The sequence below is a fragment of the Doryrhamphus excisus genome, chromosome 9 (assembly GCF_030265055.1).
Source record: "Doryrhamphus excisus isolate RoL2022-K1 chromosome 9, RoL_Dexc_1.0, whole genome shotgun sequence".
Classification (NCBI taxonomy): domain Eukaryota; kingdom Metazoa; phylum Chordata; class Actinopteri; order Syngnathiformes; family Syngnathidae; genus Doryrhamphus; species Doryrhamphus excisus.
This window is the reverse complement of record NC_080474.1, coordinates 20,195,129-20,267,217: the sequence shown is the minus strand read 5'-3', so window position 1 is coordinate 20,267,217 and position 72,089 is coordinate 20,195,129. Positions and strand designations below refer to the sequence as shown.

General features: G+C 40.3%; 2 protein-coding genes across 2 annotated transcripts; both read right to left on the bottom strand.

Moving 5' to 3' along the window:
- Positions 1-20,355: 20,355 nt before the first annotated feature.
- Positions 20,356-28,488, bottom strand: LOC131135993 (leukocyte cell-derived chemotaxin 1-like). Its single transcript, XM_058082436.1, has 7 exons — positions 28,444-28,488; positions 28,258-28,383; positions 26,301-26,441; positions 26,084-26,197; positions 25,806-25,959; positions 22,562-22,740; positions 20,356-20,617 (listed from the first exon to the last, which is right to left on the bottom strand). The coding sequence occupies exons 1-7, from the start codon at positions 28,486-28,488 to the stop codon at positions 20,387-20,389; spliced, it is 990 nt and encodes a 329-aa protein (XP_057938419.1). The 3' UTR covers positions 20,356-20,386.
- A 2,104-nt stretch (positions 28,489-30,592) lies between these two features.
- Positions 30,593-34,959, bottom strand: si:ch211-199f5.1 (protocadherin-8). Its single transcript, XM_058082991.1, has 3 exons — positions 32,372-34,959; positions 32,095-32,293; positions 30,593-31,082 (listed from the first exon to the last, which is right to left on the bottom strand). Exons 1-3 carry the CDS (start codon positions 34,805-34,807, stop codon positions 30,769-30,771), a joined length of 2,949 nt encoding a protein of 982 aa, XP_057938974.1. The 5' UTR covers positions 34,808-34,959; the 3' UTR covers positions 30,593-30,768.
- Between the last annotated feature and the right edge of the window lie 37,130 nt (positions 34,960-72,089).

Below are 72,089 nucleotides of genomic sequence, written 5' to 3'. Positions count from 1 at the left end.
CATGGTATTAATACATTTTATTGGCTAAGATATTGAAAAATTGACTGCATGCATGCTAATGTACATTATCACATTGTCAATTTAAAGCAGTTTTAAGGCGTATCAACATAAGGAATCATAAAGGAGAAAAAGCGTACGTGATTGTTGCTTGGCAACATCAATTTAACAGTTTCTGTGTGTGCCGCAGTGCACCGTGGGCAACGTCCCTGCTGGGCTTTGTGCTTTATTGGCGGACTCTTTGCTTGGATCAAATTTATATGACATTTATATGACCCTGTGATATAGTGCTGCTACTTTTGATTTAGCGTGTTTTCACACAAACAAGTTCAGCAAGCATTAAAAGTGCATTGAAAATGTGAAATGCAACTCTGAACAGTTGGAATCGTAAATCCGGCGTGTTATGTCGGACTTGTTGCCGTCTGCCGGTGTGTGCTATATGATTGATAGATGATTATTAATGCGGCGGAGAACTGAGCTGCATTATACCGAGAGCTTTTTCTAATATTTTGCTTTTTCTTAATGCAGCTAAATATGCTAACCGAGACATCCAAATCACATCTGCAGTATAGCTGTACATGCCTGTACATTAGCTACAAACACCGTACAACGCATTTATTAAAAACTGGAAAAAAAATCAATAAAAAAACTATCCTCAATGCTTTTGCTTCTGCTATAACCTACACTTTTTCAGTACTTTGGTTCCGGTTTTCCACACCAAAATATCTCATAAAACATTCCACTGTTCTCAAATATCTTAATTTTTATTTTTCTATACACAAAATAAAATAAAATAAATAAACAAATTAAGAATAAAGACAATAAATTAATCAATCAGTAATAAATAAGTAAAATAATAATAAAACAGCAAATAAGAAAAACGTAAAAAAACACATATAGTTGGTAGAGAAATTATTTTTTTCAGATTCAAATGTACACTATTAACAGTTATTTAACCTTTAACATGAACATTAATGAAACTTAATAATTTGACCCAATTAGCAAGTTAGCATCGTACTCACTTCCATCTGGGAGCGGCGTCGTAACTTTAACAACATGTTTTAATGAGATGCTTTATCTTGACGTGTATTTTCCCTTTTATTCCAAATCATTTGTACCCAGCGTCATAAGCCTTTAGCTTCATTGCTAATCCAAAGCAAAACAAGGCGGGGTAACAGGGTAAGGGTAACAGTACGGACGGGGCAAAATCATGTTAATTGTGTCCAGCTTTAAGCTGTCATTTCAACATTAAACTTTGGTATCAAGGTGGGGGGGCCTCAAAGTAGCGGCTCGCGGGCCGCATTTGGCCCGCGGGTTGCAAGTTTGAGACCCCTGCCGTACAATGAATTGGATCTCATTGCACAGTGGAGATATGCTGGAGGAAGTGTCCTGTGAGTGTACATTTGCGACTTGCAGCCAATACACATTGAGTCATGTCTATAAAATGGACTGCAGACCGGAGTGAGCAAGCACCCAGGGGTGCAATAAGTGAAAATGGTCTGGAAAACCATTGAGAGAGCGAAAGAGGGTGAGTTGGGGGAGGAAGGGAGGGAGGGGGTGGGGGAGAAACATCACCAGGCAGCCTCACAGCAATTTTCAAGGGACCTTTCTTTTAATGTAATGTAAAAGGAACCTCTAACAGTGATAATCTTCAGGCTGAGAATGATCTCCTGCTGTCCGAGACCGCTAATGGTCTACCATTTACTGTGTATACCTTATTAAATGTATCATATGCACCGAGCTCAGGTATTTATGAGCATCTCTCACATTGACGACCAATGTGTGGCTGTGCTATATATATATATGGTGCATCAAAAAAAAACACAATTATTGAATTTTGATATGGCTGGGTACTGAAAGTGTTCCAATATATGTAGAAACAACATATACAAAATATTTTTCCAATACATGATTATTTAGCGGTGCCACCATACATTTTGTGGAATAAAGTGGTGAATATTTCAATGGTCGCCATGGAGATCTGAGGTGATCTTTATGTTTTTGTTGGTATTTATACTCTTATTACATATTACTAGCAAAATTGCGGTTTAGTCTTTGTAATTTGAATGATTTGTAGTCATATTTGTTGGTATTTAGTGGTCATTGACTCTACTGTAGCTAACATTAGCTAGCTGCAGTTTGCTAATGACAGTTAGCTAACAGTAATAAAGAGTAGACAGTATTGCTGATGCCTCATATTTATCGAGAGTAGTACTATAGTCCTACATAATCTGATATACACTTGTCCGTTTATTATTTTAGTCACTGTTTACACTGTTTACACTACAAATTTCCCCACTGAGGGACGAATAAAGGCATATCTTAGTGCTCATTGCCTCTACTGTAGCTAACATTAGCTAGCTACAGTTTGCTAATGACAGTTAGCTAACAGTAATAAAGAGTCGACAGTATTGCTGATGCCTCATATTTATCGAGAGTGGTATTGTAGTCCTACATAATCTGATATACACTTGTCCGTTTATTATTTTAGTCACAGTTTAGTGCTCATTGCCTCTACTGTAGCTAACATTGGCTAGCTGCAGTTTGCTAATGACAGTTAGCTAACAGTAATAAAGAGTCGACAGTATTGCTGATGCCTCATATTTATCGAGAGTAGTACTATAGTCCTACATAATCTGATATACACTTGTCCGTTTATTATTTTAGTCACAGTTTAGTGCTCATTGCCTCTACTGTAGCTAACATTCGCTAGCTACAGTTTGCTAATGACAGTTAGCTAATAGCTGAGCAAGCACAACATCAACAACAGTAATAAAGAGTAGACAGTATTAGCTAGCTACAGTTTGCTAATGACAGTTAGCTAATAGCCGAGCAAGCATAACATCAACAAGAGTAATATAGAGTAGACAGTATTGCTGATGCCTCATATTTATTGAGAGTAGTACTGTAGTCCTACATAATCTGATATACACTTGTCAATTTATTATTTTAGTCACAGTTTAGTGCTCATTGCCTCTATTTTAGCTAACATTCGCTAGCTACAGTTTGCTAATGACAATTAGCTAATAGCCGAGCAAGCATAACATCAACAAGAGTAATATAGAGTAGACAGTATTGCTGATGCCTCATATTTATCGAGAGTAGTACTATAGTCCTACATAATCTGATATACACTTGTCCGTTTATTATTTTAGTCACTGTTTAGTGCTCATTGCCTCTACTGTAGCTAACATTCGCTAGCTACAGTTTGCTAATGACAGTTAGCTAATAGCTGAACAAGCATAACATCAACAACAGTAATAAAGAGTAGACAGTATTAGCTAGCTACAGTTTGCTAATGACAGTTAGCTAATAGCCGAGCAAGCATAACATCAACAAGAGTAATATAGAGTAGACAATATAGAGTAGTATTGCTGATGCCTCATATTTATCGAGAGTAGTACTGTAGTCCTGCATAATCTGATATACACTTGTCCATTTATTATTTTAGTCACAGTTTAGTGCTCATTGCCTCTACTGTAGCTAACATTAGCTAGCTACAGTTTGCTAATGACAGTTAGCTAATAGCCGAGCAAGCCCAACATCAACTAGAGTAATATAGAGTAGACAATATAGAGTAGTATTGCTCATGCCTCATATTTATCGAGAGTAGTACTATAGTCCTACAAAATCTGATATACACTTGTCCATTTATTAGTTTAGTCACAGTTTAGCGCTCATTGCATCTACTGTAGCTAACATTCGCTAGCTACAGTTTGCTAATGACAGTTAGCTAATAGCCGAGCAAGCATAACATCAACAAGAGTAATATAGAGTAGACAGTATTGCTGATGCCTCATATTTATCGAGAGTAGTACTGTAGTCCTACATAATCTGATATACACTTGTCAATTTATTATTTTAGGCACAGTTTAGTGCTCATTGCCTCTATTTTAGCTAACATTCGCTAGCTACAGTTTGCTAATGACAGTTAGCTAATAGCCGAGGAAGCATAACATCAACAAGAGTAATATAGAGTAGACAGTATTGCTGATGCCTCATATTTATTGAAAGTAGTACTGTAGTCCTACATAATCTGATAAAAATGGTAATATTAGTAATAATAGTTAGTAGTTATTCTTATATAAGTAGGACTTTTTTTGCTCATAGTACAACTTTACTTATTTCTTACTTCTAATAAACTATTGTCAAAATATTAATTGAATCTACAACTTTTTTTCTCATGTTATAACTTAATTTCTGTAAATATATTCCACATTAAATTTCTTATGACTTTTTAGTCTGTAAATATAACTTTATTCTTGTAAAACTGTGAATTTTTAAAAATACTACTCTCATAATATTACATCTTATTTTCTTCTTTCTTGTTTTTAAGACTTTAAAATTCTTTATTTTTGTAATATTACAATTTCATATTTCATATATACAGCTTTTTCTCCTAATATTATAACTTTTCCTCACAAAATTATGACTTCGTTCTCCTGGCAAAGTCATTTTTTAATACTATATATATATGGCACACAAGACGGGTATGAAGTCAACCAGGCAATTTTCCACCTTTGGGAGTCATGTCAGAGCTGTAACAGATCTGGGACGACACCTGTGTGACAGGGTATTCCGTAGGGGTGTGAAGTTTGACACCATCATCAACATCATCACAAGCGTAACAAGCGTCACGAACTAACAGAACAGTTTTACTGTGCATGCTTTGTTGCGATTGCCTTTACTATTGCCACCACTTATACTGCATACAACGTTGCTATTGGAGTCTTAATTTCCCCCGAGGGCCACATGCCTAGGAGATCACTAAAGATGTATAGAATATCATTTCTCCATTTCTCCTGCCCTGTTGTGTTAAAAGCAATTGTCTTGGTCTCACAAAGTCTTGTATTTCACAACAGAAGCTGGCACAGTCTTCATTCATCCTGCATGCAATTACGTATCTCATGGCGGCGTGACATGTTGCTGTGTGAAAGCGCACACGCTTGCATTATTATCTCACTTTCCTGAGTTTTGTATAAAAGGCGCAGGTGGTTGATAAATGCCAGGCTTGCTGTGATGGCTTTGATGTGGCTATCGTGCAGGATTTGTGGATCAAAGAGTTTATTTTATGGGGACTAAGGAGGTGCATGTTTGAGGGAGGGGCGCGGCGCAGGGTGGCGCGGCGCAGGGTGGCGCGGCGCAGGGTGGCGCGGCGCAGGGTGGCGCGGCGCAGGGTGGCGCGGCGCAGGGTGGCGCGGCGCAGGGTGGCGCGGCGCAGGGTGGCGCGGCGCAGGGTGGCGCGGCGCAGGGTGGCGCGGCGCAGGGTGGCGCGGCGCAGGGTGGCGCGGCGCAGGGTGGCGCGGCGCAAGGTGGCGCGGCGCAAGGTGGCGCGGCGCAAGGTGGCGCGGCGCAAGGTGGCGCGGCGCAAGGTGGCGCGGCGCAAGGTGGCGCACCCCATGCAGTGTTAATTTGCCCAGTGCACCATTGTGCGCAGCCAATTTGGTAATTCAGTTAGACTGGACTGTGCCGACACGGGCGTGGCATTTTCAGCTTGGCGCCGTGACAATTTTGTGACAAAACAGCGCACCAAAAGTGCGGAGAAAGCTTACTAGCTCCAATATGATCTATTCGTGGCGCAGGCGAAGCGCAGCCTGCGTAATGGTAAATTTACTGACATATCACCAATACCTCAACGCCCCCCTAAATCAATGGCTTGTCCCCCGAAAACTCCGCCAGGAAAAAAACCAGCTCCACTTGGATTAGCCTGATGCTGTGTTGGCGTATGTGGTGAATGATGCGCATGCTAACCTTTGATACGCAGTCCAGTTCGGCGCATTTAAAGGTAATGAGAGGCTTTCATTTGATTGGTTACTGGTGGGAGGCGTGGGTGCGCGGTGCTGCGCCACACTGCGCTGCTCACGAAATTTGCCGGCCACACCCACACCAGGCGCACCTGCCTTGCACCGCACGTGTGTTGTGCGGTATTTCTGTTTCCTGTGGCAGAAATGTTGCATTCAACCTTAAGAGATTTTATACTTGTGATTTATCTGTGTGAAATGCTAAAACGCACTTGCCCCTTTTGAACCCAACACGTGTTGATGTTTTGCTCCGTTGTGGTCCTCCAGGCATGCCTTTGTAGTCGGCGTCTTCTTGCGTCTAGCGACGAGCCCGAGTACAGTCTACGGGATCAAACCTGCACACTGCAAGACGGAAAGTCGCTGCCTTGGCCAAGAGGACGGCGTACAAACACTGTGAGCTCCTTTTTATGTATTAAAACGTTTAGCGTAGCAGCGCCGCATACCCACCGTAAGAATGTAAAATAGCCCCCGACCATGATGTGCTCTGTCTTTTGTGAGTTGAACATCTGCTTTGGCATGAGCAACCTGGAGTCACTGTTCAGATTGTGTGCCCTGGGGTGACAGGAGGGGTCGGGGGGGGGGGCTTGACTCACTCTCAGCCATTACATCAGATTGTAGCAAGTGTCAATCGTGTATCATGCATCACAGCTTTTGGGCATCACGTTAACCTGGCAGCCATCACACGTAATCTTGTCACCGCTTTACCACCTACATCAATATTATTTACATCCGCAGGAAAAAGTCCACTTCAGTGTCTAACATATATATATATATGTACAAAAGGATTTCAAACAGTAGCATGTGTTGTTGTCACACTCCCAAAGCTGGGTGGGACAAGTAGATCTCTGCCGCCACCGCCACCGCCACGCAATGACTGATTGATGGCGGCCTATTTTTAATGCATTGTTAAATGTGTAATGCTCGGAGACACTTTATAAAAGACCTGCGAGTGGAGGGGAAGGAAAAGCAGAGATGACAGAATGAGGTCAGGAAAAGAGATGGATGTGTGTGTGTCTGTGCATGGGGGTGGTTGGTTGACGGAGGGGGGGGGGGGGGGAGAAGACGCCGGCACCTGATAGGTCTCGCTGTCACAGGACAAGGCGAGCACAAATAAAGCACGTTAATGCTGTGTCAGTCTGCGCCAATTAAAAGTTTTATCTTGCGACTTCTTTGAATAGATTCACGTATTCAGGCGGCGTACGCGCGCAGGCGGAGACAAAAGAAGGTTGGCTGCCACGGAGAATTAAATTGCTGATTCTAATCGCTCTGTTTTCTGTTATTGTTTGGCATTGTATTGCATCAATGCTGCAAAAAAGGCTCCTATTTGTTCCCTCTGAACCTTTCCTAAATGCTAGCTCCTTTCATGGCGTTCACATTACTTCCAATAGAGGTGACGATTGCTCACAATCACAGGAAGTTGGTAGCTGAGGCATCATGGCCTGGAGGGGGCGGACGCCAAATCTCTGAATTGACCCAAAAAGGTTGTAGAACCTAAAAAAGGGGCAACAAATGGTCTGAGCTAACTCCATAAGTTTGTTTCGAGTGATGGCACAGAAGTGTGATGATAGCCATAGAACTGTTAAGTGGTACAGACGTCTCCGTCAGGCCTGCTGAGTACAAGTTAATGTTGTTAAAGTTACAGTTAATGGTGTTTACATTTTACTTAAAATATTACTGTATTTGGCTGATGTCATGCACTGTGGTCGAGTGGTTAGCACACAGGCCTCACAGCTAGGAGACCCGAGTTCAAGCCCACCCTCGGCCATCTCTGTGTGGAGTTTGCATGTTCTCCCCGTGCATGCATGGGTTTTCTCCGGGTACTCCGGGTATGAATGAATGAAGGAAGGAAGTAAGGAATGAATGAAGGAAGGAAGCAAGGAATGAAGGAAGGAAGCAAGGAAGGAAGGAAGGAAGGAAGGAAGTAAGCAATGAATGAAGTAAACAAGGAATGAAGTAAACAAGGAATGAAGTAAGGAAGGAATGAAGTAAACAAGGAATGAAGTAAACAAGGAATGAAGTAAGGAATGAAGTAAGGAATGAAGTAAGGAATGAAGTAAGGAATGAAGTAAGGACTGAAGTAAGGACTGAAGTAAGGACTGAAGTAAGGAATGAAGTAAGGAATGAAGTAAGGAATGAAGTAAGGAATGAAGTAAGGAAGGAAGGAAGGAAGGAATGAAGGAAGGAAGGAAGGAAGGAATGAATGAAATGAATGAATGAAATGAATGGAAGGAAGGAAGGAAGGAAGCAATGAATGAAGAAAGGAAGGACTGAAGTAAGGACTGAAGTAAGGAATGAAGTAAGGAATGAAGTAAAGAATGAAATGAATGGAAGGAAGTAAGGAATGAAGTAAGGAATGAAGTAAGCAATGAAGTAAGCAATGAAGTAAGCAATGAAGTAAGCAATGAAGTAAGCAATGAATGAAGTAAGGGATGAAGTAAGGAATGAAGTAAGGGATGAAGTAAGGAATGAAATGAATGGAAGGAAGGAAGGAATGAAGTAAGGAATGAAGTAAGGAATGAAGTAAGGGATGAAGTAAGGAATGAAATGAATGTAAGGAAGTAAGGAATGAAGTAAGGAATGAAGTAAGGGATGAAGTAAGGAATGAAATGAATGGAAGGAAGGAAGGAATGAAGTAAGGAATGAAGTAAGGAATGAAGTAAGGAATGAAGTAAGGAATGAAGTAAGGGATGACGTAAGGAATGAATGTATTAAATGAATTGAAGGAAGGAAGGAAGGATTTCTTTTTGTACAAAACAATTTTTGCTGTACTTCTTAGTCTGATTATTCTTATGAATTCATCAACGTGCTCCCATAAACTTATGTAGACATCTTCAATATCCTCCTACAGACGTGTTCACTACTTCCTCCCTTTAAAGGAAAATTGAAGCGTTCTGTGTTGTTGTTTGTGATTAAAGATCAGAAAAATATGTTCCAAAAATATGTTTGGAGAGAACAGAGAAAGTGCATGGTGCTTTCCCGCCCACGCGCTCGTCTTTCCCACTGTGCTGTACCTCATCGCTTTCAACATGAGAGACCATAGTTGTCTTCAACGCTATGATGACAATATGAAACAATGTACATGATGTCAGCATGCTAACATGCTAACGAGTCACGAGCAACTAACGATAGCAGTGGCACAGAAATGCAGTCATTAGGAAGCGACTAAATACCCTAATAAATCACGTAGCCGCTAATGTTAGCAATGACACCGAGATGCCAATCTGACTATTTTTACCCATGCTAATCTATGCTAAATAGTGTCAATGATGTTAAACGTTATGGCTATTAATATAAACAACCAAGCTGACATTGACACCCTGATGCTGCGGTGATGTCATCTCACCGCCATTCATCGGAGGAACGATGCGTTCACTGTCTCATACCGCCCACAGTAAATCGGACGCTCCCCCGTGGTGGCGCCCAGACTGTGGATTTAATTAAACAGTGTGAAATTAATTAACCAGCAGGGTGTCAGGTAAAAGAACTCATCGGTGAAACCACGACAAGCATTTCAAGTGTGCTGACAGTTATTAATTTGGCGTGTGCGGTAAAATCGTTCTTTAGTAACGTTCAAAATGTAGGAAAAATAAGACCAAAAAAAAAAAAAAAAAATTAAACCTGTGTTTGATCTGTTCTATCAATTAATTAAAAAATAGTAGTGTATAATAATGTGGTGCAAATGAGATGGAAATGAGATAAAATATTCATTTAATTATCTGGGGAATCAGCCTGGAGGGCTTTTTTTTGCCTTCAAATGCTGTCCATATGGCAACGACGTACAGCGCAGAGATTGTCCTGATGCCTTGTGGCGTAGACCACGACGACGACGCCGCCTGTGACAAAGTGTTGCAAGGCCCTGACGACGTGAAGAGATAATGAGGCTGTTGTAAGCCTTAAGTATGGCGCCCGTCCCCCCCTGAGGGGGGGCGGCATATCTAAGCGCTCAGCCTTCCTCTTGTTGAGGATTAAAAAAAAAAATACTTTGACTTCTCAAACTTTGTGGCAACTCTTTGGACAACTTTTGCTTTCATTTGCCACCAGGCTCTTGACATTGTTTTGCTGAATTGCTGCGCTCTTGTCTTTAAAAAAAAAAAAAAAAAATATTATTAAACTTTGTGCTAGTGTCGTCTTTTTGAGCTATTTATAGCTCCCTCCAAAGCGGCCCACCTGAGGACGTGATCTGGGGTACAACCTACGGTGTCTCAAGTTCTGACAATATATTTGATAGTCAACCTACAGATCACATCCTGCACACGCTACCTAAGTCCTTGTGGTAGAAATGAATGTAAATACACAGAGGGAGGTTGTCACTGTATTTCATACTTTCATGCCACTGCTTTTTGAATATGACAGTGGAGACAAAACATTCATAACATCAGCAAATGATCATTTAGAGTTCATATATTCATTATGCCGTATAACAATTGGAACACAGGGAATGGCGATCGAACCAGCAACAATCGTGTTGGAAGATGACTGATCTACCCCCTGAGCCATGTATCCCTTCAGATTCATTGGCATGTTACGTTAATGTGCGGGGGGGGGTCGCAAGAGGCTTTAATTTCAGACCCACCAACATGTTGATAGTACTTAACTTCCAATCGGGCTCTTGAATATGCTTCTATGCTCTCCATTTTGTTGCATTTCCTGGTTCAGTCCGTGCAGTAGGACGGCACGGTGGTCGAGTGGTTAGCGCGCAGACCTCACAGCTAGGACACCAGGGTTCAATTCCACCCTCTGTGATCTCTGTGTGGAGTTTGCATGTTCTCCCCCCGTGCATGCGTGGGTTTTCTCCGGGTACTCCAGTTTCCTCCCACATTCCAAAAACATGCTAGGTTAATTAGCGACTCCAAATTGTCCATAGGTATGAACGTGAGTGTGAATGGTTGTTTGTCTATATGTGCCCTGTGATTGGCTGGCCACCATTCCACAGGGCACATATAGACATGTTTTTGGAATGTGGGAGGAACCAAATATAAACATTCCAAAAAATGTAAATATTATTTATGTCTTATGTCTTATGCCTTATATGTATTGTTTTCTATATGTTTACTATATGTTTACTATAAATGTGTGTAAAAGTGACTATAGGGGTGTTATTTCATTTCGAGAGGTCTCTAATAATGTTCATTCATTCATTCATTCATTCATTCATTTTCTACCGCTTATCCTCACGAGGGTCGCTGGGGTGCTGGAGCCTATCCCAGCTGTCTTTGTGCGAGAGGCGGGGTACACCCTGGACTGGTGGTCAGCCAATCACAGGGCACATATAGACAAACGACCATTCACACTCACATTCATACCTATGGACAATTTGGAGTCGCTAATTAACCTAGCATGTTTTTGGAATGTGGGTGGAACCGAATATAAACATTCCAAAAAATGTAAATATTATTTATGTCTTAATTGTTTATGCCTTATATGTATTGTTTTCTGTTATGTTTACTATAAATGTGTGTAAAAGTGACTATAGGGGTGTTATTTCATGTTGAGAGGTCTCTAATAATGTTCATTCATTCATTCATTTTCTACCGCTTATCCTCACGAGGGTCGCTGGGGTGCTGGAGCCTATCCCAGCTGTCTTTGTGCGAGAGGCGGGGTACACCCTGGACTGGTGGCCAGCCAATCACAGGGCACATATAGACAAACAACCATTCACACTCACATTCATACCTATGGACAATTTGGAGTCGCCAATTAACCTAGCATGTTTTTGGAATGTGGGAGGAACCGAATATAAACATTCCAAAAAATGTAAATATTATTCATGTCTTAATTGTTTATGCCTTATATGTATTATTTTCTGTTATGTTTACTATAAATGTGTGTAAAAGTGACTATAGGGGTGTTATTTCATGTCAAGAGGTCTCTAATAATATTCATTCATTCATTCATTCATTTTCTACCGCTTATCCTCACGAGGGTCGCTGGGGTGCTGGAGCCTATCCCAGCTGTCTTTGTGTGAGAGGCGGGGTACACCCTGGACTGGTGGCCAGCCAATCACAGGGCACATATAGACAAACAACCATTCACACTCACATTCATACCTATGGACAATTTGGAGTGGCTCATTAACCTAGCATGTTTTTGGAATGTGGGAGGAAACCGGAGTACCCGGAGAAAACCCACGCATGCACGGGGAGAACATGCAAACTCCACACAGAGAAGGCGGAGGGTGGAATTGAACCCTGGTCTCCTAGCTGTGAGGTCTGAACCACTCGGCCCTATTTAATGTAATATTATATGTATTTCTGCTGTGGCTGGTCACACTGCAGAGTGCATAGAAACACAAAACGGCAAAAATGATGCAGAATCCGATAGATGGACTTTCCTCCCAGCATCACTGTCTTAATTCTTTTTTTAAAAAAACACCTCTTTACATTGGAAGAAAGGTTGCTGCTGCTCGGTGAAGTCTTGATCACCTCACTGAATGAGCAGCGACAATGTGGATTCTCATTGTGCGTCCAATTTAGAGCAACAGCTCTCTACACATTTTCTATTTGTGTGAAAGGACGGAGCGTGTAGCTGATTGCTGCCCAGAGAGGAAAACAATCCTGGTGTGGATGCACAGAGAATTGCTATAATGTTTCATTACACAGGGACGAGTGTAATCCTACTACTATACTACAATCGGAGAGTGGCTTGTGTTTGTTTGCATGTTGCCAACGTGCTTGATGATTTTTGGCATGGATACTCATTTGGCGACCTCTCAGGCAGTTATTTTTGGAAGGCGGTGTTTCCTCCTAAGCTCTCAAACGTAGCGTATGTTGAAAAGGGACGTACTTTAGCTGACAGTTGTACTATGTCGGAAAAGAAAAGTCATAATAAATATTAATTTGTGCTTTACTATACAGCTGTCCCTCGGCACTTCCCACATCAAATTCCGCAGGTTCCCTCTAGCAAATTAATAAATCATGCTGTTTCGTGGTTGAATGTTATTATTATTAAATTTGCATATTTACTCAAAGACCCGATCGCCAGAATAGTGGGCTTTTATTGCAGGTTTGCATTATCTCACAACAGGCACAATACTTTTTGGACGTTGGCTACTCACCTATCAGGTCTGGAACCAAATTACCGCAATAAACGAGGGATTACCATGTACTGTATATATGCACATTTTAAATGTATCTGCATGCTTATTCCATATTCATCAATGTCATACATTACATATACATTTACCAATATACTTTCCATGTTCCCGTAAAATAGTCACTGTTAAATAAAGACTAAAAAACTAACAAAATATGTGGAAAAAATGTGGAAATATGGGCTAATAACTATAAAAGCAATCTTCACTCGCTAAATGTACCGCAAAAAAGGCCAGTAAGGATAATTCATAATGCCGCCTACAGAGAACATACTAACTCCTTATTTCTAAAATCACAAATACTTCAACTTGCTGATATAGTTCATCTTCAAACAGCTAAAATAATGCATAAGGCTAAAAATAACCAATTAGCTAAAAATGTCATCTAATACTTCTCTACAAGAGAGGAGAAATATGATCTCAGGGAAGAAGTACATTTGAAACACTTCTATGCTAGGACTACGTTATGCTAGCCATAGCATTTCAGTATGTGGAATCAAACTATGGAATGGATTGAGTAAGGGAATCAAACAATGCACAACGATGAGCCAATTCAAGAAACAATACAAGCAGTTGATGTTTGCTAAATACAAGGACGAAGAGTCTTGTTGGCTCTCTGTCAACACTCAAAAAAATTCCCATATTTACTGTAAGTTCTCATACAAATAATAATGTCAAAATATTACGAGAAAAAGTCATATTTTTACAAGAATAATGCCGCAATATTATGTGGAAAAATAACGTCATTTTAGTAGCATAAAATTCATTTTTTTTTAAAAATGAAACAAAACAAATAAAGTTGTAATTTTTGGAAATTTAGGTTGCAGAAAAATAACATAAAAATATAGCATTGCAAGAAAATCAACAAGAAGAAAGTTGTAGTTACAAGAGAAATGTAAAAAAAAGTATAAAGTCAAAATATTACGAGGAAAAAAATGTCACAACATTATGAGGAAAAATAATCTTGTTCATTGTTGGAGTTCATTTCACCTCGTACTTTGGTACGTGACAAAAATAAAATAAAAATAAAACAATAAAAAAAAAACTTAAACTGTATTATGAAAGCAGGAAGTGAACAAATGTAACAGTTAGTGATTGTAAAAGTACCAGATGGAGGGGTAGAATTTTGGACATGTGGAACTGGGAACTGATTATGTGATGCATTCAATTGCAATCTGATGCATGTTTAAATGAAATAAAACCATTACCATTACCATACTATTATCAGTGCATACATAATTGTATACAGTCGACAGAGAATGCTTTTAATATGCATGTGTGCTTGACTATTTATTATTATTGACGCAAAATACAAAACTAGTTAAAATTTTAGATGCATCTCATCATTTGATAAATAACATGAGCAAATAAACACCAGATATGTGCATTCATATTGTATCGTATTCATATTGTAACATGTACACAGAATGCAAATACCATCCATTGACTGTGTATGTATATATATATATATATATATGTATATGTACTAATTTACATGCCCATGATATGGTACTTATATACAGTATGTTTTGCCGATTGTGCCCATTCATGTAATATATAGAGCATGATAAGCTGTCAACACAGCATGAATATGATATTATTGACACTTTGCTCCAATGTGCTAACAGGCTTGCATACTAAGGATGTAGAGCACAAGGGGAAATGGGAGTGGGAGGGGGGCTTGCAGGGTGGAATTGTGCTCCTGTTCTCCTGCTGGAGATGTAAAAGAAACTACAAAGACCTGTAAATGTCAGACACAATAGCCATGCTGCAAGTGGTTACTCAACCATGGGATTAAAAGCATTTAAGCCTTGTATCGCTTTCTTTTTTTTTTTTTAATTTTATTTTATTTCTGACCATTCCGGAGAAAAAAGAAAGGAAAGAGAGATGCAATCGGTGATGTTTGGTTGGTTACTCCTTGGTGCAAAAGTGTGGGCTGCAGCATCTGTAAATCTACCGCAGTGCTTTCTTGCACGGAAAAAAAAAAAAAAAAGAAGCAGAAACTATAATGAGCAAACCCTAAAAGGGTTTCTGTGTTGTGGTTAAGGTGCAAAATGGACTGTCACTACTGTTTATTTCATTCGTGTGTGTGGACGTAATGGCAAACATGCAATCAAATTTAGGACGGCGTGACTAGCAGAGTGCTTCACTTCACACTTCTTAATGCCTCCTGGTCAGCGGCAGACACATTTATATCCGCTTATTGACATTTTTATGGGGACCTGGAGGGAAACGGAGGGGAGTCTTGATTAGAGTTGCCACAAAATAAATCCACGACTCGAGGGATTTTTCCAAAAAGGTGTCTTAATTCAGTTGTCATCTCCGCCTGAGTCTTCTTGTTTTGTTCTGATGATGGAGGCGAAACGCAGGTGGAGGGCGAGAAAGTGAAATGAAGACAATTTTTATTTTTTTTTATTTTTTTTGCTTTCTTCACACACAAGTGGAGGTTTGCGGTGTGGCTGCTGGGCGCAGTGGGTCAACGCTCACAAAGCTCTGTTTGTTCCACGGGCCTGCAGGGCTCCCTGGGTAAGCTTGGCTCCAGAGGGAAGCTAAACAAAAAAAAAAAAAAAAAAAAACGAGGCACTGTCTCACACGCTGAGCACGCTCTCGAACACATTCATCCCTTCTCCTCAATAGGGGTTTATATTTCTCTTCTTACAAGACGAAGGGAAACAATATTTTTTCCCAAACAAGGCCTCGGGATAACAGATTTCAGTGTTGCTGCGTGCACTTCCTCTTTGTTTAAATGCCGTTTTCAGTTGTTGCTTGTGGTGAAATGGTGAGATTTTTTTTTTTCGTCTTGTTGTTGTTGGTTTTGTTCCCTTTTTCTTTGTGCTTTTCATCTCCTTTTGTCGTCGTGTAGACACAGAGCTCTTCTTTGTCTTGTGCCGCCTTGTGGATCAACATATTCTGTGAAGAGACAGAGAGAGAGAGAGGAAGAGACGGGGAAAAGGAGACAGGAAGTAGCTGACAGCAACAGGTGCCAAACGCAACATTTACAAGTCGGACGCATAACCTGAGCGACTAAAAAACCACGATAAAACATTTCAATGTTGTGTCTCTTCTCCACTTTTTATGATATGTTCTTCATTTGCACCGTGGCTTGTGTTTCATTGTCACCGGACAGATTTTTCAAGGTCCCCTATTATGCATAATAGTCTTTTTTAATGATGTCATAATAGCAATATGTGTCCCTGGAGCCTGTTTATGTGCACTCAACCTCTCTATGTAGCACTGTAGCTCACACAGCTATGGTCGTGTTGCATGCTACTGCATGCTACGACTTTTATATGTGACTGTTATTATATGTGATACATGGCATCTGCAGTATTACACAGAACAAGTGCAGTGTTACTGCATATTTAAAAAAAAAAGCGGTTACAGTGGACACGCTCTTATTAGCATTGGAGCTACAGACACACAAAACGGTGTGTGGTTCAAATCGGGCACTATTAAAGCTATATTTTGGACAAACACTTGAGGGGTCGTATAGGGACTAATTAACTAAATGTTGAGAAATATGATAATGAAGGCCTTCCAAAGTACAGTCCAGGTAAATAGGAACTAACTAAATCAGAACGAGGCACTTAGACCTCCATTGTTGCATAGTATAGAAAAATACTATCATATTGGAATATGGGCTTTATGGTAATGGTAATGGTTTGATTTCATTTGAACATGCATCAGATTACAATTGAATGCATCCCATAATCAGTTCACAGTTCCACATGTCCAAAAGGAGTAGGAAGAAGCAAAGCTTATTAAATCCTACCCCTCCATCTGGTACTTTTACGAGCAGTTACATTTGTTCACTTCCTGCTTTCCTAATATAGTTTCAGTTTTTTTATTCATGTAATTTTTAAAAATAATTTTTTTTAAATTTTGTATTTTAAAATATTTTGTATTTTAAAATATTTTGTTTTTTAAATTTTTTAAATTTTTTAAATTTTTTAAATTTTTTAAATTTTTTAAATTTTTTAAATTTTTTTAATTTTTTTAATTTTTTGTCACGTACCAAAGTAGGAGGTGATATGAGCATCCAATGCCATAATGGGTACCAGTGTCAATATAGTGATATATATAGCACATCATTCAAGACTCTTCATCCTTGTATTTAGCAAACATTTAGCATCACAGCTACCAGCCAATCACAGGGCACATATGGACAAACAACCATTCACACTCACATTCATACCTATGGACAATTTGGAGTGGCTAATTAACCTAGCATGTTTTTGGAATGTGGGAGGAAACCGGGAAAAAAAACGGGGAGAACATGCAAACTCCACACAGAGATGGCTGAGGGTGGAATTGAACTCGGGTCTCCTAGCTGTGAGGTCTGCGCGCTAACCACTCGACCACCGTGCAGCCCAGTACAAAATCAAATGTGATACAAATGTTACATACAATACTTACCGCTCTCTACATGTTGATCAAGCCACAGGTTTATTGCACGGTTATTGCACAGTTAATGCACAGGATTTTTTGAGCAGTTTTTATTATGGAGTCAACTCCCTTATTGCAGTGAGTGTGAGCGTGGGGGGGGGGGGGTATTTGTTGATCATGTTGTGTAGCCATACATTGAAGTAAATTTGGTGTACTATTTTGAGTATTCTATATTGAGTAAAATTTTCAGGTTAAAACAGCAAAATATTTACTAGTTCCAACTTCTCATCCATATAGGAATGGCGTTCTGGAAAACTGCTTCCGGAGTGGGAAAATCTGAAAACGATGATGTCACCGACTCACCGCTTCATCTTCGCCGTCACGTGACCAGAAGTTCTACTCACACTTGTCGTCTTATACTCGGTAATAACACACTAAGTAACTCCACTTCCCGGAAAAGAGCGTTGAAAAGCGGGCTACAACGTACTTTCGGTCTTTCTTCTTCTATGGTTTGATGTGTCATGTGCTTCGGCGGTTATCTTCCATAACCGGTGGGAGGAGCGTTTGCATTAATGATATGACGAACTTGACAGCCTTATGAGCCTTTGCCTCATTTTTTTTCCATGTGACTTTGTGAATAATTCGTAGACATTACAAGTACCAGTACGAGTACCACGTACGCTAAGAGGATACCTTCCGTGCGATACCACATTCAGGTCAGACGTGCACTGTTGTCGTGTGTGACCGCACTTCACATATAAGTAAATCGGTGATTGAAGGAAGCCGAGATGATTTAGTTTAAATGACCACGGCAGTGACAGCGCCATGATGGAAATTGGACTCCCCCTGCAAATTTACATTACTGCAGGGTACTCAAAGGGAGAGGGGGGGCTCTTTTGGCGGCTGCCATCCACAGCACGAGCCGTCAGGAGGTCCTGGATATGTCACGCTTGTCACCTTCCTTTAAGTGTATGTGCAGACGTGGGAGAGGGATTAATATTATATAGCCTACGGAAGCACAGAGGACGTCTTATCAGCGCCGCAGATGCGATAAGCACCTCTAACCCATGAAAACCCTGCAGAAATCTCCCGGCGAAGAGACAAGCATCTCTTTGTGTTGTTTCCTCACACCGCTGAGTTTCAGCGGCGCCTCTACATTTTTGGCAGATATGATGCAATTTCACATCTGTTGTCGTTTGGTGTGCCTGGATCACACTGTGGCAAATCATCCTGATCGCTACACGGCTCCTTTCAATTATTCAGAGAGGTGGCATATGGCTTTTGGAGATCCTAATCAGATTTACTTAGATTTGTTTTCTTTTTATTCAGACTAGAACTAAAAAGCCCCGAATAACAGCAGTGCAATAAAAGTGCCTGCGATTGTATTATTTGCTATCGCTCGGCATCCGCACGCTCTTCACCTTCTCTTTGTGGGGGATGAAGAAAAAGGAAGGTTTAATCAAAATGTCACTATTATAGAAATATTTTTCCATCATAGCTGCGACACTCATCTCACATTAGTTCACATCAATACAGATGTCAGCGTGCACAAATTGCATTGCCTTCAAACACATTGGAAGCAGTGAATGGAAGTCGCGGCGAACCTTGCTGTCACTTCAGTTTTATCAAAGGAGCACTGAGTGGAACCATGGAAACAACATGTGACACAAAAAAAAAAAAAACAAAAAAAAAAACATCAATGCCGGCGTATTCTGAAATGACAATTTATTGAAGTCGCTGCTGCGCTCACAAAAGATACAAGATGTGCAGATGCCTTCCATGGAAAACAGTGCATTAAGCCTCAGTCGTACGTGAGGATAATTGTTTATGCTCAACAGCGCGGAGGCCGGCGCGTGCATAAAAGAACTACTTACATTGATAAATGTGTATATTTTAACACTACATATTGCAATAACATGTGAATGCTGAGAGACTACAGTATAGCATAGCATACTAAGGGCAAATACTCACTTACTAGCTATTTGCATGTAGTTCTAAAGCAGGGGTCTCAAACACGCGGCCCCCCCATTTGAGGCCCCCGCCTTGATATTAAAGTGCGGCCCGCGCAAGTTTGATATGGATGCTGTATGGTATCATGTACCCAGAAAAAAAATATTACGTTTGATTAATGTTCATGTTAAAGGTTAAATAACTGTTAATAGTTATCCTCCCTATTCGTGTGGAAGTGGTAAGTTTTTGGCAATTTAAGTTGAAAGGAAATAACTCGAAGGCTACCGTTTAGGTCGCTAGCGCTCTAGTTTGCGAGTTAGCATGTGTCTCAAGACCCTGCAGTTGCGCAATATTTTGTAAATAAAAAGAGTATAAATGTGACTATAGTCGTGTTTTGTCATGTCTACAGGGCTCTAATAATGCTTTGTTAATTTTAATCTGAAAAAAATAATTTGTCTAGCCACCAACTATATGTGGTTTCTTAAGTTTTTATTATTTGCCGTGATATTATTATTATTATATTTATTTATTACTGATTGATTTTCTTTATTCTTGATTTGTTTATTTATTTTTCAGTGGAATGTTTTATCAGAGCTTTTATTGCAGAAAATCGGAACCAAAGCACTGAAAAAGTTTGTATATTTTTCCGTTTTTAATAAATACGTTTTTTGTTTTTTTTTGAAAACCTTGCCCAGACCCTAGCTCCAGTGGCCCCCAGGTAAATTGAGTTTGAGACCCCTGTTCTAAAGGCCCCAATTATAGTTTTTTTTTTCAACGTTTTGAAATAGTTCTGCAATACGGTCTGCAGTCATATAACCAAAAAATTTGGTACATACCTTGAAAGAAGTGTGAAATTTCAGCAAGATTAATTGAAAAACATGAATGCCGTTAAGCCAAAATATCTGCATTAAATGTATGCTAGCATGTCTCCCAGTGCCTTTTGACTATAGCCAACAGGGGGCGCCACAATGTCTGTGCAATAGTGTCAGTAGGAATCTTTATCTTTCAGCATTCACAGTTATTTTTCTCATTTATTCTGCACGCCATGCTAGTAAGTAGCAAGTAAGTTAACTCCAAAAGAAAAGTCTAGCTGCACACAAGCTAAAATTTAGAGATATTTTGGGTCTTTTTTAGAGAAAAAAATCAGTGTTGCGTGCTACTCCTACACGATACCTAAAATGCGTGCAACCCACCAGCGACAAGGCATAATGACTCTGCAAGCTACCTGGCATCCTCTGTAGTTGTACGGCCAGGGCCAGTGGCCACGCAGAGGCTCGCATATTCTCTGACAGTGCGTGTAACTGCGCTGGCATTCGGAGCAGCAGATCCCCTGGTGGTCCAGCATGGAGTCAAAGGTCACAGCGTTTCCCTCGCCGGCGTCTCCTCCGCTGCGCTGCAGTTTTTTTTTTTTTTTTTTTTCAAGCAATGTTAATTTTGATGAGAGATCTTTTTGAAAATTCATGCTCATTTGCAATTCAGATCATCTCAAAAAAAAAAAAAAAAAAAAAAAAAAAACACTCCCAACCTCTCATCCACCCAAACATGTGACTGGGGTTCTCTTAGGCAATATGAATTTTTATAAGCAATGGGAGTTTTTCCTCACTTTCAGAACTTTATTAACTTGGGATGGCAGCTGTTGCCCGGCTAACCTGTAATTATGGCTATTAAGAGAGAGATCAAACAGGAGACATCTATTAGTACTTCATGCAAATCCTGCTACCTACTCTTAGGAGTCAATGTACTGTATGTCTGTCTCTGTATTATATTGCCAACCATCCATGCATCATCTGTTGTTTAGTCGTCTATCAATCCAACCATCGTATCTTTGACTATCCTTCCATCCATGCAATCATCCATCAAATGTCTGTCCTACAGACCTCATCTCCATCCAGCCATCATCTATTTCTATCAAGCGGTTGTCCTTCTTTGATCCTTTAGGACGTTTCTCGTTTCCGCATCATCCAACCATCCATTGTTCGTCCAACACACCTAATGTCCATCTGTTCTACAGACGTATCGTCCATCCATCTGTCCTCCCATATATTGTCTGTCCTGTAATCTAGTTATTGGCTCTAGTTATTGTTTCCTACAGACCTTCCATCCATCTTTCATGGTTATGTTGATTGTCCATCCATCCATCCTTCCATCAATACATCCTTCCATCAGTCCATCCATCAATCCATCCATCCATCCATCCATCACTTCATCCAGCCATCCTTCCATCAATCCATCCATCCTTCCATAATCCATCCATCCATCAATCAATCCTTCCATCAATCCATCCTTCCATCCATCCATCCCTCCATCCATCCATCCATCCTTCCGTCAATCCATCCTTCCATCCTTCCATCCTTCCATCAATCCATCCTTCCATCCATCCATCCATCCTTCCATCCTTCCATCAATCTATCCATCCATCTATCCATCCATCTATCCATCCATCTATCCATCCATCTATCAATCTATCCATCCATCCATCCTTCCATCAATCCATCCATCCATCCTTCCATCAATCCATCAATCCATCAATCCATCTATCCATCAATCCATCCTTCCATTTATCCATGCATTTATCCATTTATCCATCCATCCTTCCATCAATCTAGCCATCCATCCATCCATCCTTCCATCAATCTATCCATCATCCCTCCATTAATCTATCCATCCTTCCATTTATCCCTCCATCCTTCCATCAATCTATCCATCCATCCTTTCATCAAGTTATCATCCATCCTTCCATCCTTCCATCCTTCCATCCTTCCATTTATCCATCCATCCTTCCATCTATCTATCATCATCCATCCATCAATCTATCCATCCTTCCATTTATCCATCCATCCATCCTTCCATCAATCTATCCATCCATCCTTCCATCAAGCTATCATCCGTCCATCCGTCCATCCATCCATCCATCCATCCATCCATCCTTCCATCAATTCATCCATCCATCCATCCATCCTTCGATCAATCCATCAATCCACACATCCATCCATCCATCCCACCCCATCATTAATGAGCCATCCATCTTACTCGTCTGTCCGTCCATACAATCTTATTTGTCAGTCTATCCATCCATCCATCCATCACCTATCCACCAATCCACCAATCCAGCGTCTGTTTTTCCGTCCAGGTTAATTCCTGGTTAATAGTTCATTCATTCATTCAATGCAGCCATAGCATAGAACTGTTCTTGCTAACACATGAAGGCGTAGTAATAGAGAGAAGTTGTGATGCTGCTTTCAAGGGTTGCTGCAGGCCTCAGTAAATGCCTTTTGATGGCTCATAAAACATTCACCACTTTTGAAGCCTTGTTTAGACGACAACGCGCTCTACTCACATGATAGGGATTCTCGGGGTTGAATCCCGAGCCCACGTCGGTCTCAGGCCCCTCCTTGCCTCCTTCCTCTAACCTGGAGAAGCCCTCCTTTCCCGCCACCTCCGACACCTCCGTGCGGGACTGTCGCTTGGCCCGCTGAGCGTCCCTCCTCCTCCTCATCTTCTTCCTTCTCTCCCCATCTGTCAGGGCAGCCGCAAGAGGCAGAGTATTGGGTCAGCGAGCGCGAGACGCCTGTCGTGTCCTCCTGAGTGCAATCCTACATAGGCTGCAACCTCCTCAGACGTGCTGAATTATTCAATTAGCAGCAGTGATATGAAGTCGCCTTGCATATTTCAAAAGCATTCTTTTTTAATACAATACAGCAGTCTTTGTCGGGTGTTCACATGTGTTTCACTCACTTCTGTGACTTTTCACAAGTGTGTCGACATATAGCGCAAGCAAGGCCGTCACAACAGATCATATCGCAATAAACAAGTCAAAGTTTTCAGTGAGAAAAAAAAAATTAATCTAGCGGGGCACCAACAACTTATGTCTCTCAATGTGGTAACTAGCTTTAGCATTTTAGCGTTAGCTTTTCTACATCATCAGTAACATCTATAGTGTTTTGTGGCACTAAACTAGTGTTTAAAAAACTCGTATAGAGCCACTAAACGGCTATTAGCAACCCTGCTTCCTGTATGCACACTCTATAATGCTACACATGCTTTTTGCATGTGGGGCACCAACAACTTATGTAGGCTACGTATTCAGAAGACTGAAATACAGACCGTAAAAATAATTTTTCATGTATTATTATATGTAATAATTAAAAAAATAATCATTATATAGTGGTTCTACATACCGCTTATGCATAAAAGTTTCTCAAGGAAAAATGTCTCTCAATGGTAAGTAGCTTTAGCATTTTAGCGTTAGCTTTTCTACATCATCAGTAACATCTATAGTGTTTTGTGGCACTAAACTAGTGTTTAAAAAAACTCCAATAGAGCCACTAAACAGCTATTAGCAACCCTGCTTCCTGTATGCACACTCTATAATGCTACACATCCTTTTTTGCATGTGGGGCACCAACAACTTATGTAGGCTACGTATTCAGAAGACTGAAATACAGACAGTAAAAATAATTTTTCATGTATTATTATATGTAATAATTAAAAAATAATCATTATATAGTGGTTCTACATATCACTTATGCATAAAAGTTTCTCAAGGAAAAATGTCTCTCAATGGTAAGTAGCGTTAGCATTTTAGCGTTAGGTTTTCTACAGCATCAGTAACATCTATAGTGTTTTGTGGAACTAAACTAGTGTTTAAAAAACTCCGATAGAGCCAATAAACGGCTATTAGCAACCCTGCTTCCTGTATGCACACTCTATAATGCTACACATGCTTTTTGCATGTGGGGCACCAACAACTTATGTAGGCTACGTATTCAGAAGACTGAAATACAGACTGTAAAAATAATTTTTCATGTATTATTATATGTAATAATTTAAAAAAAATCATTATATAGTGGTTCTACATATCACTTATGCATAAAAGTTTCTCAAGGAAAAATGTCTCTCAATGGTAAGTAGCGTTAGCATTTTAGCGTTAGGTTTTCTACAGCATCAGTAACATCTATAGTGTTTTGTGGGACTAAACTAGTGTTTAAAAAACTCGGATAGAGCCACTAAACGGCTATTAGCAACCTTGCTTCCTGTATGCACACTCTATAATGCTACACATGCTTTTTGCATGTCGGGCGCCAACAACTTATGTAGGCTACGTATTCAGAAGACTGAAATACAGACCGTAAAAATATTTTTTCATTTATTATTACATTTAATAATTAAAAAATATTCATTATACAGTAAACCTCGGCTATATCGGACTCGGATATATCGGAAATTCGCTCACAACGGACAGATAAAAAAGAACCAATTTTTCTGTAATGCATTTCCAATAAAAAATCATTGCATATATCGGATTTTTTTATAACGGATTTCGCCTATTTCGGACAAAATCTCCAGCCCCGTTCCAATGCATTTCCATTAAATTTCCCTGGCATATATCGGATGGCCGCATCGTGGCGCTCCGATTCGCCGAATCGTGACAGGCCGCTATACGACGTCATTTGCAGCGTTTGCAGCGTTGCCTGCGCGTCCAGGTACATTGGAAACATAGTCAAGGAAGTGCCTTTTTATAACGGATAAAATCCCATTCACGCATATACCGGATATAAATCCCATATATGCGTAAAACGGACATTTTCCGGTATACGCATATAACGGATTTCGCTTATATCGGACAAAACCAGTGGGAACAATTGAATCCGATATATCCGAGGTTTACTGTATAGTGGTTCCTTCATTCTACATATCAAGTTTCATTCAAGTTTCTCAAGGAAAGACGTTACTTCAAGATGTCTCTCAATGTGGTAACTAGCTTTAGCATTTTAGCGTTAGCTTTTCTACATCATCAGTAACATCTATAGTGTTTTGTGGAACTAAACTAGTGTTTAAAAAACTCGTATAGAGCCACTAAACAGCTATTAGCAACCCTGCTTCCTGTATGCACACTCTATAATGCTACCCATGCTTTTTGCCGTAGGGCTTCAGCAAGTTTATCAAACAAACAAATGTGTTTTTTCTTTACAAGCCATTGCTAGCAACGGAAACAGAGAAGTAGATCTTGAGGGAGGGTTGAGAGAGATTATCTGGTTTATAGCCACACCCATATAAGGAAGTCAGCTCCTCTGTGACATCACAATGGGTGATGTTTTACCACGCCTTCTGAAACCAAGCTTTTTGGGCCATCTCAAACTTTTTCCTGGACTTATTATCTGAAACTTTGGCATCGTTTAACACGAGAATACTACATTCTTACTACATTTATAGGTCAGAAAAGTTGAAAAATCATAATAGGTACCCTTTAACAGTATCGCGATCCACTTGCCATAGTATTTATATTATGTCCCATTCTTTGACGGTTTTAATTATCTAAATAATTTATTCAATTGAACAAACTACTCTGTATTACAATATATAAATATAAATAAAGAGTAAATATATAAAATAACTGTGTCCTAGTTGGGGTCTACTGGGGCACTGCCATTAATGTGAAGTCGCCACTGGAATAAACTATGAAAGACATTAGAAATAGTCCAAAGCTTAATTAATTTCAGGTCATTTTTTCCCAGATTTTGGAATGCTGTGAATCGCATCAATTTCAAGAAGAAGAAGAAAAAAAAAAAAAGACGGCAAACCTTTGGGAACGAGAGGTTGGAGCCAGTAAATAGGAAGCTCCTCGCACAGAGCCAGAATCTTATGACTCAAGAAAGCGGTGTCCTTCAGCGGCTGCTCTGAAGAAACCCAGATGAGGAACTCATCATCAAACCTCACTGGCATGTTTTCATCAGCCTGGCAAGAAAGACAAACAGAAAAAAAAAAAACTAGACGCCCTGGAAACATGTCGGCGAAAAAAAAAAGCGGCGGGGTCAAGCTGTGAAATGGTGACATTCAGTGGAAAGTAAACCGTATATACCAGGTCAGACATCAGTGACGCTTTATCGTGAGTTCCAATCCGTGGAAGGTTGCCTTTGATTTGGGATTTTATATAACACTTGTCTCCCCGGAAGAATCGGATTGCAGTCACTCCCTGCGCCAAATCACAGAGATGCCATGTTTACACTCACAGTTCTGCGAAAAACAAGCGTTTCTTTCCGTGGAAGCCAAAACGAAAAAAGGACAAATTCACTCACACTTTGAAAGTCACGCATCTCCACGGCCTCCTCGTCTCCGCTCTTGGTTTTGAACCTCTCCACGTTGTCGTCAGAATCAATTTCCACTGAGCCCTCTCTCACCTCCCCGTTGATGTTCATGCTGTAATGAACGCTGTACACCTGCGAGTGTTTCAAAACGCAACCTTAAACGACTCATTAGTCAAGTGGGGAAGCCGGAGAAATGCAGAGTGGCAGAAATGATGCTGCTTTTTACTTTCATCATGTTGGCTTCCATTCAAGAAGTCCTGTGTGCTTTGTGCTCAGCAGGAACCAAGCGAGGCACTGTGGGGTGGGGGGGGGGGCATCTTTGCTTTACAGGTGAGCTCATTAAGACTCATGTCAATAGTGAAACGCTTTTGATGTGCTGACCTTAGAAGCATTTTTGATGTGCTTTGACATTTCTATGGCAAACACAAAATTATGGTCATGGTTTTATTTCTGTTGAACGTGCGTCAGATTGCGATTGAATGCATCGCATAAATCAGTTCACAGTTCCACATGTCCAAAAAGGAGTAGGAAGAAGCAAAGCTTATTAAATCCTACCCCTCCATCTGGTACTTTTACAATCAGTAACTGTTACATTTGTTCACTTCCTGCTTTCCTAATGTAGTTTAATTTAAAAAAATGTAAAAGTTAAAATATTTTTGTACAATTTTTTTAAATGTTTAAATTTTTTTTTTAAATTTAAGTTTTAAAATGTTAATATTTTTTTTAATTTTAACATTTTTTAATTTTTTGTCACGTATCGAAGTACTCGGTGATATGAGCATCCAATGCCATAATGGGTACCATAGTAAGTGTCAATATAGTGATATATATAGCACATCATGACTGGTTCAAGACTCTTCATCCTTGTATTTAGCAAACATCAACTGCTTGTATTGTTTCTTGAATTGGCTCATCGTTGTGCATTGTTTGAGGTCCTCATTTTGGTAGATTAAAATTGAAATATTAAAGAAAGAAAGTCATAATATTGTAAAAAAAAATGAATAGAGTTTAAATTTTGGAAGAATGAGAATGAGAATTAAGTCAAAATATTATGGGAGTAATGCCATAATTCCGATAAGAAAATCTGAACTAATTGGAAAATAAAAAACAAACAACAACAGCTTTAATTTTATGAGAATTAAGTCAAAATATGAGAGGAAAAGGTAGAAAAAAGCACAATTTTACAAGTCATTTTAGCAGTAAAGATAAATATTAAATAATAAATGAAGTAATATCCATTATGGTCGTCACCTCGTACTTCGGTATGAGGTACATTATTAAAAAAAATACAAAAAAAAAACTTAAACTGTATTATGGAAAGCAGGAAGTGAACAAATATATTTTTTTTAATTTTATTTTATTTTTTTAATTTTAATTTTATTTTAACATTTTAAAAATAAAAACAAAACTTAAACTATATTAGGAAAGCAGGAAGTGAACAAATGTAACAGTTAGTGATTGTAAAAGTACCAGATGGAGGGGTAGGATTTAATAAGCTTTGCTTCTTCCTACTCCTTTTTGGACATGTGGAACTGGGAACTGATTATGGGATGCATTCAATTGTAATCTGATGCATGTTCAAATGAAATTAAACCATTGCCATTAATTCATTTTCTATGCCGCTTATCCTCACTAGGGTTATAATAGTGGTATAATAGGGTTATAATATAATAATAATAATAATGAGAAAAAAATATTATTTAAGAATAAAATTGAAAGGTCTGGAAAAGAAAAAAAAAAGAAAAAAAATTTTTTTTTCACATATAATAAAGCTGGTATGGAATTTTTTCTTCAAGTACATATCCATCATCCCGGATGGAAAAGATATGGACGCCCCTTGAGATACCTTCTGATGTGAATTGTCAGCATAGAACCTAATTATGAGGATTTTCCTTGCGTATTCTCGTGTCATATATCGTTCCTCAGCTTGTCAGTTGTCAACACTTACGTTCCGCTCGCTTTCTTTCCTCAGGAGGAGAGCGGCCATGGAGGCACAGATCATCAACACAGTTCCGACGATGAGAACCGCGGCTCCGTATCTCAGCAGGCGACAGGCTCCTGGAGGATTTGGGACCTTAAGTTAAGACACATTGGTTAATTGTTGTGTATAATTGAGAACTCCAATATGTCTTACCCAGGGTGTGAAGATTTGGGGGGTTTCTTCCGTTATCTCCTTCATGATGCCTTCTACTCGTGTTCCTGGTTCTGAAACTCTCCTTCTTCTCTCAGAGGAGACTTTCAATGAACTCGGAGAGTCTTTTTTTTTTTTTTTAACATGTCACTGCGAATGACGTGCAGCTGAGATGAATTCTTTTGGTGTGGATGTTACCTGTGGGTGCCCAAAGCGAGGTGGCCGCCCTAAAGGAGCACGAGGAGCTCAAGGAGCTCAATACAAAGCAGTACAGTAAATGCTAGTGGAAAAAAAAATAGGAAAAAATAATCTCGCTGTTGTTTGCTCCCGTGTGAATAATGCGGCCTAATAGTTTAATTCGCTCTGTGATGCGCGGCATCGGACTGTAATCAAAAACATTCATTCATTTTTCTGCTTTGAAAGGTAGCTCGGCGGTCAGGGCGAGTCACGTGATCTCATGCCTCAAACACACACACACACACAAAAAGAAAAAAAAAAAACAAACAGGGTAAGCGAGTCAAATATGCGGCGCTGCTGTTGCTTGGAAACAGATTGAACCTCATTTTGTGGATAATTGGTATGCTGGAAGGCAATCAGAAAGGTGATGGAGTTAGTTGACCTTTAGAGAAAATATGCAATTGTGAGCGCATTTGATCAACAACGCGGTATTTGCATGCAAATTGGAGGGCGGCGGCACACGGAACTGCTGGAATGACGATGACGATGTCTTATGTGTGTTATCACTTTGGGAGAGCCGCATATTTTGGGGGCCGACATTAGGTTGTTTAGATGGAGCCTCACCACACTACACTCACCATAATTGAGTATTGGCTACAACAAGTATAGTGACATATTTTCGGGTGAAAAAAAATAATAAATATTTTTAAATTATTGTTTATATCTAATGCATTTTTTTGGCAAAATACATTTTCTTAGGTGAGTGTGAATGGTTGTTTGTCTATATGTGCCCTGTGATTGGCTGGCCACCAGTCCAGGGTGTACCCCGCCTCTTGCCTGCAAGACAGCTGGGATAGGCTCCAGCAATTCCGCAACCCTTGTGAGGATAAGCAGTAGAAAATGAATGAATGAATGAGTCTGTGAAATAAAAAATTTAAGAACCATATTTCACTCAAAATTGACTTAAAAAATAATCATGTAGTCAACATATACTATATTTTTTAGTACATGCAATTTGTCAGAATTTAGTAAGATTTTCTACAACAAGCCATTTCAAAATTTTGTTAAATTTTTTTCAAATACATAAATATGAAAATAATTTTAAATGAATTTATAACATTTATAGTAAATGTTTGGAATTTTTGTACAAATTGAATGGTTTCTTCTTACTGGATAACCATTTTTGGCAGAAATAACATTTTTAAAAATTGCTTTATTTGTTACAAAAATAATATATTCTTAGTGTCAGCCATATTTGTGGAATGTACAGGGCAGGACTCAACATCATGAGGATAAGCGGTAGAAAATGAATGAATGAATGAGTTTATGAAAATAAATAATTAAAGTGTATTAATCAATGAAGAACCAAATTTCACTCAAAATTGACTTTAAAAAAATAATCATGTAGTCAACATACGTATACTATATTTTTTAGTACATGCAATTTGTCAAAATGTAGTCCGATTTTCTACAAAAAGCCATTTCAAAATTTTGTTAATTTTGTAATTTTTTTGTAAATTTTTTTGTAGATTTTTGAAAAAAAATTGTAATTTTTTGTAAAATTTTTGTAATTTTTTTGTAATTTTTTGTAAAATTTTTTGCAAAATTTTTGCAAACTTTTTGCAAAATTTTTGTAAAATTTAAAAATTGTAATTTTTTTAAATTACTGGCTCTTCGGCAGAAATAATATTTTAAAAAATTGCATTTTTGTTGCAAAAAAAAAAATCTTTTTAGTACGGTGTGTCGGCCATATTTGTGGAATATACAGTGCACGACTCAAACATCATTTTCTATTGCTTTTTGATTGGCTTCTGAATTATCTTCTAAGCGGATGTGACGGCAACAGCAAACATTCTTTTTTCACAATTTATTTGTGCAACAATGTGACCAAAAAAAAAAAAAACTATCTAGCACAAACGTTGTTCATATTGATTGTTTTTCACAGCAGTCGAGCCCCTAAACGCCCCCCCCCCCACCCGAGTCCTCACTTAAATAACACATGCTCTTGAAAAGTCATAATAAAATTCATTTTTACATTGAAGCCTTATGAAAAATATATTATTAATGTACAAAAATCTTGCATATTACACATGATCTTACAACAGACAGATGACATACTACAAGTCACAACATTAAGATGTACAGTACAATTTAAGAGTTTGTGTACTCCGGGATGGAGATCTCATCCGTTTCCTGTATTCTGGCCGGCGTGGGGGGGCCAACAAGAATATAATCAAACTCCTGGTGTTGGACTTTTTCATACACGCTTTGCAGGCCGTTGCCTTTAGGCACGTGGGACGGATAGTAGTGTTCCCTCCTGGTGTCCCGGGGAAGCGAAGCCATCCTGGAGAAGGTTGACAGGTTAGGCCCAGAAGCCATGCTGGTGTTGGGCCTGGACGCCGAGGGGCTCCAGCATCTGTCGGAGTGTCCCAGGACTTTGCATTCGCTTGTGCACGCCCAGAGAGCTGTCAGAGATAAAAACACACTAATTGATTGCTAATTACGCGAGGTTAATTGTTGTGTTCATAATTACCATTTGTTACAAAAATAATATATTCTTAGTGTCAGCCATATTTGTGGAATGTACAGGGCAGGACTCAACATCATGAGGACAAGCGGTAGAAAATGAATGAATGAATGAGTTTATGAAAATAAATAATTAAAGTGTATTAATCAATGAAGAACCAAATTTCACTCAAAATTGACTTTGAAAAAATAATCATGTAGTCAACATATACGATATTTTTTAGTACATGCAATTTGTCAGAATTTAGTCAGATTTTCTACAAAAAGCCATTTGTTAATTTTGTAATTTTTTTGTAAATTTTTTGTAAATTTGTTGTAATTTTTTTGTAATTTTTTTGTAATTTTTTTGTAATTTTTTTGTATTTTTTTTTGTAATTTTTTGTAATTTTTTGTAATTTTTTGTAATTTTTTTGTAATTTTTGTAAAATATTTGTAATTTTTTGTAAAATTTTTGTAAATTTGTTGTAAATTTTTTGTAATTTTTTTGTAATTTTTTTGTAATTTTTTTGTAATTTTTTGTAATTTTTTTGTAATTTTTTTGTAATTTTTTTGTAATTTTTGTAAAATATTTGTATTTTTTTTGTAATTTTTTTGTAATTTTTTTGTAATTTTTTTGTAATTTTTTTGTAATTTTTGTAAAATATTTGTAATTTTTTTGTATTTTTTTTGTAAAATTTTTGTAAATTTTTTGTAATTTTTTTGTAATTTTTTTGTAATTTTTTTGTAATTTTTTTGTAATTTTTTTGTAATTTTTTTGTAAATTTTTTGTAAATTTTTTGTAAATTTTTTGTAAATTTTTTGTTAAATTTAAAAATTGCAAAAAAAAATTTGAATTACTGGATCTTCGGCAGAAATAATATTTTAAAAAATTGCATTTTTGTTGCAAAAAAAAATCTTGACACACTAATTGATTGCTAATTACGCGAGGTTAATTGTTGTGTTCATAATTACCATTTGTGGGGGGGGAATCTTTCTTGTGCACGTCTCCGCTTATGTCAGAATCGCTGTCGTTGAAGTCGCTGTCACCTTTTCCGCTGTCCTTGCCGCTGATGTGGGGGTCCCTCGCCGAGATGGTTGTGAATGAATTCCCCTTCCATATTGTTATCGGTCTCAAGGCTTCTTTCCCGTATCCGGGTAAAGTGGAATAGCCCTGAAGGTCACATGAAAAACTAATGAGGCGACATAACATAACCCCCACCCCCTCCCCTACCCGAGTTTATTCACGTACCTTTAGTTTGCCTTCCATGACCCTGTTATTGGGCTCAAAGACGCCCGCCGCTTGACATGCGTCCTCGCAGGCCATATCCGCCGCCGCCGCCGCCATCGCCGCGTTGCCGGCAGCCAGCGTCGTCTGCTCAGGGAACGGATGCGTCTCGAACGTTTTCCCGATTAAAGAATCGATGCCGCCGCTTTCGGTGTTCTCTGTTTTTTTAGGCGCCTCCGCTCGCTCGTCGTAGCGCTCCCGCGTCTCTTTCCTGCGCCGGCTGCAAATAGTCGTGATGAGAATGATGGCCAGCAGCAGGAGCGAGCAGCTCCCCGCCAGGACGATGATAATCGCCACCGAGGTGTCCCACTCGAAGAGATACTCGTCGTGAGCGGAGGACGCCACGCTGGGCACGGCGCCCTCGATGAAATTGAAGTGAATAATCGCCGTGGACGTCATCGAAGGGGAGCCGTTGTCGCTGACCGACACCACCGCTTTGACGTTGTCGGTGACGTCGTACGTCAGCTGTCGACTCACGTGTACTTTCCCCGTGTCTTTATCGATGGAGAACCCCAACAGGGCGCCTTCTGTGATTTTATAGGACAAACGAGCGTTGATGCCTTCGTCGGCGTCTGTGGCCTTTATATGCGTGACGACGTAACCCGGCGGCGCGTCCTTCGGGAGGAAGACATCAGCGGAGCCCTTATAAAGCGGCGGTTCGATGATACAAGGCTCGTTGTCGTTTTGATCGACTATTTTTAACCGTATAACGGCCGTGCTTTGAAGCTGCGGCGAACCGCCGTCGCCGGCTTGGACGTGGACATCGAGCTGTCTCATGACCTCGTAGTTGAAACTTCGTAGAGCGTAAATTGACCCCGATACAGAATTCAGCGAAACGAACGTATTCACAGGGGAGCCCATGATGAGGCTATCCACGAGTCTGTACGTGATTTTGCCGTTGTTGCCTAAATCCGCGTCCGTGGCTTCAACGGTGGCGATGTAAGCGCCCGGAGCGTTGTTCTCGGCTACGGAGACTTCGTAAACCGGTTTAGTGAAACGTGGCGCGTTGTCGTTTTCGTCACTGATTCTGATTGTGTACTGGGTGATCTTCCTGAGAGGCGGTGACCCAAAGTCCTCCGCCATGACCGTGAGATTGTACTCGCTGATCCTTTCGCGGTCTAACGGCGCCGCCGTCACTATCATGTAGCTGTCCTCGTAGGCTTGCCGGAGTTTAAAGTGGTCATGACCGTAAAGGGTGCAGTGGACTTGGCTGTTCACGCCGGAGTCCCGATCCGAAGTCGTGACGAGCGCGACTAGACTGTCTTTTTCCGCCGCTTCGCTTATATGCGCCGTGCCCGTTGTAATCGACGTCATGGGTGTGATGCTGATTTCCGGCGCGTTGTCGTTGACGTCTGTGACGTGGATGACGATTTTGCACACAGACGGGATCGGATTGGGTCCTAAATCCGTGGCCTGGATGTCCAACTCGTACGTACGTTTATCCTCGAAGTCTACCGGACTCCTAAGCGTCAAACGACCGGATCTGTTATCCACGTGGAAAAGCTCCCGTATCAAGTGAGAGACTTGTTTCCCGAATCCGTAGACCACCTCGCCGTTTTGACCCTCATCTGCGTCCTCCGCGTTCAGATCCAGGATCACGGTACCGACAGGCGCGTCCTCTGGTAAACTCACAGAAAAGCTATTCTGGTCAAAAACCGGACTGTTATCATTGAAGTCTGTCACTCTAACGGTTATTTTAGTGGATCCGGATCTGGGTGGGTTCCCACCATCTGTAGCGACCAAATCCAGCGAGTAGGACGCCAGGGTCTCCCTGTCTAGTTCCTTCATTAGCACCAATTCCGCATATTTAACCCCGTCTGCTCTGAGTAGAACATCAATTGTGAAGTGACTGTTAACGGAAATCTGATAGCTTTGGATGTAGTTGGAGCCCACGTCCGAGTCCGTGGCAGGGTCCAGAGGAACATGAGAACCCACGGCTGCGTTCTCGGAGATTTCCACTACCGACTCCGCGCTGGGGAACTCCGGGGAGTTGTCGTTGATGTCTTTGATCTCCACTTCGACGTGGATCAATTTGTAACGCTCTTTGGAGAAACTCACGACGTCGAAAGCGACCGGACACTGTGGAGTGTGTCGGCACATCCGCTCCCGGTCCATTCTCTCGCCGACGCTCAGCTGCCCGTCGCTTTCCCGCACCCTGATGAACGAGTCATTGAACTGCCTCATCATTCTGAAATTGGTCCTGGAGGAGTGAGGCGCACTCAAGGACATGTCCTTGGCCAGGTTTCCTATCACGGTGCCCGCCGCTTGCTCCTCGTTGCACTGGTAACGGATCGTGTTCCCCTCCGTCCGAGCCAGGGAAGCGCATAAAAACGGCTGCAGGGAAAGCAGAAATATCCACCAGTGATAATAAGTAATAAATATCATTTTCATAGTATCCATGAAGCGCAGACAAAGGAGAGAGAGAGAGAGGTCCGCCTCTGGAGCGAGCTCTCCGCGTACTGAGAGAGGGAGAAAGTTACTTTGCGCCTTTACGCGCAACGCAGCGGCATCCTGCTCGCTCGCTCGCTCGCTCGCTTGCTGCGTCGACTCCAACCTCCCGACACCTCCGGATTTTTTTTTTTTTTTTTTTTTTGCACTGGAGCTCTTGTCGTGCGCTAATAAGACCAAGTGTGGCCAATCCCCGCCTTGACAAATATATAAATATATAGAAGAAACGCATACATGGGAGTCTGTGTAAAAGAAGAACTCCATCGGACTCTTTATCGTCTTTTGCAGCCCTCGCTGACTCAACAAAATATTTCCTTTTCTTTTTGCACTTTTTATAACCTAATGTGCGGACATTTGTACATTTTAGGACTTATTTTTTAAAATCTGAAATAACTACATGTCAATGTGATACAAGAAAGGACTCAACTGAGGAAACATCACAGCATATCATATCAACTCCACTAGACCGAGTGCATATACGTATATGAGTGACATAAATGATGCACTTCCCCACTCCATCCACCAGAGGGCAAATGACTACATTTACATTCATTGATTCATTCATTTTCTACCGCTTTTCTACTGCTGGAGCCTATCCTATCTGTTATTAGAGTCCTCTATACTTTATATAACACCCCTACAGTCACCTTTACACTCATTCATTCATTCATTTTCTACCGCTTTTTCCTCAGCTGTTGTTAGAGTCCTCTAGACTTTATATAACACCCCTACAGTCACCTTTACACTCATTCATTCATTCATTTTCTACCGCTTTGTCGTCACAAGGGTCGTGGGGGGGTGCTGGAGCCTATCCCAGCTGTCTTCGGGGCGAGAGAGGCGGGGTAAACCCTGGACTGGTGGCCAGCCAATCACAGGGCACATATAGACAAACAACCATTCACACTCACATTCATACCTATGGACAATTTGGAGTCGCTAATTAACCTAGCATGTTTTTGGAATGTGGGAGGAAACCGGAGTACCCGGAGAAAACCCACGCATGCACGGGGAGAACATGCAAACTCCACACAGTGGAATTGAACCCTGATCTCCTAGCTATGAGGTCTGCGCGTTAACCACTAGACCGCCGTGCCGCCACTACATTTTTCGCGTTGTGTCACTCCTGATACCGTTCATTAGGAACCCTTAAAGCAGGGTGTCCAAAATGCGGCCTGAGTGCCTGTTTGCGCATCGTTCTTTATTAGCCCCAGCAGTAGAAAATGAATGAATTTGTATATTATATTTGAAGTTCATACTAATATACATTTTCACCTATACCACTAAGCTGAAATGCAGTATTTTTCTTGAAATACATATAACTTATATATACGCATGTACTTATATGTACATGTGTTACTTTCCAAAATATCAAAGTGACCGTGGAAAAACACTTGGACACCCCCACTGTAGATGAAGATGTACCTTTGCATGAATTGATTTACACCGGATTGACTTTAGCACCTTTACTGCAACAAAATGTACCAAAGTAAACCTTTTTTTTTTTTTTTTTTGTCTGGCTCAGCTCTGCTTGACTCTTCATGCCTCGCAGGAAACTTCAAAAAAACCACGGCACAGTGAATGCATCCTAAGCCAGAAGGAGTCACGCTAACAAATAACATAAATGCAGGAGAAGGCAGGAAGGAAGAACGATAATACTGCACCAGCAGGGTAAGTTCACATTAGCACGTATCAAATCAAATCAACTTTATTTGTATAGCACTTTTCCTGCAAAATCAATTCAACTTTATTTGTATAACACTTTTCCTGCAAAATCAAATCAACTTTATTTGTATAGCACTTTTCCTGCAAAATCAAATCAACTTTATTTGTATAGCACTTTTCCTGCAAAATCAATTCAACTTTATTTGTATAGCACTTTTCCTGCAAAATCAAATCAACTTTATTTGTATAGCACTTTTCCTGCAAAATCAAATCAACTTTATTTGTATAGCACTTTTCCTGCAAAATCAAATCAACTTTATTTGTATAGCACTTTTCCTGCAAAATCAAATCAACTTTATTTGTATAGCACTTTTCCCGCAAAATCAAATCAACTTTATTTGTATAGCATTTTTCCCGCAAAATCAAATCAACTTTATTTGTATAGCACTTTTCCCGCAAAATCAAATCAACTTTATTTGTATAGCACTTTTCCCGCAAAATCAAATCAACTTTATTTGTATAGCACTTTTCCCGCAAAATCAAATCAACTTTATTTGTATAGCACTTTTCCTGCAAAATCAAATCAACTTTATTTGTATAGCACTTTTCCTGCAAAATCAAATCAACTTTATTTGTATAGCACCTTTCCTGCAAAATCAAATCAACTTTATTTGTATAGCACTTTTCCTGCAAAATCAAATCAACTTTATTTGTATAGCATTTTTCCTGCAAAATCAAATCAACTTTATTTGTATAGCACTTTTCCTGCAAAATCAAATCAACTTTATTTGTATAGCACTTTTCCCGCAAAATCAAATAAACTTTCTTTGTACAGCACTTTTCCCGAAAAATCAAATCAACTTTATTTGTATAGCACTTTTCCCGCAAAATCAAATCAACTTTATTTGTATAGCACTTTTCCCGCAAAATCAAATCAACTTTATTTGTATAACACTTTTCCCGCAAAATCAAATCAACTTTATTTGTATAGCACTTTTCCTGCAAAATCAAATCAACTTTATTTGTATAGCACTTTTCCTGCAAAATCAAATCAACTTTATTTGTATAGCACTTTTCCTGCAAAATCAAATCAACTTTATTTGTATAGCACTTTTCCCGCAAAATCAAATCAACTTCGTATAGCACTTTTCCCGCAAAATCAAATCAACTTTATTTGTATAGCACTTTTCCCGCAAAATCAAATCAACTTTATTTGTATAACACTTTTCCCGCAAAATCAAATCAACTTTATTTGTATAGCACTTTTCCCGCAAAATCAAATCAACTTTATTTGTATAGCACTTTTCCCGCAAAATCAAATCAACTTTATTTGTATAGCACTTTTCCCGCAAAATCAAATCAACTTTATTTGTATAGCACTTTTCCCGCAAAATCAAATCAACTTTATTTGTATAGCACTTTTCCCGCAAAATCAAATCAACTTTATTTGTATAGCACTTTTTTTACTTTTTCACTTTTTTTTTACAGCACGTACTGTATCTTTAAGTCGGTTATTGTGCTTTTATTTATTTTTAAATCCACCATTATCTTGAATTTCACTGAACATTCGTCAAAATGCATAATTTTTCTCAAAAAGCTGAGACGAACATTAGACATTGTGATAAAAAAAACAACCGAGTACCGTAATTTCTCTAATAGTGGACTCAAATCGTAATTAGTAGACACAGTAAATTTGGATGAAGTTCTAGTAACGTCGTTTGTGCCACCGCAGGAGACATTTTTTCTAAAAGAATATCCATACAATTCAGATGCTTATTGGAAACTAATTCCAGCAAACCATGCTGAATAGAATCCAGTTAACAATATTACTTATATGATTCCGATGCTGCAATGAATAAAACTGTATTTTTATAAATCCAATAGACTGTAAGCGCGTGACAATCGATGCTCGTTACACAAAGACATCTCCACAATAAAGAAAATCACTCTGACCCTGACCTCCATCCACCTCATTGGCACCTATTTACCTTCACAAAACATCACATAACCTCATGGCCGGCTCCATTTGTCAGTTGACTGTAAAGTACGTCACATTATTGGATCTTGTTGTGGAGAGAATCTGGTTTAAATGGAAGAAATGGGATATTGCAGGTTGCAATTCAGCTGTTATTTCTAGCGTTTAGCCTTAGCTGTGTTTGGTCGCCTATGGATGCTTCTGCTAGCGACCACTCCAGTTGACAAGGGCTGTAAGCTTTTGTTTGCACGGATTTTAAAATGCGACTCATTCATTCATTTTCTGCCGCTTATCCTCACAAGGGTCGTGAGGGGTGCTGGAGCCTATCCCAGCTGTCTTCGGGCAAGAGGCGGGGGTACACCCTGGACTGGTGGCCAGCCAATCACAGGGACACATATAGACAAACAACCATTCACACTCACATTCATACCTATGGACAATTTGGAGTCGCTAATTAACCTAGCATGTTTTTGGAATGTGGGAGGAAACCAGAGTACCTGGAGAACGTGCAAACTCCACACAGAGATGGCCGACGGTGGGATTGAACTCGGGTCTCCCAGCTGTGAGGTCTCTATGCGCTAACCACTCGACCGCCGTGCAGCCGAGAACCCGTTCATTACCTTCTAAATACATTATTAGAGTCCTCTAGACCTTAAATAACACCCCTACAGTCACCTTTACACTCATTCATTCATTCATTCACCCTGGACTGGTGGCCAGCCAATCACAGGGCACATATAGACAAACAACCATTCACACTCACATTCATACCTATGGACAATTTTGGAGTGGCTAATTAACCTAGCATGTTTTTGGAATGTGGGAGGAAACCAGAGTACCCGGAGAACATGCAAACTCCACACAGAGATGGCCGACGGTGGGATTGAACTCGGGTCTCCTAGCTGTGAGGTCTCTATGCGCTAACCACTCGACCACCGTGCAGCCAAGAACCCATTCATTACCTTCAAAATACATTTTTAACATTATTAGAGTCCTCTAGACTTTATATAACACCCCTACAGTCACCTTTACACTCATTCATTCATTCATTCATTTTCTACCGCTTGTCGTCACGAGTGTTGCGGGGGGTGCTGGAGCCTATCCCAGCTGTCTTCGGGCGAAAGATGGGGTACACCCTGGACTGGTGGCCAGCCAATCACAGGGCACATATAGACAAACAACCATTCACACTCACATTCATACCTATGGACAATTTGGAGTGGCTAATTAACCTAGCATGTTTTTGGAATGTGGGAGGAAACCGGAGTACCCGGAGAAAACCCACGCATGCACGGGGAGAACATGCAAACTCCACACACAGATAGCCGAGGGTGGGATTGAACATGGGTCTCCCAGCTGTGAGGTCTCTATGCGCTAACCACTCGACCACCGTGCAGCCGAGAACCCGTTTATTACCTTCGAAATACATTTTTAACATTATTAGAGTCCTCTAGACCTTAAATAACACCCCTACAGTCACCTTTTATTTATGTTGATAATGAACCCTCCTGCTAAGTCTAAGCTTTTCTATCTTTGTGCTAATGCTAATAATAGCCTATTTTGTATATATCTGTCGTAGTGCTTTAGCATTTTACTCTAAATGTCAAGCAAGCGTGTCATTTTTTTGCTTAGCGTATTTAGCAGTATTTTGTGAATTACAGCTATTGGAACTGCGCAAATATGGAGATGTGCTTATCATAAGCATTTAGGCTGTCCATACCCAACATCCAAAATCTTGTTTTTTGTACCGCTACCAGAGAAGGTAGTTAAAAGGAATGACACACACACAAAGCATCCACTGTTTCTATCATTGTTAGAAGCCTATTTCTTTTTTTTTTTTCCCCTATTAAAAAAAAAAGTCGTGGATAAATCTTCATCAGTGATACGTCTTAATGATGACAGATTGTGTCCATTTGGCTGCCAGTGATCGGCTATCAGTCACGGCGTGCGCGCTAACGACGTAACACAAAGACTTTTGACAATAATGAAGTGAAGCGTCGGGGAAAAAGCCCACAGAGACACACACAGTCAAGTGGAAGAGGCTGCAGCTGACAGCCGCGTGTTTTTTTTTTATGTTTTTTTTTTTTTTTTTTTTGTCGGGGCCATGTTACTGTAAAAGCTTTTCACTCGCAATTTTCTTCTTTCTCAAAGTTAGCTCACTGGGGGGGGGGGGGGGGGGGGGGGGGGGGGGGGGAGACGTCATTTTGGAGTGCCGTGTCATAATAAAGCATAAACGTTAGACTGGATTTAAAATGGCAGTGGGCAAAATTTACAAATTAATTTACAAATTAACAATTTACAACTAACTGATTTGTAATATTCATTAAAATATTGTCATGTATAACATTATGTATGGAGCTCCAATTTTTTTTTAAACATGTGATGTACTCCTTCCTGATCCTATCCATCCTGGTCACTCCCAATGAGAACCTCAGCATCCTCATCTCTGCTACCTCCAGTTCTTCTCCTTCCGAGCTTCCTTTTCATTTTAGTCGAAACTGATAGAAGATTAACCCAACTGATGACTCGATCAATCAAAACAACAAGCTTCACATGAGCTAAGACAACAATCGTTAGCTACAGCCCTAATTACCCCCGGAGTCATAACGACGCTACATGTCAAAATGTATTCAGATCTTCTCACGACATGTTTGCGTTGTTGTGGAAACAAACATTCAACCTCCTCCGTCGTTGGAGGTAATTGCGCAATGTTTATCACCGTGTGCAAATGTTAAGAGATGTTGATGTTGTCATGTTTCATATTCCAATGTGCCCAAGCAACGCTAATGGAGGACATGTGTAGTACAAGCTGCAATTTGGATGTGCCGCATTCCTCTTCTTCCACTGCGGAATCACATCACATGAGTTGAATCCCCAAATGAACACCGTTTGATACGACTAGACAGCTTGCAGAGTCCTAGATACAGAAAAAGTGTGGGTATGGAATGGTATCGGAAGACTGATGCGGTGCCGTTTTACTGTACTGAAAACTACAATTACAATAATAAATATAATGTTAAATAAATTAATACCTCTCTGAAAGTGGACCAAAAGGATGGTTTATTAGCTTAGTCAACCAAGGGCGTTTAATACGACTGACCTTGTCACGCTTTTGAAGCAGCCTCAAAAAAACGTCATAAGGATTTTTGCAAGACCCTCGAGCCACTGCTTTCTTGTTTAGTGTCTGAAAAAGACGTGATGAGTGTAAAACTTGTCATGCATAAGTTTTCTGTGGTGGCACAGAACCAAGGACGTTTAATACGACTAACCTTGTCACGCTTTTGAAGCAGCCTCACAAAAAACGTCATAAGGATTTTTGCAAGACACTTGATCCACGTTTAGGGTCTGAAAAAGACGTGATGAGTGTAAAACTTGTCATGCAAAAGTTTCCCGTGGTGGCACAGAACCAAGGACGTTTAATGCGACTAACCTTGTCACGCTTTTGAAGCAGCCTCACAAAAAACGTCATAAGGATTTTTGCAAGAGACTCGATCCACGTTTAGGGTCTGAAAAAGACGTGATGAGTGTAAAACTTGTCATGCACAAGTTTCCCGTGGTGGCACAGAACCAAGGACGTTTAATACGACTAACCTCGTCACGTTTTTGAAGCAACCTCACAAAAAAAATTAAGGATTTTTGCAAGACCCTTGAGCCACTGCTTTTTATGTTTGATGTCTGAAAAAGACGTGATGAGTGTAAAACTTGTCATGCTTTTGAAGCAGCCTCACAAAAAACGTCATAAGGATTTTTTGCAAGACCCTTGAGCCACTGCTTTTTTTGTTTAGGGTCTGAAAAAGACGTGATAAGTGTAAAACTTGTCATGCACAAGTTTCGCGTGGTGGCACAGAACCAAGGACGTTTAATACGACTAACCTTGTCACGCTTTTGAAGCAGCCTCACAAAAAACGTCATAAGGATTTTTGCAAGACACTTGAGCCACGTTTAGGGTCTGAAAAAGATGTGATGAGTGTAAAACTTGTCATGCAAAAGTTTCCCGTGGTGGCACAGAACCAAGGACGTTTAATACGACTAACCTCGTCATGCTTTTGAAGCAGCCTCACAAAAAAACGTCATAAGGATTTTTGCAAGACACTTGAGCCACGTTTAGGGTCTGAAAAAGACGTGATGAGTGTAAAACTTGTCATGCACAAGTTCCCTGTGGTGGCACAGAACCAAGGACGTTTACTATGACTAACCTTGTCACGCTTTTGAAGCAGCCTCACAAAAAACATTATAAGGATTTTTGCAAAACCCTTGAGCCACTGCTTTTTTTGTTTAGGGTCTGAAAAAGACGTGGTGAGTGTAAAACTTGTCATGCAAAAGTTTCCCGTGGTGGCACAGAACCAAGGATGTTTAATACGACTAACCTCGTCACGCTTTTGAAGCAGCTTCAAAACAACGTCATAAGGATTTTTGCAAGACCCTCGAGCCACTGCTTTTTTGTTTAGGTCTGAAAAAGACGTGATGAGCGTAAAACTTGTCATGCACAAGTTTCCCGTGGTGGCACAGAACCAAGGACGTTTAATGCGACTAACCTTGTCACACTTTTGAATCAGCCTCACAAAAAACGTCATGAGGATTTTTGCAAGACCCTTGAACCACCGTTTCTTTTGTGTAGGGTCTGAAAAAGACGTGATGAGTGTAAAACTTGTCATGCAAAAGTTTTCCGTGGTGGCACAGAACCAAGGGCGTTTAATATGACTAACTTCGTCAAGCTTTTGAAGCAGTCTAAAAAAAATGTCATAAGGATTTTTGCAAGACCCTCGAGCCACCGCTTTTTTTTTGGCTCAAGGGTCACAGGGACACATTTGCAAAGCATGGGAAACTCCCACGTGGTGACAGCCCATCAGTGGTGAGTCATGTCAGGTTTAAAAGCTTCATTGAGCACCTCAAACTCCACTACATTATGCCAATTGTCCATAAAACTATACAGCAGATGCATAAAAAAGCAAATGGGTCAGTTCTTGTCATTCCTGCTGTTGTGAATATTCTCTTAGTTTGTTCTCTACCTCGATAATGGAATTCAATTTGACCAATAAGACGCCTTGAATGTACATGAATAAATGATTTGGGATTTATAATATTAACTATAAGGCTCACAGCTAGGAGACCCGAGTTCAATTCCACCCTCGGCCATCTCTGTGAGTTTGCACGTTTTCCCCGTGCATGTGTGGGTTTTCTCCTTGGATTCCGGTTTCCTCCCAAAAAAACATGCTGGGTTAATTAGCGACTCCAAATTGTCCATAGGTATGAATGTGAGTGTGAATGATTGTTTGTCTATATGTGCCCTGGGATTGGCTGGCCACCAGTCCAGGGTGTACCCTGCCTCTCGCTTGAAGACAGCTGGGATAGGCTCCAGCATTTCATTCATTTTCGATGGTACAAAATGAAAGAATGAATGAACTATAGGGCTGGCGAGTGGTTAGCACGCAGGCCTCACAGGTAGGTGACCCGAGTTCAATTCCACCCTCAATTCCAACCTGTGAGTTTGCACGTTTTCCCTGTGCATGCGTGGGTTTTCTCCTTGGATTCCGGTTTCCTCCCAAAAAAACATGCTAGGTTAATTAGCGACTCCAAATTGTCCATAGGTATGAATGAAAGGAGACCAGGGTTCAATTCCACCCTTCACCCTCTGCCATCTCTGTGTGGAGTTTGCATGTTCTCCCCGTGCATGCGTGGGTTTTCTCCAGGTACTCCGGTTTCCTCCCACATTCCAAAAAACATGCTAGGTTAATTAGCCACTCCAAATTGTCCATAGGTATGAATGTGAGTGTGAATGGTTGTTTGTCTATATGTGCCCTGTGATTGGCTGGCCACCAGTCCAGGGTGTACCCCGCCTCTCGCCTGAAGACAGCTGGGATAGGCTCCAGCACCCCCGCGACCCTCGTGAGGATAAGCATGAATGAATATTAACTATAAAAACCATTGAATACCAAGAGTATGTGAAAAATTTAACTAAATCTAAATTAAACCTTGTTTATTTCACAGACTTCCTCAACATATTTTGCAATCAAGCAAAAACACAGTAAAAATGCAACAAATGCAAAACCATCGGGTAAAAAAAAAACACCAAAATGTCAAATAAACTATTACTTTTCTGCACTTCTTTACTTCTCTGTCACACAGGCTCCCACTGCTGTGCCTCGTCTTCCTGGAGCTGCTGTGGCGTAGTCCCTACCATAATTTAAAAATAGCATAATCCTATTGCCGACTACAGCTTCGATGCTAAAGGTATAAAAAAAAAAGAAAAAAAGGAAATTCTGGGCTCCAGGATGGCCGCCTCTGCTGCAAGGTAAGAGGGAGATGTCATTCCATACCAACAGTGCGGATGTGATGGATTTTGACGCAGGAAAAAGCACAAAGTATGACAGCAAGAAGTGTTGTTTTAATTGTGATTGATTGTTTTGACTGTTGCTAGTTGGTAGCACGGAAGACACGCAGCTACTGTAATGGGTGCCACATGGGCCAGAGAAGAACCTATTAAAGCTGCGCTGTCAAACAAACCTAGCACATCATCTAAAAAGCAAGAAATGACCTCACTAGCCTGCAGGAAGTAGCCTGCCAACAAACAAGCATGGACAATTCCAGGTCCCGGGTGAATGATTATTTGTCTACCAGTCCAGGGTGTACCCCGCCTCTTGATCAAAGTCAGCTGGGATAGGCTCCAGCATACCCTAGTGAGGATAAGCAGCATAGAAAATTGATAGAATTTCAGGTCCATCCTCCCTTCCTTCCTTCCTTCCTTCCCTCCTTCCTTCCTTCCATCCAACCATCCATCCTTCCTTCCTTCCACCCATCCATCCATCCATCCATACATCCTTCTATCCTTCCTTCCTTCCTTCCATCCATCTTTCCTTCCTTCCTTCCTTCCTTCCTTCCTTCCTTCCTTCCTTCCTTCCTTCCTTCCTTCCTTCCTTCCTTCCTTCCTTCCTTCCTTCCTTCCTTCCTTCCTTCCATCCATCCATCCATCCATCCATCCATCCATCCTTCCATCCTTCCATCCTTCCTTCCTTCCTTCCTTCCTTCCTTCCTTCCTTCCTTCCTTCCTCCCTTCCTTCCTTCCTTCCTTCCTTCCATCCATCCACCCATCCATCCATCCATCCATCCTTCCTTCCTTCCTTCCTTCCTTCCATCCTTCCATCCATCCTTCCTTGCTTCCATCCATCCTTCCTTGCTTCCATCCATCCTTCCTTCCTTCCTTCCTTCCTTCCTTCCTTCCATCCATCCATCCATCCATCAATCCATCCTTCCTTGCTTCCTTCCTTCCTTCCTTCCTTCCTTGCTTCCATCCATCCTTCCTTGATTCCTTCCTTCCTTCCATCCATCCATCCATCCTTGCTTCCATCCATCCTTGATTCCTTCCTTCCTTCCTTCCTTGCTTCCATCCATCCATCCATCCTTCCTTCCTTCCTTCCTTCCTTCCTTCCTTCCTTCCTTCCTTCCTTCCTTCCTTCCTTCCTTCCTTCCTTCCTTCCTTCCTTCCTTCCTTCCTTCCTTCCTTCCTTCCTTCCTTCCATCCTTCCTTGCTTCCTTCCTTGCTTCCTTGCTTCCTTGCTTCCTTCATTCATTCATTCCTTCCTTCCTTCCTTCCTTCCTTCCTTCCTTCATTCATTCATTCATTCATTCATTCATTCATTCATTCATTCATTCCTTCATTCCTTCATTCCTTCCCTTATTCCTTCCCTCCTTCCCTCCTTCCCTCCTTCCCTCCTTCCCTCCTTCCCTCCTTCCCTCCCACTTTTGGACAGATTTAGTAGAGATACTGAATAGTTTTAGGCCACCATTAAATGTACACAAGTACACAAAATCTACACTGCAAAACCGCTGCTCAAGCTCTGCAACCATTCTGTCCAATGGACAGTGATCAATTATATAATAATCATCATAATATTATTAATTAGCCGATTATTATTACCATTATTCTTCTTCTGATTATTACTACTACTATTAGCAGTAGTAGGCTAGTATTAGCCAGCGTATTGGCTTGCTTATGAGCCTACTTTTGCTCTCTAAAATTGGCCTAATGACGCCATTGATCCCAACAGTTTAGTTTCGGCGTATTTCTTTTCACGCAGTGCAAAAAAAACGTGTTTGGTGTCACCATTCCCGGATGCATGAACAGTAGATCCCGATGAAAGAAACCTGTGAAAGCAATAGTGTACTTTAATGTACTTTTAATGAAGTAAATAAAGGAGAAAAGTGTGTTGCAAACGCTTCATTAAACAGACGGATAAACAGTTGCTTCTTATTTCACCACCATTTAAATGCACGCGTTACGTAGGCTGATTTTTACTTTAATGAGAACAGAGGTGACTATAGCTGCGGCGTAGGCGTTTTTTTTTTTTTTGTTTTTTTTTTCTTCTTTGAATTACATTGAACCGGGTCAAACGGTGCTGCCGCTAGATGGATTATCACACAACAATAGAGCATTAGCTTTAACTGGGACTGAGCGGTAGTGTGTGTGTGAGTTTATGATAACTAAATGGTTGTTTTAAGATCGAGAGAGGCTATTTAGCAGATGGTGGCGTGAAAAAAAAAAGTCTTATTTACATATCTGCTTTTGACTCTATTGTCTTGCAGAGTAAAATGCAGTACAGACGGTTTTAGGTTGTGATGTTGGAGATGAATTGGACCCAACAGAACCAATAATTACAGTGCAAAATAGTGAGGAGAAATTGCTTATACTCACGAGGGTCACCGGGGTGCTGGAGCCTATCCCAGCTGTCTTTGGGCGTTTGTTCTAAATACATTATTAGAGTCCTCTAGACCTTAAATAACACCCCTACAGTCACCTTTACACTCATTCATTTTCTACCGCTTGTCGTCACAAGGGTCACGGGGGATGCTGGAGCCTATCCCAGCTGTCTTTGGGCGTTTGTTCTAAATATATTATTACAGTCATCTAGACCTTAAATAACACCCCTACAGTCACCTTTACACTCATTCATTCATTCATTCATTTTCTACCGCTTGTCGTCACAAGGGTCGTGGGGGTGCTGGAGCCTATCCCAGCTGTCTTCAGGCGAGAGGCGGGGTACGCCCCGGACTGGTGGCCAGCCAATCACAGGCCACATATAGACAAACAACCATTCACACTCACATTCATAACTATGGACAATTTGGAGTTGCTAATTAATTAACCTAGCATGTTTTGTACCTGGAGAAAACCCGCGCATGCACGGGGAGAACGTGCAAACTCCACACAGAGATAGCCGAGGGTGGAATTGAACTCGGGTGTCCTAGCTGTGAGGCCTGCGCGCTAAACACTCCTCCACCATGCAGCCAGTGATGGCAAATACTGGACATAAATCATTCGCCAAGCAGATGACTTTATTCTTAATTCCAGCATTGTGCATTATACATCATATGCTACATTATGACATCATTGAAGCAATTTATCCAAATGTTTCCATTATGTCTGTCGTCGTCATCCATCATGAAAATGAAGCGCAACACAAATGGAAAAATGGTCGCTCGCACAATTCTGATATTTGTAGCCACTTACTTGAAACTTAAGAAGCTGTGCAGCAAAAGGAAAATGTAGGCTAGCAAAAATACGAAAAATAAAAAGGAACATCTTTCAGATTTACAGTTGGCCCACAGACACAATTCCACATTTAATGGGATTGTAAATGCATTCAGTTTCAAGGGGGTTGCCTTTGCATTTTAAGTTCTCTAATCACAGCGGTTCATAATATGCCTGAAGAAATGCGAAGATAGTCTGCGTTAGTGGAGGGGCACTTAGCTGCACGCTTTCTCACTTAAGATTAGAACTCGGGACCATATTACAGTGGGGCTCAGCTCAATTGAATATCGCTACGCTGGGAGTGCGCTCGCTTTAAAACAGGGGTCTCAAACTCAATTTACTTGGGGGCCACTGGAGTCTGGCGGGTCTGGGTGAGACTGGGGCGCATCGGCTTTTCCAAAAAAAAAACCCAAAAAACACATTATTATATTATTATATTTATATAATAATAATTATATTATATATATATATTATATATTATATTATATTATATAATAATTATATTATAATAATTATATTATATAATAATAATATAATAATAATAAATATAATAATTTATATTTATTATTATATTTATTAAAAACAAAAAAATGTAAAAAACTTTGCTTTGGTTCCAATTTTCTACAAGAAAAGCTCTGATAAAACATTCCACTGTTCTCAAATATCTTACTTTTTATTTTTCTACACAAAATAAAATGAAAAATAAATAAACAAATCAAGAATAAAGAAAATCAATCAGTAATAAATAAATATAATAATAATAATAAAACACCAAATAATAAAAACTTAAGAAACCACATATAGTTGGTGGCTAGACAAATTATTTTTTTTCAGATTAAAATTACCAAAGCGTTATTAGAGCCCTGTAAACATGACAAAACACGACTATAGTCACATTTATACTCTTTTTTTATTTACAACATATTGCGCAACTGCAGGGTCTTGAGACACATGCTAACTCGCAAACTAGACAGCTAGCGACCTAAACGGTAGCCTTCGAGTTATTTCCTTTCAACTTAAATCGCCAAAAACCTACCACTTCCACACGCATAGGGAGGATAACTATTAACAGTTATTTAACCTTTAACACGAACATGAATCAAACGTAATAATTTTTTTTCTGGGTACATGATACCATACAGCATCCATATCAAACTTACCACTTCCACACGCATAGGGAGGATAACTATTAACAGTTATTTAACCTTTAACACGAACATGAATCAAACGTAATCATTTTTTTCTGGGTGCATGATACCATACAGCATCCATATCAAACTAACATTAAACTTTCATATCAAGGCGGGGGGCCTCAAACTAGTGTCCTGCGGGCCACATTCGGCCCGCGGGCCGCGTGTTTGAGACCCCTGCTTTAAAAGAACTCAATATTTTGTCTCTTTGAGGTGCACATTTGTCTCTCACTTTTACTGTTGAATATAAACACTTACAGTATTAAGTTATGTACTTAATAATTAGTAAACATAACTAAGCATAACTATGATGTAATATCCTTATTCATGCAGCACCGAATCAATACAATGATTTTCCATCATGCTATGCACGCCTGTGCCGTGTATTGCTTTGCTGTTCATATTCATGCACTGTTGCTGTGGTGCAACGCCCAAGTGGTTCATCGGAGAGCAATTAGGCACACTTTTTCCTGCTTGCAGGAAACAACTTGGTCTCTAAAGGAATCCGGACTGGGGGGGGCCATAACGCCCAGCAGCCAAAAACAAACATATAGCTGAATTAATAAGCGGCTGGCTTGTTTTTTTTATGCAACTTTATGTCGGATTTAGACCTCATTTCGGTCCTCATCAAGTTAACTCGCGTGGAAAAACTATGAAAGGGTTTCGCTTTTCTGGATTGTCTACTTGACTAGTGGTGTGTCGGTTGTGAACGAACTTTTTTTTTTAGTTCTTTTTTGTGAACAGAATGAACAAGGTCACTGCCCCTAAAATACCCGTTCAGTCCGTTCAGTTGTCTTGTCCTATCGTTGTGCCTCGCTCTGTGGGTGGGTGGGGCTAGCTGACTGAAAGACCGAGTCAGAGAGATTCATCGGGTCGATTTCTCGGTCTCGGTCTTTCTGACTGGAAAGATCGTAACGCCGGACCGGGGAGCTGAGATGCTCGGATTCGGAGGGTTGTCATAATACTTACGATTTCAAGGTACGTCATCACGTGTTGTTGCGCTGTTGAGTCGGAACGAACGTGAACATGAGTGAACGGATTGACTCGACACGGCTGACTGGATTTAAGCACAGGGGGAGATCACAGGGTAACGACCAATTGAACGAACTGAACGAACTGAACGAACTGAACGAACTGAACGAACTGAACGAAATGAACAAACTGAACAAAATTAATGAACAAAGTGAACAAACTGAATGAAATGAACGAAATGAACAAAGTGAACAAAATGAATGAACCAAATGAACGAAATGAACAAACTGAACAAAATTAATGAATGAAATGAACAAACAGAACGAAATGAACGAAATGAATCAAATGAACAAAATGAATGAACGAAATGAACAAAGTGAACAAAATTAATGAACAAAATGAACGAAATGAATGAAATGAACAAAGTGAATAAAATGAATGAAATGAACAAAATGAACAAAGTGAACGAAATGGATGAACTGAACAAAATTAATGAACGAGCTGAACGAAATGAACAAAATGAGCAAAATGAATGAACTGAACGGATCTTTTTACTGAATGAACCGGAATTATCCGGTTCACTGAATTTATGTCACTGTATTTTTGTCACGTACCAAAGTACGAGGTGATACGAACTCTAAACTCAAACAATATTATTTTTCCTCATAATGTTGTGACATTTTTTTTTCGTAATATTTTGACTTTATACTTGTAAAATCACGGCCATTTCTGTTGTAACTACAACTTTTTTCTCGTTGATTTTCTCGCAATGCTATATTTTTCATGTTATTTTTCTGCAGCCTAATTTTCCAAAAATTACAACTTTGTTTTGTTTCAATTTTTAAAAAATACATTTTATGCTACTAAAATGACGTTATTTTTTCACATAATATTGCGATATTATTCACGTAAAATTATGACTTTTCTCGTAATATTTTTACATTTGTTCACTTCCTGCTTTCCTAATTTATTAAGTTTTATTAAATTAATTAAATTTTAAAAATTACATTTAAAAAAAATTAAAAATTTTAAACAAAAAAAATTTTTTTTTTACATTTTTTTTTATTTTCTCCCCAAATGTGTGCTTTCTTTTCGGGTTCTCCCCCCCACATTCCAAAAATACAGTATATATGTTAATTAGAGATTCTAAACTCCCTATAGGTGTAAATGTGAGTGTGAACGCTTGTCTATATTCGCCCTGCGATTCTCGCTCCTCACATGACATGACGACTTCTACAAAGCTAATAAAAACAACCCACGCTACAAAGTCGACCTCTATTTTTGTCTGTTTGACGAACCTGACTTTTATACGTGGTTGAGAATGTTGCATTCAGGGAAAGTATGTCAGCATTAACGCTTACAGACTCTCATTTCGTGGTGAAAACATGGCAGCGGTGTAATGAGGTCACAATCCCCCCCCACTAAGTTTGCAATGTCCTTTGTCTTTGAGTAAGATCTATGTGGCGACGTACTTGCCTATTGTGCTCCGCTGACTAACACGGCAGGGATTTAACCTTCGCATGACAACTCTTTTAAAGGTTTATAGTCGCTTAAGTTGTTTATTTCAGTCGGCGCTTCCTTTTTCATCGACCTTCCATGTACATTTTCCTTGCCAAGGGCATGGATTGGGATATTCTGCGGTGTGCGTAAGGTGTGTGGGGGGGGGGGAGAAGAGTTAAAGCAAACATGAGACACAGCCAGGCTGCCGTCGCTTATTATGGGGTTGTTGAAGTACACTCTTCAAAACACGCGTTTAAATATGGACCGCGAAATCTCCGATGGGCTGTGCATCCCAGAGGCAACATCAGATCTTTTTGTTCTGAAGATACTCTCGGCTGATTAATTCACACATCAAAACAAAACTGTGCTTTTTTTTTTTTTTTTTTTCATCCCTCAGACGTCACACAAGGGATTCAAACCCCATCGGAAGTCTTAAACTCAGAACGAAGCCGACGTTATGTTTTATTGATTCCTCTCCAGGAGTTTGGAGACAATAAAGACGGTTCTATGTTAGTACGGAATGCTAAGCCGGGCTGTTCAAGGTGTCTCTCCAGACATGTCCCGTAGATGACATCAACAATCTTACTGGATGAACAAGACAAGACTAGCATTTATACTCTTTTTTTTATTTTATTTTCCCCAAAAAAAACCCAAAAAACACATTTATTAAAAACAAAAAAATTAAAAAAACTGCTTTGGTTCCAATTTTCTACAATAAAAGCTCTGATAAAACATTCAACTGTTCTCAAATATCTTACTTTTTATTTTTCTACACAAAATAAAATGAAAAATAAATAAACAAATCAAGAATAAAGAACATCAATCAGTAATAAATAAATATAATAATAATAATAAAACACCAAATAATAAAAACCTAAGAAACCACATATAGTTGGTGGGTAGACAAATTTTTTTTTTTCAGATTAAAATTACCAAAGCATTATTAGAGCCCTGTAAACATGACAAAACACGACTATAGTCACATTTATACTCTTTTTTTATTTACAACATATTGCGCAACTGCAGGGTCTTGAGACACATGCTAACTCGCAAACTAGAGAGCTAGCGACCTAAACGGTAGCCTTCAAGTTATTTCCTTTCAACTTAAATAGCCAAAAACTTACCACTTCCACACGCATAGGGAGGATAACTATTAACAGTTTTACAAGGATTTACATGAATTACTCCAATATTTCGATATGAATTGTTTCATTCATTCATTCATTTTCTACTGCTTGTCGTCACGAGGGTCACAGGGGTGCTGGAGCCTATCCCAGCTGTCTTCGGGCGGAGCCAATCCCAGGGCACATATAGACAAACAACCATTCACACTCACATTCATACCTATGGACAATTTGGAGTGGCTAATTAACCTAGCAATGTGAGAGGAGAACATGCAAACTCCACACCGAGATGACTGAGGTTGGAATTGAACCAGGGTGTCCTAGCTATGAGGCCGTCATGCTAACCACTCATCCACCGCGCAGCCTGAATTTTTTCAATTCATACTAAAAGTGGAGTGATGTGTTTACGGGTGTGGCACAGCAAATCCTTTTTGGTGCAGTCCAATTTGGATAGCTGTAATGCATCAATAGCATCAAGTCCATACCAAAACACCATCGGGGCTTTATTTCCTGATGCTTTCCTTTGCGTGGATGCAATTGTTTTCTCACCTGGAAGTCAATGAGAGTGTGCCTTGTAAATCACAGGCGAGAAACTGGACATCATTTCAATACTGTAGCATCCCGCTGGGAGGATGCAGCCATTATGTATCATGGGGTGGCTGCAAATAGTGGCTGCACAAACTCTTCCCCGCGTACATAACATCCATTTTCTATGCCGCTTATCATCATTAGGGGGGAATGCCGGAGCCTATCCGAGCTGTCTTCGGGCGAGCGGTAGGATATGGCGTATTTTTTTCACTAATTTCATTAATTTCTCTTGATCTCTTGAATCTTTGTCTGGGTGGCATAGGCCATTTTTAGACGCTAGGGAAACAGAAGGAAAAGACAGGAAGCAGAGATGAGGATGCTGAGGTTCTCATTGGGAGTGACCAGGATGAACAGGATGAGAAGATTCAGGTTTGAATCTTTGTCGGAAAATGTCTGGGTGGCATAGGCTTCCTTAGACGCTAGGGAAACAGAAAAAAAAGACAGGAAGTAGAGATGAGGATGCTGAGGTTCTCATTGGGAGTGACCAGGATGGACAGGATCAGAAGACGGGGTTTGAATCTTTGTCGGAAAATGTCTGGGTGGCATAGGCTTCCTTAGACGCTAGGGAATCAGAAGGAAAAGACACGAAGCGGAGATGAGGATGCTGAGGTTCTCATTGGGAGTGACCAGGATGGACAGGATCAGAAGATGGGGTTTGAATCTTTGTCGGAAAATGTCTGGGTGGCATAGGCTTCCTTAGACGCTAGGGAAACAGAAAAAAAAAAGACAGGAAGTAGAAATGAGGATGCTGAGGTTCTCATTGGGAGTGACCAGGATGGATAGGATCAGAAGCGGCTATACCGCTAGTTGTATACAGGTGGTCCTCGGTTTTTCATGGCTATCAATGCGCTCCCAGAAGTTAATTCAAAACTTCATTTTGATTTCTCTCGATCAGAAGATTCGGGTTTGAATCTTTGTCGGAAAATGTCTGGGTGGCATAGGCTTCCTTCGACGCTAGGGAAACAGAAGGAAAAGACAGGGAGCAGAGATGAGGATGGTGAGGTTCTCATTGGGAGTGACCAGGATGGATAGGATCAGGAAGGAGTACATCAGAGGGACATTACATGTTAGAGTCCTTGGAGATGAGGGGTTGGATGGAGGAGATTGATTTGCTGTGGCGACCCCTGAAGGGAAAAGCCCCAAAGAGAAAGAAGAAGAAGAAGAACAGTCTTCTGTGCCTGGCTGAGTGGAGAAAGATAGCACACAAAATAGGGCAAATTGTGTTTCTCTTGTTTCCTGATGGACTCGATTAATCTTTGCTTTGCAGGTACGGCGCTTTTCACACATCGGGTCGGAGTAGTTTATCTACTGGAGCTGTCAAATGGAATTCAAGCATTTAGGGAGGCAGACAAATAAGCGGCGTAATAAATCATTCCTTTTTTTTTGTGTAGCCGTGCTTCGGCGAGGCGGCTTTTCGGAGACAAGTTGTTTGAAGTTGAGGCACTTTCATTACACACGTGTCAACAACATGTATACAAAAATGGTCTTGTTGTGAACTTACAGGCTTTCTTCTAGGGGCAAAATGAAATCCTGTATTTCCGAGGAGATTATCTTCCATTTGGGAATGTGATATTTACCGCGCTGATTTTTCTTTTTTTTTTTTTTTTCTCACGTTCAAACATCCCACAATGTCTCCCTGCAATGATGTGTCGAGAGAGAAACGGTGTCAGGTTTAATTAGCAAATTTGAAAGTCTACGTGGACGACCTTGTTGACACATCCATTCCACTTGAGCTATTGCTGAATTCTTTGAATGCAATTTGCATAATTATACCTCCAGTTCTGTGAAACACATGTATTTATGCCATGCGGCTCGCCACAGAACAGAACGGGGTGCAAGCAGGCGTATGAACATTACTGCAGGATGAGACAACTGAAAATGTTCAAGCATTTTCTTCTATTGCAGAGGTCGGCAAATGTAGGTAGTGTGTGATGTGGAACCCTGTTGGACCACCGGAATGTATATTTTTATCGGAACTTTGCAGCAAATTTGCCATTATTTTACAACAAATAAAGAATAGTTTCGTTTTAAAACATTGTCATTATCAGAAGATTCGGGTTTGAATCTTTGTCTGGGTGGCATAGGCTATTTTAGACGCTAGGGAAACAGAAGGAAAAGACAGGGAGCAGAGATGAGGATGCTGAGGTTCTCATTGGGAGTGACCAGGATGGACAGGATCAGAAGACAGGGTTTGAATCTTTGTCGGAAAATGTCTGGGTGGCATAGGCTTCCTTAGACGCTAGGGAAACAGAAAAAAAAGACAGGAAGTAGAGATGAGGATGCTGAGGTTCTCATTGGGAGTGACCAGGATGGACAGGATCAGAAGGCGGGGTTTGAATCTTTGTCGGAAAATGTCTGGGTGGCATAGGCTTCCTTAGACGCTAGGGAAACAGAAGGAAAAGACAGGAAGCAGAGATGAGGATGCTGAGGTTCTCATTGGGAGTGACCAGGATGGACAGGATCAGAAGACGGGGTTTGAATCTTTGTCGGAAAATGTCTGGGTGGCATAGGCTTCCTTAGACGCTAGGGAAACAGAAGGAAAAGACAGGGAGCAGAGATGAGGATGCTGAGGTTCTCATTGGGAGTGACCAGGATGGACAGGATCAGGAGACGGGGTTTGAATCTTTGTCGGAAAATGTCTGGGTGGCATAGGCTTCCTTAGACGCTAGGGAAACAGAAAAAAAAGACAGGAAGTAGAGATGAGGATGCTGAGGTTCTCATTGGGAGTGACCAGGATGGACAGGATCAGAAGGCGGGGTTTGAATCTTTGTCGGAAAATGTCTGGGTGGCATAGGCTTCCTTAGACGCTAGGGAAACAGAAGGAAAAGACAGGAAGCAGAGATGAGGATGCTGAGGTTCTCATTGGGAGTGACCAGGATGGACAGGATCAGAAGACGGGGTTTGAATCTTTGTCGGAAAATGTCTGGGTGGCATAGGCTTCCTTAGACGCTAGGGAAACAGAAGGAAAAGACAGGGAGCAGAGATGAGGATGCTGAGGTTCTCATTGGGAGTGACCAGGATGGACAGGATCAGAAGACGGGGTTTGAATCTTTGTCGGAAAATGTCTGGGTGGCATAGGCTTCCTTAGACGCTAGGGAAACAGAAGGAAAAGACAGGGAGCAGAGATGAGGATGCTGAGGTTCTCATTGGGAGTGACCAGGATGTACTCGACTTGCCACTACCCCCAGCTGGAGTTGAATGTGAGCCGTGGGTAAAGCACGGAGACAATTAATGAAGGAGAGATGAGTGCTTGGAGGGTCTGTGAATGAGACTCAGGGACTGGCAGGGAATGAGTTTAGAAGTTTCCCTATACCCCCCCCCCCCCCCAATACCCCCACCCCCATCCACCACCACCATCCTCCTTATGTTTGCCCAAGATGAATTGGCTTTTAAGATTTAAGAAAGTCCACGGATGAAATACAAAGACGGGCTCATCTATCAGCTCCTTGAATAGTGAGAGAAAATCCTCTGGCTATGTGTGTGTGTGTGTGTGTGTGTTTGTGTGTGTGTGTGGTGGGGTGTTCAGTAGAGAGGTGTGTTGTTGGTCTCTGATTAGACCCCGGGCAACTTCTACGCCGCACAAATATCAATCCTCACGTCTTCCATTTCAAATCCTTGGAACCACTTGAGACACTTTTCTCACAGTAAGCCCTCCTTTTAAAGATTTGGTTTATCAAAAGCGCCAGCGTGAATGTGCGTCTACCGCCGCATGCTTGTTTATTGTGCAGACGTCCAATTGGACATAGTCAAACTTTTTGCACCGGTTGTGAGGGGATGTTTAAAATAGCAAAATACTGATGCTTCTGCTGTGATCATTTTTGCCTGGAATCCTTGATGTGCCAGCAAAAACAAAATCAACTTCAAGACTGGAACAACAATTTGTCAGATCAGTTTCTCCGGTGTGTTTGTGGTTTGAAAATGTTTTTTTAATGACGACGTAAAGGTCAATCCGGTCACAATCCAATAATAGACTTCCATTTGTCCAGTTCAGAATGTAAATGTAAAGGCCAGTAAGGATAATTCATAATGCCGCCTATAGAGGACATTGCAAAACATTGCAAATTTCCCCACTGAGGGACGAATAAAGGCATATCTTATCATACTAACTCAGGGGTGGGCAAACTACGGCCCGGGGGCCACATCCGGCCCGCCAAGTGTTTGAATACGGCCCGCCCAATCTTTCAAAAGTATTTAATTTAAACTCAACATACAACCTGGCATCATGGCCTGAGCCAACCTTTTGATGGTTGTATCAATTTGGTTGTTTGACATGGTCTGTTGTTTACAAAGTGCTCCTGAAAAAAGAGACACAAGCACATAATAATAATAAAAAATAAAATAATAATTATTATATTATTTTTATTATAACTACTATGATTATTATATTAATTATATTAATGCTAATTATTATATTAATTATATATAATAATATTGTTATATTTGCATATTTTACATAATAATATGATAATTATTAATTTAATTTTATTTTAATTATTATAATATTTTATTAAATTTTAAAATATTTAAATATAAAATAATAAATAATAATAGCAGATTGCATGACAATTTTACAGATACAATAATACCAGGTGGACTGTTACGTGTAAAATATATAGTCTGCCCCCCGGAAATTTTGTTATATCAATGCGGCCCGCGAGTCAAAAAGTTTGCCCACCCCGGTACTAACTCCTTATTTTTAAAATCACAAATACTTCAACTTGCTGATATAGTTCATCTTCAAACAGCTAAAATAATTCATAAGATTAAAAATAACCAATTAGCTAAAAATGTAATCCAATACTTCTCTACAAGAGAGGAGAAATATGATCTCAGGGAAGAAGTACATTCAAAACATTTCTGTGCTAGGACTACGTTATGCTAGCCATAGTATTTCAGTATGTGGAATCAAACTATGGAATGGATTGAGTAAGGGAATCAAACAATGCACAACGATGAGCCAATTCAAGAAACAATACAAGCAGTTAAATACATAAAATTTACTCCTTCCTCCTGATCCTATCCATCCTGGTCACTCCCAATGGGAACCTCAGCATCCTCATCTCTGCTTCCTGTCTTTTCCTTCTGTTTCCAGGAAGCAAAAAGGCAGGCTCGAAACGTCACACATTCCTGAATACCAAACGACTTTGAAAATAAGTCACCCGACAAGACAAGGACACATGATGGATTCGCCACATGCGGAGAGAGGATTGATTACCGTCTACCTGAGAGGTGAGTCCCGACGCAATAAGATTCTACTCAGGGTACTTTGTCGTGTACTCTGTGTTTTTGTGTTATTAAGTTATTGCCGTGTTAGCCGTATTGTACTGAGCAGCGATGACAACGTTGTGTGTACTGTTTATGCTAGTGCACGTATAGGCAGTTTAGAGTCTCCAATTGACATACATACTGTATTTTTGGAATGTGGGGGGAGAACTCGGAGAGAAAGCACACATTTGGGGAGAAAATTTAAAAAAAGTTTTTTTTTTATTCAATTTCTTTTTTTTAATTTAAATTTTTTTTAATTTTTTTTTATTTTTTTTAAATGTACAAAAAATGTAATTAAATTTTTTAAATTCATTTAGTAAAACTTAATAAATTAGGAAAGCATTGAACATTGTTCCAACCATTAAAATGCTAACAATGCTAACAATGCTAACAATGCTAACAATGCTAACAATGCTAACAATGCTAACAATGCTAACAATGCTAACAATGCTATTTTGCTATTATTACTATCTTAACCTTACATTTTGGACTGCACGACGGTCGAGTGGTTAGCGCGCAGACCTCACAGCTAGGAGACCAGGGTTCAATTCCACCCTTCACCCTCGGCCATCTCTGTGTGGAGTTTGCATGTTCTCCCCGTGCATGCGTGGGTTTTCTCCGGGTACTCCGGTTTCCTCCCACATCCCAAAAACATGCTAGGTTAATTAGCCACTCCAAATTGTCCATAGGTATGAATGTGAGTGTGAATGGTTGTTTGTCTATATATGCAGAAAATGAATGAATGAGTGTTGCAATAGGTTCCATTTCCTGCTCTATGGTTATCGTCACATTTGTCCTTTTTTCTACTAATAGACCAGCAATAATAATAATATTACTGTTAATAATGTATGTATGTATTTTGCACATTAATTTTTGTTTTTTTTACATATGCTCCTGGCTACTCGGGAAAAAGCAAAAATAAAAACACTCACAAGTCACTTTATTCTGTAATATTGCTTATTTTGTATACATATACACAATGTACACACACATATGTATTGAAATGATAAGGCAAGTTATGTTTGATAACCCGCCTCTCGCCTGAAGACAGCTGGGATAGGCTCCAGCACCCGAACGACCTTTGTGAGGAAAAGCGGTAGAAAATGAATGAATGAATGAATGCCTATCATCACCTCTTCTTCTTCTTGTCATCACTGGTGCTTTCTGTGTTGGCGTCCATTGGAAAAACACTCGGGGAGATCTTTTGTGTGACTTGAGAAGCATACTTTCCTCCAAAATATCGGGTGTTTTTCAAAATTGTATGATCACAAAAGTGTCTGATAATTGAGATTTCACTGTGAAAAGGAAACTCTTCCATCCTCTGTGACAGTAATCTTTTGACATTCAACAAGACATTTCAGGGCATCATCACGCATCTGTTATCCTCTTATGTATACAGACGCCGGGGACTCAAGCAGACTCTTCAACTGGCAGTATTCACTCACTTGGAACAAGGAAATGTTGTAAGCTTTTTTTTTTTTTTATTTATTTTTTTTTTTACAACAATTCAAATAGCCAAAATTGAGAGTTGACCTTGAGTATGAAGCACTCCAACAAACTCGAGGTGTTGGTATTTGCAGTCTAAACAACATCTGTGGTGCACTTCCACCAATCAAACACAGACTGGGTGAGTGAATCAGTCGTGACACTGAATAGAAAAAATAGCTATGAATTATAAAATGCCTGCATTTTTCCTCTACACACACACACACACACACACACAAAGACAGCATAGCCAATTACACCCCGAGCAACGTAATAGAAAGCTTTTATGGTGTTTCTAGGGTGTCAAGATCTTAATTTTTGATGCCGTGCCGTATGCATCCAGGGCTCTCTCTAGTTTTTTTTTTTTTTTTTTTTGAAGTGATAAGAGGTAAACACCAAAAACCAATAACCGTCAGCCCGACGTTAAGTCAAACTGACGTGTCTCTAAAAAGGTAACGCCATGAAAGATGAACCGGGAGATTTTTGAAGGCGCCGTATTATCTCAGCCGGCGTGAGCCACATTGGTTTACACTGTGATTTACTTTGGGGAAGTAAAGTCTTCTTTCAATAGCAACTGTCGGAACGTGAGAATCCTATGTAAATCAAGGGATGAACAATATGTCGGACAACCCCCCCCCCCCACCCCCCACCCCCATGTGCCCTATTTCATGAAAAATAATGAGGTCATTTTGCCAAAGGAGTTGGAATTGGGGAGCATTTTTTGTTGGTTTGTGTTAACACTAAAGTAAGGATGGAGTAAGATTGTGTAAGGGAATCAAACAATGCACAACGATGAGCCAATTCAAGAAACAATACAAGCAGTTGATGTTTGCTAAATACAAGGATGAAGAGTCTTGAACCAGTCATGATGTGCTATATATATCACTATATTGACACTTACTATGGGACCCATTATGGCATTGGATGGTCATATCACCTCCTATTTTGGTACGGGAAACAAAACAAAAAATGTACAGAAATTTTTAAAAACTAAAAAAAAATTAATACAATTTTATAAAATAAATTAAAAAATAAAATAAATTTGCTCAATACAAGGATGAAGAGTCTTGAACCAGTCATGATGTGCTATATACATATATCACTATATTGACACTTACTATGGTACACATTATGGCATTGGATGCTCATATCACCTCCTATTTTGGTACGGGAAACAAAACAAAAAATTTACAGAAATTTTTAAAAACTAAAAAAAAATTAATAAAATTTTATAAAATAAATTAATAAATAAAATAAATTTGCTAAATACAAGGATGGAGAGTCTTGAACCAGTCATGATGTGCTATACATATCACTATATTGACACTTACTATGGTACCCATTATGGCATTGGATTTTTTAAATTGGATTATTAAAAAAAACAAAAAAAAACAAACCCTTAAACTGTATTATGGAAAGCAGGAAGTGAACAAATGTATCAGTTACTGATTGTAAAAAAAATGGAGGGGTAGGATTTAATAGTTTGTCTTTATTCTTGTAAAATTACTCATATTTTTTTACAGCAGAAATGGCCGTGATTTTACATATATAAAGTCAAAATATTAAAATTAAAAATATTAATAATATTGTATTATAAATATTAATATATTAAAATAAAAAATAAAAATTAACTATTTTAGGAAAGTGAACAAATGTAACAGTTACTGATTGTAAAAGTACCAGATGGAGGGGTAGGATTTAATAAGCTTTGCTTCTTCCTACTCCTTTTGGACATGTGGAACTGTGAACTGATTATGGGATGCATTCAATTGCAATCTGATGCATGTTCAAATGAAATAAAACCATTACCATTACCATAAAGATCCATATCGGATTCACCAGTCCAGGGTGTACCCCGCCTCTCACCTTAAGACAGCTGGGATAGGCTCCAGCACCGCTGCGACTCTTGTGAGGAAAAACGGTAGAAAATGAATGAATAAATGAAAGGGATTTATGTATTGCGATACATTATGATGCAATGTAATCCCTTGCAGTACAGTAAATAAAACATCAGATTCCCCACACCAGTGATTGTCAACTGGTGGGTCATGACCTAAAATTGACCCATTTTTATTGGACCGGAGGGGTTTGTCGGGGCCCCCCCAAAAAAAAAAAAAACACCAACTCTTTTGTGCACCATGAATGCACCTTGTGTCTTGCCATGGGATGTCAGCCATGTTGGTAGGCAACTTTGCCAACCTCGATCAGGATGGTAAGAATATGAAAAAATACAGTGAGAAATTTAGAAAAATGTCCGTAATATAGTTCGTCGCTTGTCATTTATGGATTTTTTTTAAAAAGAAAAAAGAAAACTCATTAGGATAAGTGGTAGAAAATGAATGAATGAATGAAATCCAACCTCTGGTCACAGTGCTTCCCCATGAGTGGAGAATTTAGAGACTTTATAGGCTCAGTTCGTCTCAGTCGTTGCAGGGGTTCAAAAAAAAAAACGTAGACGGATGCCGACAGAGCAGGATTGACACTAAATCCTTAATAGTTATTGGGAAGATATTAAAGGATTACACCACTATGAGTCGCTGAGCCTAAATGATCTGTCAAATATCCTCTTTGAGACTATCACGTTACATGCTGACGTGTCAGTGCGGCCCCTCCGTATACACTGTAATTCTCATCAAAATGTGTGTATGTGGCAGTTCTGGAAATGCAGACTAAATTTAGCGATGGGGAGCTTCATCGCCCTGACACATGTAGGTCTTGAGTCGCTCGGCTTTACCTCGTCTGCGCAGAGCAATCGCGTTACGAACGAGCAAAAGGTGCGGCAAGCCTTAAACAAGTCAGCCAGTTTCAGACGTGTGAAGCAACAGAGTGCTTCGACACCGCTGGCGGCTCATGGCCTTGGGCCCGGAGCTGTCGGAAATCGGAAAGTCACGCTTGAGAGAACACCCGGAGATGGAGACGTTGAAATCCTTGATGCCCCGTGCAATGAGGCCATTTCATAGTAGATCACGGTAGGGTCTTGCTGGTGGTGAGAGAAGTGGAAAGTCACTTTGACAAGCCACTGAAGAATTTATTGAGATGTCCTGTGGTGTTGAAAGATTTGCATGTCTCTTCAAAAAAAAAAAAAAAAAAAAAAGCTGTGGGGGAGCGGGGAACGGCAGAGGGCACACAAATAAGAATTCGGGCGAGTCTTGCTTCTTCCTGGTTTGACTGCATAATAACAGCTAATTCGTTATGTCGGCTTTTGGAGGGTCATACATCAAATATTGCGTTGGAACACACCCTGTTCCAACACACCAGGCAACCTTTTAGATTTAGAACTGATTTAGAATCAGTTTTCCTACTCCACAATAAAAATACAGTAGAACAAATCTGTTCTGTTGGTCATTGAACTGTGGTTAGTATGGTACGGCCCAGCATGGTACGGTATGGGTTATTTGTTTATTTAGCAGATGCCTATTACTGATAATTTACTCACACTATATCTTTTACACGTTGATGCAATATTTTATTTGCTTAAATATTTCAATTTCCTGAAAGGAAACTGATGAAAAAAAGAAATTAATAGGCAAACATGAGTTTTAAAGCTATAACATGATATGGCTTATGCAGTGCGGAATTAATACAATTATAAAAATAGGGATCAAAATAGACGTAAAAGTGTAACAAAGAATAGTAAAAATGGAATAACAATAAATATAGAAAATAAAGAGGTTTAAATAAAACAATAAATACAGACAAGCAATGCAAATATATGTACAGTATTTAAAATTTCAGCAGTTAAAATTTTGACTGAATTTCACAAATATTTTCTATGCCGCTTATCCTTACTAATGTTGTAGGAAGAGTACCTGGTGTCTGGCGGTTTGTAAATACTCAAGACTTGATGGAAACTGCCCTTTGTGTCTAATCGATGGTAATTTATCTCAGCCACGGACCAAATTGTACACTAACCAGAAAATGTGCTCAAACTGATGCAACATTTTGGGTAACTGGTGTACACTAACCAGAAAATGTGCTCAAACTGAGGCAACATTTTGGGTACCTGGTGTACACTAACCAGAAAATGTGCTCAAACTGAGGCAACATTTTGGGTAACTGGTGTACACTAACTAGAAAATGTACTCAAACTGAGGCAACATTATGGGTAACTGGTGTACACTAACCAGAAAATGTACTCAAACTGAGGCAACATTTTGGGTAACTGGTGTACACTAACCAGAAAATGTACTCAAACTGAGGCAACATTTTGGGTAACTGGTGTACACTAACCAGAAAATGTACTCAAACTGAGGCAACATTTTGGGTAACTGGTGTACACTACCCGGAAAATGTACTCAAACTGAGGCAACATTTTGGGTCACTGGTGTAAACTAACGGGAAAATGTACTCAAACTGAGGCAAAATTTTGGGTAACTGTTGTACACTAACCAGAAAACGTACTCAAACCGAGGCAACATTTTGGGTAACTGGTGTACACTAACCAGAAAACGTACTCAAACTGAGGCAACATTTTTGGGTAACTGGTGTACACTATCCAGAAAATGTACTCAAACTGAGGCAAAATTTTGGGTAACTGGTGTACACTAACCAGAAAACGTACGCAAACTGAGGCAACATTTTCGGGTAACTGGTGTACACAAACCAGAAAAAGTACTCAAACTGAGGCAACATTTTGGGTAACTGGTGTACACTAACCAGAAAATGTACTCAAACTGAGGCAACATTTTGGGTAACTGGTGTACACTAACCAGAACATGTACTCAAAGTGAGGCAACATTTGGGTAACTGGTGTACACTAACCAGAAAATGTACTCAAACTGAGGCAACATTTTGGGTAACAGGTGTACACTAACCAGAAAATGTGCTCAAACTGAGGCAACATTTTGGGTAACTGGGGTACACTAACCAGAAAATGTACTCAAACTGAGGCAACATTTTTGGGTAACTGGTGTACACTAACCAGAAAATGTACTCAAACTGAGGCAACATTTTTGGGTAACTGGTGTACACTAACTAGAAAATGTACTCAAACTGAGGCAACATTTTGGGTAACTGGTGTACACTAACCGGAAAATGTACTCAAACTGAGGCAACATTTTGGGTAAGTGGTGTACACAAACCGGAAAATGTACTCAAACTGAGGCAACATTTTGGGTAACTGGTGTACACTAACCAGAAAATGTACTCAAACTGAGGCAAAATTTTGGGTAAGTGGTGTACACTAACCAGAAAATGTACTCAAACCGAGGCAACATTTTGGGTAACTGGTGTACACTAACCAGAAAATGTACTCAAACCGAGGCAACATTTTGGGTAACTGTTGTACACTAACCAGAAAACTTACTCAAAGCGAGGCAACATTTTGGGTAACTGGTGTACACTAACCAGAAAATGTACTCAAACCGAGGCAACATTTTGGGTCACTGGTGTGCATTAACCAGAAAATGTACTCAAAGTGAGGCAGCATTTTGGGTAACTGGTGTACACTAACCAGAAAATGTACTCAAACTGAGGCAACATTTTGGGTAACTGGTGTACACTAACCAGAAAACGTACTCAAACCGAGGCAACATTTTGGGTAACTGGTGTACACTAACCAGAAAATGTACTCAAATTGAGGCAACATTTTGGGTAAGTGGTGTACACTAACCAGAAAATGTACTCAAACCGAGGCAACATTTTGGGTCACTGGTGTGCATTAACCAGAAAATGTACTCAAAGTGAGGCAGCATTTTGGGTAACTGGTGTACACTAACTAAGGTACTTATTCACCATGACTTTCTACAGCTTGTGTGGTGTCTTTAATAAGTTTTTGACATCAACATCATTGCTGATCGGTCAATAAAATGCAGAGAAAAGTCACGAGGTGAACCTGAAGGGGACATACGTACATGTACACCCATCAACCTCACCGCACATTAATGAGAGTCCCAAATTATTTAACTCCAGATTAACTTGAAGTTAATCAAAGCTTCGCAAAAGGACCTTAAATGGACTAACGACTTAACTTGCACTCCAGCCCAAATAGACTTGATCGTTTCCCCGAGTCCAAAATGAAGCCATCAGACGCCATCCGCCTGCCAAACGCCAATCAAGTGGCGTGAGCGGTAAGCAGAGGAGGATTTGTAGTCCCACAGCGGACAAAAGGATGGTTGTAGTATTCAACAGAGGAACCGGGAGCCGCTTCCCAAGCTTGTTACCTCCGCATACAAAGACGTAAGCTCTGATTTAGTCTGTTAATGTCATGTAAAGCTCACACGAAGGGGGGGGGGGGGTGCACATAAAGATGTGCTGGCTGCCGGCCAGACTGGCTTTATTTAAAATAACAGATGAGTAACGATTTTTTTAGTACTGCGATGGAGTTATTGTCTTGGGTTCCAGCCACTTCCAATGTATACTGAACCTGAACAACTGGCCCTTACATTTCTTTAGCTGTTGTTGTATCTGACATACAGCAGGGAATCTATCACGTTGGTCAAGTGCCGACTTAATGCACATGTAAAATGTGCATGTAGTACACAATGGCGCTTCACGGAGACACACACTTCATGGACAAATACAGCTGGCTGTTGTTGTTTGTAATTTATTTCCAGCAAAAAAAATCGCACAACATACAACAGAATATGTACAAATTGCACAATGGTAATGGTAATGATTTAATTTCATTGAATGCATCACATAATTAGTTCACAATTCCACATGTCCAAAAGGAGTAGGAAGAAGCATAGTTTATTAAATCCTACCCCTCCGTCTGATACTTTTACAATCAGTAACTGTTAGATTTGTTCACTTCCTGCTTTCATAATATAGTTTAAGTTTTTTTTCAATTTTTAATTTTTAATTTTTAATTTTTAATTTTTAATTTTTAATTTTTAATTTTTAATTTTTAATTTTTAATTTTTAATTTTTAATTTTTAATTTTTAATTTTTAATTTTTATTTTTTTTGAATTGGCAGTAACGTTATTGTTCCTAGGCAACACATTTATCTTATCACACATGAGTCTTATTTATGTCTTAAATGGCTTATTTACTCTTATTATGTCTGCCATATTGGGTAATACGAGTGTAAAGCTGACTATAGGGGTGCTATTTCATGTCTAAAGGCCTCTAATATTGTTGAAAACTGCATTTCGAAGGGTATAAAGAGGTTTTTTTTAATGAAAATATTCGATTTCCTACTTCTCGTGGTTGGGTGTGGAACCATTCACACTCAGATTCATACCTATGGACAGTTTTCGGAATGTGGGAGGAAACAGGAACAAAAAAAACGGGGAGAACATGCAAACTCCACATAGAGATGGCTGAGGGTGGAATCAAACTCTGGTCTCCTAGCTGTGAGGTCTGCACGCTAACCACTCGATCACCGTGCAGCCGAGAACATATTTAACTCTGACTTTAGGGGTGCTATTTCACGTCGAAAGGCCTCTAATATTGTTGAAAACTGCATTTCGAAGGACATAAAGAGGTTTTTTTAATGAAAATATTCGATTTCCTACTTCTCGTGGTTGGGTGTGGAACCATTCACACTCACATTCATACCTATGGACAGTTTTCGGAATGTGGGAGGAAACAGGAAAAAAAAAACGGGGAGAACATGCAAACTCCACATAGAGATGGCCGAGGGTGGAATCAAACTCTGGTCTTCTAGCTGCGAGGTCTGCACGCTAACCACTCGATCACCGTGCAGCCGAGAACATATTTAACTCTGACTTTAGGGGTACTATTTCACGTCTAAAGGTCTCTAATACTGTTGAAAACTGCATTTAGAAGGGCATAAAGAGGTTTTTTTTAATGAAAATATTCAATTTCCTACTTCTCGTGGTCGGGTGTGGAACCATTCACACTCACATTCATACCTATGGACAGTTTTCGGAATGTGGGAGGAAACAGGAAAAAAAAAAAAACGGGGAGAACATGCAAACTCCACATAGAGATGGCCGAGGGTGGAATCAAACTCTGGTCTCCTAGCTGCGAGGTCTGCACGCTAACCACTCGATCACCGTGCAGCCGAGAACATACTTAAATCTGACTTTAGGGGTACTATTTCACATCTAAAGGTCTCTAATATTGTTGAAAACTGCATTTAGAAGGGTTTTTTTTTAATGAAAATATTCGATTTCCTACTTCCCGTGGTCGGGTGTGGAACCAATTAACCACGGTAAACGAGAGATTACTGAATAATGTGTAACTACATAGCAATGTTTAGCTTGTTTAAAAAAAAAAAAAACAATATGGATGCTTTCATTGCATTTGCACGGTGACATAAACAACCTGAAAGCCCTTAAGTCTGCGGGGAGTAAGAAGACCAGCAGCTACTTCAATGTGCGTTTTAAATTATCAGTCTTTAGCTTTTGGTGGTGATTTTTCAGACCGGAGCCGTGCCTGCAGGCCACGTAGACCTGTGGCTGCCTGGACTGGGTGAAAATCTGTGAAAGTGACAGTATGTACAAGCCGGGGGGCATGTGAAATAATTTACTTTTATGCTGTACCCCTGTCTAACTGTCACTGCCTCTTATTTCCGCTCCACTGCATATTATAATCTTCTAAATAGTTTTTAAGCGCGGTGGGGTTTTTTAATATTTTAAAGCCTGCTCCTGTGTGGGGGGGGGGATTCCTGGTGGCAGGGCTGCAGGTTCATTAGGGACATTTTTTTTTTTTTCATTTAGGGCTCGCACATGATATTTGTATGATGCGCGTGCTGTTTTATTTGCATTGTGATGTCACTGTACACGAAGCATACGTCCGATCTTGCTGGTAAAATTTGGCGACGAAACAAACACGTTAACACATCACATACTCTAAACTAACAATTAGTTCTAAACATAACACCTAACATAAAACTGTTAATTCAAAATGCCCACAAGGCATGCTGGGTAGACCAGCTATAAAAAACAATATGAACTATATTCATTCTATCATTCATTTTCTATGGCTTATCCTCATGAGGGTCATGGGGGGGGGTGCTGGAGCCTATCCCAGCTGTCTTCGGGCGAGAGGCGGGGTACACCCTGGACTGGTGGCCAGCCAATCACAGGGCACATATAGACAAACAACCATTCACACTCACATTCATACCTATGGACAATTTGGAGTGGCTAATTAACCTAGCATGTTTTAGGAATGTGGGAGGAAACCGGAGTACCCGGAGAAAACCCACGCATGCACGGGGAGAACATGCAAACTCCACACAGAGATGGCCGAGGGTGGGATTGAACTCGGGTCTCCTTGCTGTGAGGCCTGCGCGCAAACCACTCAGTCCGCTGTGCAGCCCAAAATGTGAGGTTAAGATAATAATAATAGCAAAATAGCATTGTTAGCATTGTTATGGTTGGAACAATGTCCAAAAACTGGACTGGTGGCCAGCCAATCACAGGGCACATATAGACAAACAACCATTCACACTCACATTCATACCTATGGACAATTTGGAGTGGCTAATTAACCTAGCATGTTTTTGGAATGTGGGAGGAAACCGGAGTACCCGGAGAAAACATGCAAACTCCACACAGGGTGGAATTGAACTCGGGTCTCCTAAGTGTGTGGCCTTGCCGCTAACCACTCGTCATCATGCAGCCCCAATATGAACTCTATGAACAATAAAAAATTGGATTTCAAGAGTATGTTAATGGGGGTTGCACGGTGGACAAGTGGTTAGCGCACAGCGAGGAGACCCAAGTTCGATTCCACCTTCCGGCATCTCTGTGTGAAGTTTGCATGTTCTCCCCGTGCATGCGTGGGTTTTCTCCGGGTACTCCGGTTTCCTCCCACATTCCAAAAACATGCTAGGTTAATTAGCGACTCCAAATTGTCCATAGGTATGAATGTGAGTGTGAATGGTTGTTTGTCTATATGTGCCCTGTGATTGGCTGGCCACCCGAAAACAGCTGGGATAGGCTCCGGCATACCCCCCGCTTCCCTCGTGAGGATAAGCGGTAGAAAAAGAATGAATGAATGAATTTTGCGATGCACGTTAGTGCGCAGACCTCACAGCTAGGAGTCCCAGGTTCAATTCCACCCTCGGTCATATCTGTGTGGAGTTTGCATGTTCTCCCCGTGCATGCGTGGGTTTTTTCCGGGTATTCCGGTTTCCTCCCACATTCCAAAAAAACATGCTAGGTTAATTAGCGACTCCAAATTGTCCATAGGTATGAATGTGAGTGTGAATGGTTGTTTGTCTATATGTGCCCTGTGATTGGCTGGCCACCAGTCCAGGGTGTACCCCGCCTCTTGCCTGAAGACAGCTGGGATAGGCTCCAGCATACCCCCGTGACCCTCGTGAGGATAAGCGGTAGAAAATGAATGAATGAATGAATGTTGCGATGCACGTTAGTGCGCAGACCTCACAGCTAGGAGTCCCGGGTTCAATTCCACCCTCAGCCATCTCTGTGTGGAGTTTGCATGTTCTCCCCGTGCAAGTGTGGGTTTTCTCCGGTTACTGTAAATATGATATATCACCATTTTTGCAGGTTTTTTTTGTTTTGTTTATTTCTCCAATGTGCCACAGGCCCATGAAATATGAGCAGCTGTGGCAAAATTCCCCAAAAGGCTGTCCACTTTGTTTTCCGGATTTCACCTGCAAGGCGAAGTGTTTCCAAGCGACGAGAACGAGTGTCCCCGGGCCCGCGTCTTCTTCACACCATCGCTAGTAATGACTTCTGCTAGTTAAAGGCTGCGCTGCGCACTTGTGGAATTGTTTTACACGCTTCCACACCTCGCTTTTCATGGTGGTGCTAATGTCCACTCCTTGGGCTTGTGGGGGTGCCCTGCATGTCTGTGGTAAATATTTCACCTTGCCTGACTGCTTCGGCACCGCATGGGAATTTGGACCGAATCTGAGGCCTGTGTTGTGGAAAATATGAATGCATGTACTCTTAGACCCCAGAAGAATATGTGTTGTAACGCTGTCTTCAAATAAACAAGAAGCACAGAAATGCTAACACAACATAAAGGGCTGGTACAGCAGTACACGTTGATAGTACAAAGCACTAAAAATAAGTGATACAGTGTCACCACGGGAAATACATAAAAGTGATTTTCTTTTATTACTAGCCAGTATAACACTCAAATAAAACTGTTCCTTTAAGGCCCTATTATTACCACATATTGTTAGAATAAGATATATACTGTATGCCATAGCACACATCCACACTATGGCGATTTTAATATTTGATCATAGCAGCCTTGGACACTTTGTCCTCAAGCCACTGCACACAAGTACGTGTACACGAGTACAGTGGGTCCCTGCATAGTTGCTATGCAGCATTCATGACCCTGCAACTTTGTGGGTTACTGGTCAAAATATTATTCGATTTTTTTTTTCCATGAAAACACATCTAATTCGCTCTAAGTTGGTAATAATTCATATATACGGTTGTTATCAATATTATTCTTTACACTACCAAAATGCTACCGTGTGCATGCATTCTCCGGTTAGCATACAATATGCTACACAATTACATTCATTAATTCATTTTATAGGGCGGCACGGTGGTCTAGGGGTTAGCGCGCAGACCTCACAGCTAGGAGACCAGGGTTCAATCCCTCGGGCATCTCTGTGTGGAGTTTGCATGTTCTCCCCGTGCATGCGTGGGTTTTCTCCGGGTACTCCGGTTTCCTCCCACATTCCAAAAACATGCTAGGTTAATTGGCGACTCCAAATTGTCCATAGGTATGAATGTGAGTGTGAATGGTTGTTTGTCTATATGTGCCCTGTGATTGGCTGGCGACCAGTCCAGGGTGTACCCCGCCTTACGCCCGAAGACAGCTGGGATAGGCTCCAGCACCCCCGCGACCCTCGTGAGGAAAAGCGGTAGAAAATGAATGAATGAATGAATTCATTTTATACTGCTTATCCTTAGTGTTGCAGGGGCGCTGGAGCCTACCCCAGATGTCTTCAGGTACCTGATGTGTCAGGTACACCCTGGACTGGTGGCCAGCCAATCACAGGGCACATATAGACAAACAACCATTCACACTCACATTCAT

Excerpts from the sequence above, each read along its gene's own strand:
- si:ch211-199f5.1 (XM_058082991.1), bottom strand. The coding sequence starts at position 34,807 with ATGGATACTATGAAAATGATATTTATTACTTATTATCACTGGTGGATA. Across the intron at positions 32,294-32,371 it reads TCATGGAAGGCAAACTAAAG|GGCTATTCCACTTTACCCGG; the intron begins GTACGTGAATAA and ends TGTGACCTTCAG. Across the intron at positions 31,083-32,094 it reads AGATTCCCCCCCCACAAATG|CTCTCTGGGCGTGCACAAGC; the intron begins GTAATTATGAAC and ends TATCTCTGACAG.
- LOC131135993 (XM_058082436.1), bottom strand. The coding sequence starts at position 28,488 with ATGAAGGAGATAACGGAAGAAACCCCCCAAATCTTCACACCCTGG. Across the intron at positions 26,442-28,257 it reads GGAAAGAAAGCGAGCGGAAC|GTGTACAGCGTTCATTACAG; the intron begins GTAAGTGTTGAC and ends AAACACTCGCAG. Across the intron at positions 25,960-26,083 it reads CGTCACTGATGTCTGACCTG|GCTGATGAAAACATGCCAGT; the intron begins GTATATACGGTT and ends CTTTCTTGCCAG.